We start from the raw sequence: 72,089 nt of genomic DNA on the forward strand, positions 1-72,089 counted from the left end.
CTAAAACGAGAAAGTAACCCGGGTCGGGTTCGGAGCAAGATCTCGCAGGATTAACATCTTTCTTATCCGGTATCGGCTAGGAGAGACTTTTAACGCCGGCAGGGCGGCATTTACAGTTGATTTATTTGAAAATGACAAAGGATGCAAAAACACTCTAGAACAATACTTTTGAATTGTATTTGTAGCCATGTGATGATGATGTAAATAGCCTGTAATTAAGTACGTAAATTTGGTACAAACCGTGTTAACATTAGACAGTCAAAATGACCTAAGGACTTGAAAATGAAAGTACTAATTTAGTCAAGACTTGAAGAGAATTAATAATTGGTTGGTAAGAATTTGAGGATAGAGGCGACATACGTAATAATTGTAATAGTGGCACTTTTGGGGAGTAACTGCCGGTTCATTCGGCTAAATTTTGACCAGATTTTAGATCATTTTAGTAACTCATTAACAATTGAAACCAACATAGACACATTTTAAAGGAGCATTATCAATAGGTATTTTCTAAAGAGATCGAAAGCCTCCAATTACCATGAATATACAATGAAAAGGCTATTAATTGGAGCTTGTTGGCGGTTGGGGGGAGGGGGTGGTTATATTCCATTTAACCTTTTTTTGGTTATTAGCGGTCAATGATGGTTCATCTGCCTGCAATACTATTATACTGCTAATAATAGATGATACTAATGGTTTTATATGGGAGTTTGCATTTTATCAGACAATTAATAATATTTGTGAAAAGCGATAGTTGGTTTACATTACGCGCTAGTGCTCCTACCTTTAATTAGTATTGTGCTAATTTGTGGAGTTTGTGGAATTTGGGAATGCATGATTAGCAACTAGTATAATCGTTCCCTTGTCGCCGTATCCCGCAGAGTAAGGTCTTTTTTCATGGATTAAGATACCATTTGTGGATCTAAAGAGGTAAAACGGACTGAATGTTCCTTTTAAGATTGCAGGGGCGCTGGATCGTAATGCAGTGAGTGTAATTTGGAATGGTGGCGAGGTGTGAGAAGTGGGTGGGTAATATTTGCTTGTTTCCTTACCAGGTGAACCCTCCCCCTCCCCTTTCTTTTTATCCTGGTATATAATGATCCGTAACACTGCTACTTTTGCAACACCAACTATCATTTGAAATAATAATATATATCATTCTGGAATAAAACCCACACTTCACATTGGGTTCGTTGTATCTTCCTTGAACTGTTACCGGGAAACCATCGAATGATGACGCATGTTATTGCTTACAAAATTTGCGTTGGTTTTTGATTTTTTTGGAAGGCGTGGGGGGGGGGGGGGGGGGGAGGGAGGGTGTGAGGAAATTAGTTAATGAGTTAATCTAAGGGTAGTGAGTTATCATCACACACAGCTGCAGTGTCATCGTCATAATCATCGTCATCGTCAACTGAGTTGTCCATTTCAATGCCATTTATGTCATAATGGTCTCTCAATTTCTGTTCATGTTCCCTTCTTATTAATTCTTCTCCTCTTCTGTTGTCAGCATTTGTATTTCTCTTTTCAGTAGGCTAAAATGTTACCAGGTGAAGGTGCTCATTAATCCCAATCAATTTTTTTAGTTAACATCATCAAACATCAAACAATGAACCACACAGCATATAGTATTGATGAGTAATGTATCATTGCAGTCTACTTTACATTAATGTTGTAAACGGCTCAAAAGGTGATCTACATAGCTGTGTACAAAGACCAAAGGTTTGTTAACTACCATTGCAACATTTTCACTTTATTTTCACTTGCATTTTTCACATTAAAGTTTTCTTGCTCTAGTTATTATGTAAACATACGAAATCCGACTTCACATTTTATTCGGGTGAATTACACTTAACTTTTCTTGCTAAATTTGTTAATACTCTCAAAGTCGCGAAAAAGTGCAGTTCGCAAGGGTAATTAAGAACACATGCTAAAACATAGCTTGTCATCTTTATACACAATCGAGAGCAAATTTGCAAAATTTCGCGCTCCTGGCGTTTTGTCAACTAAACTGTAATGGCTATGTAAAAACAAAATCTGTAATTGGAGGGTTATACGACCTAAAATAGTCGTACATATTGGTAAAATTTGTGAGCGTAAGTACGTTGCACGCCATCATATCGACCTCGCAGCAGAACAGCTTCCTGAATTGATTATAAAAAATATATGAAGGATCTCATTAAGTTGATCTACTTTGACTTACAACTCACGGCACTTCAGCAATGCTCCAGCACACTGCTTCAACTGTAAATTTTTGGTTTATGGTATAGAAGACACTAGTCGTAGTGAAGGTTTTTGTATTCGCAATTCGTCTAATCTACTTAAATAGTTCATTGTGATTGAATTTAAATACAGAGAAAAACGTAGTTTTTTAAGTCTCTATAACTTTTTTGATCTGGAAAAGGTGGTTTCTATAACCAATCTCTAATGGTGATAATCATCACAAAACTGGTTGATAAAGCAACAGTTATACTCAGTAGTCTCATTTTTTTTACCAACAAAGCTTTACTGCAAAGAAGAGATTCTTTTATTCAATTACTGTTTTTCTGAAAACATGACACTCCATTGATTTTGTGAAGATATTGGATACCATGCATAATGCTATTTTTGCAATTAAATAAGCTGGCAAACCCCTATATAGATCACTGACTAGCGTTGGTTGGATTGCTCGTAAATTGGCGAGAGTATTGCTTTGGAAGTAAAAAAATTGTTTTTTTTTGGAAGCCGATCCCACCCCCCCCCCCCCCCTTGGGAGTTATGATTAAAACCTAGAAAAATTGACCGAAGCATCAGGAGATTATTTTCACCTCTTCAGCAGTTTCTATGAAAAATCGTAGAGACTAGCGGCGCTCTAAGAGCTGCACAGCAGCTGAAAGTTTTGTCCCTTCTTTGAGGACTAATATAATTTCAACGAAATTCGCTCGAGACTAATTAATTATGCAGCGAAGCAAGAAATGATAAGGAAACAAAAAACAGGAACCGTGGCACACAAACTTCTAAAAGCGACTAAATTTCAGATATTCTTAATGTTTCAATACCTGGGTTTGGCAGCGGAGTTCGTGCTAAAAGTTCAAAAACAAAAGATAAAACCAGAGAAAAAATTAATCTGTGTTAAGTTTTGTCTGTGTTCAAGCTCCGACTATTTTAAAAATTGTTTAGTCAGTCGTCGACAATTTTTATTAGAAACCAAAGATCAATTTGAGATCTTAAAATTTTCGGTTCAAAAAATTGTAGAGAAAACAGTGCAAAGCTAACGGCAGTGATATTGACAAAAGCCAAGCAAAACACATTGGTATATTGGTTTTAACTCCGGATGGTTTTATGAACTACGTTGGGTTTTTTGACCAATAAATGGGTATGAGAACCAGTTTTGAATTTTGGTGTCAAATTTGAGAGTTAAATTTGTAATCGCTGATCTAACATGGCTGCCTACTTTCGGAAAGTCGAGGCATTAATCAGTATTGCTGAGAGTGATTTTCTTGGAGGCTCATGATAATACTTAACTTACTTTTGATGGGTCGTCTAGGGCTAATTGATCGGCTGCGTCGCGAACTGCTTCGGCTGCGGCGGGGCTGAAACGAGAAAATGAAAAGAGCTTTAGAAAAGTACACGATTGGTGTTGCTTTCTTCGGGGGGGGGGGGGGGGGGGGACCTGTCTTAGCTTAACAATTTTATTATGTAATATCCAATCTTAATAATCTTATATAATCTCACATTCACATTTCCATTTTCGCATACAAATATTAAACAAAATATTATTCAATGCCTTCAAATAGATTTCAAAGATGCAAAATTGAACAACTGAGAGCAAAGCGCGCTATAGTTTGCTTTTCATCCATTTCGGCCTGTAACAATCTGATACAATGCAGGATCATTGCTTAAATAGAATCGAAAGGGAGAATAAATGCATAGATCTTCAATTACAGGAAAGGCATTGATAATAGAATCAATTTTGATAAAAGCGCAGTTTTGAAACCCAATTTTTGTATCAACATCATTTTCAAGTTGATCACGTGAAATCAACGTGATGTGATTTTCATCATTGCTTATTCGTTCACCTAAAATAAACTTTTCTTCATAATTTTCAGACCGACTAATTAAGAATATAAGACTATACTAATGAGGTTTAAATTACTAACCAAGTTATAAAAGATCAGTCATATTTGACATGCACCAATTCTTATCAGGAAAGACTTAGTCCAGCTTCATAACTAAGAAAGAATATTATACCGTTTTGCTCATTTTTGAATGCGTAATTGCTAATTTACCCATGTTTGTTTGTTTGTTAGTTTTTCTTTATCCTTGTTTTCAACGTTCATACCTACCTGTGTTTGTGTTTTTTATTATTAGCTGATGAATTGCGACTATGGCGGAGGCATTTAATTGGAACCGTCATGTTGTACGTGTTCCAGTACAAAGCAGCCAGCCTTAATCGATCGCTGCAAAATGACTGCTCGTGCAAACAAATCACTATTCATTTGGCTGCCGTTAAAAAATATTAGGTACATTAAAAATTTGGGTGATGTTTTTCAACAAAAACAGTCAAAATGACAAGACCAATGCAATCCAGTTTTGTCGACGGTGTACTGGACTCTAAACTTCCGAGGATTGGAATTAATCTAGCTGCACTCATTCTAAAAGGCTTATGATAAAGAGATAAATTAGACTGGAAAATTGTTTGGCATAACAATTCAGTGCTCAAAATACGCTCTTTTTCTTCACTCTTCGATAAAGTTCTCATTATAAAATGATAAATGGATCTCACAGATTGATGGCTAAAATCGATGCTTAAAACTGAGTACTTCTCTCGCGTTGTTGGAGAAAACAAAAAAAATCATTAGACATTTCTCCTACCTAAAATTAAATGGGTTTTGTTCCTTGGGATTTTTTCGAAACCCGTTTTGCAAAACCGATACAAAGAAATCAAAAATTTTTTTATGGTTTTTTGTTTCACCATTAACGATCACCTTAAAATGATCTGGTGTGAGCCAATACAATTTTATCTGGTGTGAAGGCCAACATAGAGAACAAATTCAACGTAACACAAAAACTGTGTAGTCTCGTAAACGATAAGATCAGTTACGAATTCTTTCCAAAATTTTTCAACTTTATAATGCCAAGATCATGTACCAAAACATATCTGGGCGAGACCAAATGATTAACTTTAAAACTTGCGATTTTCTTGTCTTGTAAGAGATCTTGAAAGTCATTGGCTAACCGGTAAACATTTGTAAACGCATAACTTGTAAGTTTCTTGAAAGTCAATTCCGGTCCATCTCAACACTTATTGGTTATTTCAATTTAACATTCTGTCATTTACTGTAGAAAACGCGTGGGTATTTTTCTCTGTTTGGATAACATAATACAGTGTGACTAAATTGACACACAATTTACTTTGTTTTCATTAACACAAGAGGTCCTTTTGTATTTCAGTTGAAAAATAGTTGATCTCAATTAGCTTCTTTCTTATTTTCTTCTGAAGAATGTTCCTAAATTTTTTTACAATTTTTGACTTTGATTGTTTTACCCTTGATTTTATACCCTTTTGTGTTATATCAATTCACATTTTCCAATATTCTAAATTTTCTGTTTTAAACATATGTTTATATTAATATCTTGCGAAATTTTTTTGTATGTTTTTGCATTAGAGGGAAAATCTTCATCTTGTAGAAACCTTTGTTCTCAGAACTTATGTAAGAATGTGTGTTTTATGTCAAACGATTAACATATATGAGCCCTGTAATTAAAATCGATGTATATCAGGAGCCGCCTTGTAAGTCAAACGGTTAAATTGTAAGAGCTTGTAAGTTGAGAGGTTAACCTGTAAGAACTTGTAAGTCCAATGTTCAACTTGTACGAACTCGTAAGTTGAAATATTAACTTGTAAGAATCTGCAAGTTTTTTGATTGAAAACTCGCACGACGATGCGTCGCCTTGTAATGACTAGCGAGAAACTTACAGGCTCTTACAGGTTAACCATTTTACCATTCAAACTGGACCCGGATATAAACTGAAAAAAAAACTGGAAAAAAGAGGAAAATTTTTTTACAATATTCCATAAAAAGTTTTCAAAGATTCTTTATAAAGTTCCAAAAACAATAGACTTTAGATCACTTAAACAGCTTTTTGCAGCATCTCAATCTGTCCAATCTGCTTTAAATATCAAAGTGGATTCCCCAATTTGCTTTTTTGGAGATCGGACGTTTTTCATGGTTTAGAATCAAAGATAACACCCAAAACACTTGGCTGATCCAAGCCACCTCTAAAACTTCGGAATAGGTTATAGCTAGCTGGTCGCCAATAGATTCATAGTGGTTTTGTTGCCCTAGAAACTTGATATGATTTGAAAAGATTAAAAATTTGAGGGTGAAATTTGATATGACTTATGGCAATCAAAATTGGTTTCTATAAACCAAAAAGTCGCCCATCTTCATTTTCTGTCTTAACGCCATTCCTGAGCAAATTAATTAAGTGTAGGCAATTTATCTTCAATCATTAGATGTAATAAGTGGATTAGTGGGCTCTTTGACAATCAGGCACTAAAATTTTGAAAATTTTAACAGCTCTGATTCGCCCGCAATTAAGTTACTGCAATTTGAACGTCTCTCTTTATAAGTGATATATTGCCACGTTTTTCAGATTTGAAGTTGGACTGAGGTCAAATAAACAGGCAAATAATAAAAATTCAAAGCGGAAAACTTTTCAAAACCAGGTGCTTCCTGTTGGAATTGCATCCATTGGCTTATGGAACGGTTAAAGCCCATATCTCACAATTCATTGTCAGATGTCATGAAAGTTTTCACCTGATCTATAAAATTGAAGAACGATTCCGAAATTCCGCTACCTGTGCCTTTTACTGATTGATAAACAAGGAAATTTAAACCATCAAACCCATGTAGAAGAACTTGTTGCAATGCAAGAACGTCTCAAAAGTGAACTTACAGGGTCCCCGGCTTTCCTAGTGACACATTCGCCCTTGGTCAGCACATGTCCGTGTGCGTCGAGGAGTGCTGGCCATACGAAGTGGTGGACCAGATAGCTGGAGTAGTCTGAGTCAAATGACCTCCTGTACAGACTGTCCTTGATCAACTCATCCTCCATGCCAAGGTGCACATCCAGGGACTCATGCAGACACTGCATCGACCAGGCAACCTGTCAAAAGCCATTTGATCATAATTACGAGTTAGTTTCCTGGATTTTGTCTGAGTAAGTCTGTTGCTCTCTTTACACCTACATCTTGTCTGGAAAGATATGATCTTGAGTACAACAAATGACCGAGGGTCCAACGAGAGGTCGTTGCTACCGAAGTTTGACCATTTTTCATTTTTTTTACTCAATTAACATCCTTTATGAAACTTAAGAGGAAAACTCAGCGCATAGCCTCCGAGAAAATTCGGTCCTTTAGTATAGTAGCAAGTGCAGTATTGGAGTATAAATTTTGTGGTACATTAAAGCAAGCAGTACTATAGTTGCTATGGTTATGAACTTATTGGTGTGGGGGCCATGTGAATATTTACAACTCTGCAAGAGCGTAGGCATTCTCTCACCTCTGTGACCTTTCGGATGAAGGGTTTGAGGTCAAAGTAGTCGATATGAGGCGCATAAGTGATAGATGGGTTCCTGTTCAGAGCCCTCAACACGTCCTGAAACAATATCGTGAAAAATGTAGTATCAATTGTAGACCCAAATATAGTGAAATTTTTAGAATACGATAAGGTTAATCTAACATTATATTTCAAAATGCGTTCGCTAATAGCTAACTGTTAAATGCAAATTAATCTTTTTGTCTTTTAACTGTTTTGCTTTCCATTTCTAAATGTCAAACTGAATCTCTTAATTTCTTTCCAATAAAATAGTTTTCTTGAAATGCTGATTGTGAAGGAAAAGCTGTTCATCATAAAAAAGATCGAAAAAGTACAAGTGGAAATTTTATAATGCCGAAAGTAAGCAGCATTGGATTTCAAAATAATTAAAACAAGATTTGATAACCCTACAAATAAAACGGCTTTTGAAATCTCAAAAAAAGCATGCTTAGGCAAACATTGAAATTGAGGCTTACATTTTGATCTGCTACGCAAACTTTGGTAATGGCAAAAAGGTTCAGTGTGTTGGTGCCAAACTTTTAAACTCCAAAAAACAGCTCCTAACTTATTGAGATAACTTTACATTGATGAAATGATAGTAGAGATGCACAAGTAGAGATACTTTGAGAATTATATATTGTGTTAACTTCAAAATTTTGGTAATTCTAATTATTATTAGACGATATTCGAGTTACTCAATGCGGACTCAATTGCAAACAACATTCAGAAGTTGTACATCGGAAGTTAGCATTAGTTATTCGAAGGGTCTCAACTGGAAAACCTGGACATTGGGCAAAAGGTACAGTCCTGAGATACAGTCCTTTACAAATTAAATGATTGCAAGTTAACTTTTCGGTCAACAGATTTGGGAGAAATTGAAAATCTAACTTCGCAACGGCAGGGCTGGTGTAACCCCGTGAGGCGCTACGTGTTAGCCAAAGACTCTCACTGGGCAGCCGTTACACAGTGACTTTATCGTCATTAATTGTTTCATTTTGTTAGCGTTCATATTTCGGTAACAGGACTGGATAAGCAGTAGTCTGCTATGCAATTAACTAAGCGACTAACCGTGACAATTTCCTCGACCTCGTGGTACTTGAGTCCGAATACCTCGTGGAACTCGCCGTGTCTGTCGATGTAGTTGGTGACTGCCTCCTCCAGACTCTCGTCCACAGACTGGTGTGGCAACAGGGCCTTCCTCACTCTCAGTCTGTACTGTCTGAATGCCAGCTTCACCTCTCGAAACGTCTCCTAATCGTATTCACAACAACTCACATGTCTCTGAATGACAAGAACAATAAAGATGGTAAGTGGGGGGGGCCTGCACACGAATTTACAGATAGTCTGCCTTACGCAGTAATTGCAGATTGGAGGGGGGTGTAACTTAGAAAGTGTTGCCCGACGTGGAATATGAGAATCTATAATTGATACTTTTTACACCTTTTTATCTACCAGATAAATTGTGATAGCTAGTTCCACCTCTTAACGGGCTATACAGTACAGACCATTAGCAAGTGTATACATAAGATTATAAGCTTATCGAAACAAAATTTTTTGTTCTCAGGGAAGAACAGTTCCGAAAGATAGAACAATTTTGTAAGACGATGATTTCGATTTTAGATACAAGGTTTTGTATCATTTTGAGGGTGAATTCACTTACAATGACAGCCTGGGTGACGATGCGTTGGTTCCTGTCAATGTCACTGCTGCACAGACCAAGGGCAGACATGGCATCATTCCTCGATCGAGTGTACAGGTCATTGAACCTGTAAAAATCATAAACATGGATAGTAACCACAACAGATCAGTGTGTCTGTGTTGAGAAGCAAGCATGAGTATTTCGGAAGCCTTTCTTTTCTAGTTGTTTTTCCACTGAAGTCTTGTGTATTAGAAGAGCCAACATGATTTCGAAAAATCACGCTCCTAAAAGCGCACTTTTTTGCTTGCAAAGCGTAATTGCAAAGTAAAACGATCTGAAACGTCTATAGAATCTCTATACTATTATTACTGTTCGGAGTACACCTAATGGAGTGGGGAACTGAGTTTTTCTTGTTCACTGAATTTTGGCCGATCGACATGTTTGATGCAGAAAGCCCATCGACAGCAGAATTGTAAGATTTTTTTGGAATTAACTTTGGAATTTATTTGGAATATGGAGATAATATTTTGCATATGCTACAAATTGACTGCTATTTTTGCTGTTTTTCTCTTGATTTTTAGCGAAGGCTTTGAGAGTTAATACATGTGTTTTGACGGTGCATAGAGGATAATTTTAGAATTAGTTAGAAGACAGCAAAGGTTGTAATGGTCTTGACTCTATAAATTTTCTCATCTCTTGTCATTGAAAATCATCAAGGAAAAGTCCCATCGATGCCTTAAAAAGACATGAGTGGACGTATATAATATTTTTTATAGTAGCTTATTTGTTTCAATGTATAAACCTTTTACATTCATATTTATTTGATTTAAAACTTTGAAAATTCTCCAGCAATTTTTTTGTAAAATTTTGGTGAACTATTGAGTTTTGTCTGTATTCCTTCTTTATATTGAGACCTGACAACCAAAGTTGAACTTTGACGTGAAACCGGGTTCCCTTACTATTGTTTCTTGTCAACAGAGGCATTCCATAATGTTTTTTGGCTTTGACAATTTGTTTCTGTAAACTTTATTTAAGTTTGCCCCTAATTATTGTTTTTTCCTATCATTTTTCCCAATATTACACGTGTTATTGGGTTTTTCTATCGTGCAGGCAATAAAACATAAATTGCTTGAAATCAAAATTTTATGCTATCTTGGGACTTTGAATAGTATTTCTTCAAAAATTATAAATGACTTACGAAATTCGAAATTTCAGTTTTTCTTTTTGATTGGAATTTTATTCTAATTTATGGAGACTCTCAATAGCTGTCTAGTGAATCTAAAGGAACTTGAGTGCACTTTTAGTGCTAAAATTTGATCTTCAAAATATTTTTAACAAGAGAAACAGTGATTTATTGACTATTGGCGTTGGTTTTTCAATGGATAATGGTTTCGATAAAAAAAACTGCTTTAATCAAGTTTCTAATGCAATTTTGTATCTTTCGTTGCAATTTACGTCACTTTGTTGCCCAATGGTCAGACCTAACCCCTTTTTACTTCTAAATACGTTGAGAGATTTTCGGATTTTATTCTTTATTTTCGGTATTTAGTTTACCTTTATTAAAAATCGACGTTTAAAGTATAAAATTGCTGAAAAAAAATAGTTTTCAGAAATTTGAAATTGTGTTTTCATCTTTTTGTTTGAGATTACGTGTTTTTGAATTTCAGAATTCTCTAATTTTTAGAAGAAATTGATATTAGTAGAAATTCAATAGTAGTATTAGTAGTAGTGGTAGTAGTAGTAGTAGTAGTAGTAGTAGTAGTAGTAGTAGTAGTAGTAGTAGTAGTAGTAGTAGTAGTAGTAGTAGTAGTGGTAGTAGTAGTAGTAGTAGTAGTAGTAGTAGTAGTAGTAGTAGTAGTAGTAGTAGTAGTAGTAGTAGTAGTAGTAGTAAAAGACTTGAATTACCTTTAAAAGGATGTACAGTAAAACAAATAATACTATAATCAGGTGCTGTACACAAAAAAGTTAAAATTAACTGTGAAAGTAAAAAGTTAAGCTCTACAAAAATTACATCTACACTTTAAATGTCAAGTGCATGTTACACAAATGTTATTTTTAGAACGCGTTAAGTCCAGCAGCAGGTTGTGAATTGCGGTTTGTCGGAAAAATTTTGACTTGAAGAAATTAATACTGATAATCAGGAGATCGGCAGCGTCGTTTACTAGTCTCTCAACACGGAAGAAAAAAAATTTTTCGGTGAGCCGTTCTCTCGATCTCATAAGGACCAGGCGTTCCAGATTCTGCGCTCGTAGGTTAACGGATTTTTTTTTCAATTTTGAAGTACTCATCAAAACTAATGCAGTTCTTTTCATTCACTTTTGCCAGAAAGAACCGAAGATCACGCAAGTTCAATGAGTTGATAACTGATCGTCAACGAATGAGACTTTGTAATAATTTTTCATAGTCATCACAAGCGAAACACCAAAGAAGTCCATAATAATTCAACTTTTCAAGCTTCCGAAGTTCACAATTATCAGGATGCCAAGCAGGGTAAACGTACAAAAACAAAGAGATAACACATGCTTTTTATAGATTGAATTTAACTCCAGAGGAAAAATTTGAAGGAACACTATGCTTCAAATAACTAAGAGCTCTACGAGCTTTGAAAAATTTGACCTTTAAATGAGCTCCCTACTTGAGTGAACTAGATACTTCAACACCCAGGTCGCGGACCTGCTCGAGCCAAGATAGTTTGTCATTTCCGATAAACAAGGCATGGGTGGATGTCCTGTTGAAATGTAGGTAGCCACACTTCTGAATATTGAAAGAAAGTGAATTACAATAAGACCATAACCTAAGAGCACAAAGATCGTGCTGAAAAGATTGTACGCAAGAATCTTCTTGGCACACAAATTTGGCATCGTCGGCAATATCCATTTTTGAATTTTCGTATTTTTGTTTCGCAATAATTTCGTTGCAGGAAAAAGAGTGAAGTTGTTCTATTTCACAGGATTTCTTTCGATAATTTTATGATCACTATTTAGTGAAGAAAATGGAATTCTTCTTTGTCTAGTTTTCTTTTCGGGTTTATTTTTTCATCCACATGTTTTGCTCATTTTCAAAGATTAACGATACCGTAAGAATAAAAAAAGGTCGAGACATCAACTTAATCTTTCCTTCGGATTTTGTTTTGGGCCAGTGTATGTAACTGTTCCCCGTTAGTTGTCCACTTCGATTCTAGTTTGACCATCAGATTTGCGTCAAGAAATCAAAAGATTCCATTCTTGCTGATCGCTAACACTCCGCTGCTAGATATATGTTTTTGACGTTTTCGAGCACACATTAACAATTTGATCAAAAATCTAATGAAATTATGTAGGGATAACTGACAAATCATCAAGATTTGTTTGATTAGTATATTGAAAGACATTAGTATATGAATTTACGTTTGAGGTTCAATTCAGAACCTTAATTCTTTGTTCGACAAAATTAGGTACTTTAGGTTTTTACTCAGCAAATTAGGTGTTCGCTGTATTTTTGTGCTCGAGAAAATATCGACGTTGAATTTTTTTCAAGTGATTGTGGAATGTTATACCGAGCTTATTTTTTTTAATGATGTGTAATAACTATAGTTTCAATTATCAATTAAACCCTATCTTCGTTTCTCTTATCTGGGGAGAAATCATCAATCATGAGTTAATCATAAGAGAATAGTTGAAAGATTGTCAGCTGAGGAGTCTGACAAGTGACTTCAGCAAAAAATCAACTTAGTTCATGTCTCTATACTGACCTGTTCATAAGAGAGTGTTGCTTGACCACTTGGGAAGGACTAGAAGAAATGGCTACGGGAGATGAAGGCGGCTCAAAAGAGTGTCGGCTAGCAGGCACAGGCAGTGGATCATCGTCCAGGTCTAGGGGCACAGGAGCTGGCCGGATCCTGGAACCATTGATCAATAGATCAAGGACTAAATTTTTTATCCAAAAAATTAATTTAACCAGTTAAGCGAACGTAATATATAGTAATCGGTACTTTGATGTCTATCGTTATTCCGTTATTCTTGCACACACCATTCTAGCTTTTTGAGGCGTATCAATTTTTGAATAGTTCATGTAACAGATCTTAAAATTAAGTCAAACTTAATTGGAAAGTTGAGCAAATAGAATAAAATATGGAAAACGAAGTTGTTAAATATTTCTGCTGAGAACAGATTTCTCATTACGAGCGAGGATCCTAACCTTTTATTAATATTGCACTAATTTGTGTAATTGGCAACAAAGGATAAATAATTCAATTTCCAATCAGTGTAATCCTGTCAAGCGAAGGCTTCGAAATCTGTCTTAGAACTGTTTCTGTCTTAGAATTTGTTTTAGATACATCACTTTCATTAGTTCTCAATGTTCATTACGAGCCAGAGCCCCCTACCAATCAACGTGGACCCTTTTTTATTTAGATTTTGTCAAGATTTTGCCAAGAGCTGCCAAGAAATTTTATTGGTCTATCTTGATAAGATTTTACCAAGATCGTATCAAGATTTACCATGAAACATGTTGGTATTCCGAGTTCTTGGCAAGATGTTTCAAGTTTTGCAAGAGATGTCAACATGCAAGGTGTAGCAAGTTTCGATTCACTGAGCGTACAGTGTGGGATATTACAACAAAGGAACGGTTACAATGAATAATTGATATATATATATATATATATATATATATATATATATATATTGATGAATAATTGATATATATATATATATATATATATATATATATATATCAATGAATAATTGATATATATATATATATATATATATATATATATATATATATATATATATATATATACATATATATACTATTAACCGATAGACTATAGTTAGTTGCACTATAATAAAACATCATAATTGGTATTATAATTCACAATTCAAAATTGTACGAGTTAGCACAATAGTAATTTTAATATATTTGTAGGGGAGTTGGATGGTGTTTATGCTCTTCGGCCTAAGTCTTGCATACCAAGACAACTTTTCATTAATATTTGTATTTCTGAAAGTCGCAACTATGGTAGCAAATCAAGCTCTATAAATACATCATAATTCGCGCCATTGGCACACAAGTTATGGTCAAAAACGGGAAATCCCTTACTATAAATAATATTGAAAGTGAACGTCAACCACTTCTGACTTCTTCAATGAAATCAACATATAAAACGCTTCAACGAAAATAGGTTGGGGGAATGAAAATCATGAAATGAAAGGGTTTTGGAGGACGAAAGTGTAGGTGGGGGGAGGAAAATGAGGGTGTGGGGGGAGATAAAATATAAAGGAACTTGGTTCCTTTACACTCCCAGCAACAAAAGCAAGCATTTGATATGAAAATGTAAACACAATAAAGCAAAAAGTTTTCATTCCGACATTGAGTTTTGTGTGTGTGTGTGTGAGTGTGTGCGTGTGTTTCGATGAACTTGTTTCAGTGACCCTCCGGCGCACCTGACGATTGTGGGAACACACGGCGCACAGTCTTTGTACCATTCCTGTAGCCGTCTGGATGTCGAAACTCCTGGCTATCCCGTCTGAACCTCTGTGTGCTTTCACAATCTTCCCAAGAGGCCAGATGCCTCTGGGTGTGAACTCCTTGAGCACCCACACAATGTCACCTTCATCCAGCTCATCATGTGATCTTTGCCACTTCGTTCTATTGTTGAGCTCATGAAAATATTCCTTCAGCAACCTGCTCCAGTAGTGATCAAGTAGTGTCTGCGTCAACTTGAAGTCCTTAGTGGAGAACCGCTGGTTGCTGTTCACAAGAGGTTTCAAACACATGTGAGGTCGGCGAAGGAGGAAGTGATTCGGAGTAAGTGGTCCCTCATCTGAGATGCTGCAGCCCACATGAGTTAATGGCCTGGAGTTCAAAATTGCCTCGGCCTCTGCCACAACTGTCTGGAAAACTGAGAGTGTTAGTTTCCGACTGCCCAGCACTATTAGTAGACTCCTCTTCGCGGTCTGTATCAGCCTCTCCCAGACTCCTCCGAAGTGTGGTGACAATGGAGGGTTGAAAGTCCACTGAATGTTCTGTTGAGCCAATTGCAGTCTGATCTACTCATTGTCTGGCTTGTAGCTTCTCTGGAACTTTAACTTCATTGCTTGGTTGGCTCCAATGAAGTTTTTGCCATTGTCACTCGCAATGAGGTCAGGGTATCCACGTCGTGAGACAAATCTGCGGATTGTCATGAGAAGGCAATCAGTTGAGAGGTCATGGCACACTTCTAGGTGGACAGCTCTGGTGACCAGGCATGTGAACAAGCAGACGCAGTGCATCTGGGTGCCCTCTCTCTTGTCCTCAATGTAGAAAGGTCCAAACATGTCCATTCCTGCGTTGACGAAAGGGTACTGCTTGTTTGCATCTGGAAATCTGAATTCAGGAAGATCGGCCATCTTAGGTCTCACATTGTCTGCCCTCCATCGTCTGCAAATGAAACGGTATTTCCCCAGACTTCGCAGCACTTTTCTCAATCCAATCATCAAGAAAGTCTGTTGCAGGTGAGCCTTCACATGTTCCACACCCTGATGGCCACAGTCATGGTGCGCTTTTTCAATCAACAGTCTTGCAATTTTGCTCCTGCTATGGAGAAGAAGCGGATGTTTTGCATTGTAGGTTAGAGGTGCCTTTTTGAGTCTTCCTCCTACCCTCAAGAGTCCGTCTTCATCCAGAAAGGGTGTGAAGGGCATCAGCTTGTCTCCTTTCTCAAGATTGCCTCCCTTCAACAGTGCAGAAATTGTTCCTGAGAACAGCTCGTTTTGGGACATTTTAATGAAGTAGTTCCTTGCCCTGTTCTCATCTGATGCAAAAATGTTAGTGTTGGATGTCTCAGGTGATTCGTTTTGTCTTCTAGTTCGAACTTTTGCCCTGAAGCGTCTTATTGCCTGGAACACCATTCTAGTAGAGTTGAGCAGTCGACTCCATGTTGAAAGTTTGTCAACCTCAATGACCGGCGTCTGAAGTTGTGTCGCTTGTGTGGCGCATATGTGGGGATCACTGTCCTCGGCAAAATTCCAAGAGTCTTGAGGTTTGCTCAGAAAGTCCGGTGGTTGGAGCCACAGCTTTGGTATGTCTGATGGGGTGAGGCCTCGTGTTCCATAGTCAGCGGGATTCATCTTTCCAGGGATGTGTCTCCAATTCTCTTGGTTGGAATTCTCGTGAATTTTGGTTAATCTGTTGGCAATGTACATTTTCTGTCTTTGCTTGGATTGGATCCAACCAAGTGTAGCGGTGCTGTCTGTCCAAAAGTGTTTTGAACTTATTGTAGTTGTCATCTCGCTCTCACAGAACCCAGCTAGCTCTGCTCCAAGTGTTGCAGCTTCCAATTTCAGTTTTGGAATGCTCAACTGCTTGATCGGTGCCACTTTTGTTTTACTGATCACATATCGGGATGTGGAAGATCCATCGGCGTTCGTTGTCCTCACATAAACCCTGGCAGCAATTGCACTCATTGAGGCATCAGTGAACGTGTGAAGTTGATGGGTTCCATTGGTGCTGGGAATCAAGCATCTAGGAATTTCAATTGGAGTCATGTTGTCGAACTCATCCATCCACTCCTGTAGTTCCTGTTGGTAGCATTCTGACACAGGTTGATCCCAGTTTCTTCCCTCTTTAATGATTCTTTGGAGGCTGCATCTAATTCTGATGGCAAAGGGTGATATCAGTCCGATTGGATCGAACAGAGAAGCTGCCATTGAAAGAACCTTTCTTTGGGTCATCTGTTGTCCTGTGTAGAGAAACTTCGGTTTTGCAAACATCAACTTGTCAGTTTTGGGGTCCCACGTCTGACCAAGGATTCTTTGGGCTTTCATTTCCGCCTTGTCTTCTTCCAGTAGGTTTTCTAATGCGGCTGGTCTGTTGCTCAAGAACTTCGTCAGATTGAATCCTCCTGTATGTAAAACAGTTTTGATCTCCTCTGCACTTCTGCGGGCCTCCTCTTCAGAAGGGTAGGTCTGCATGAAATCATCCATGTAGAACTGCTGCATGATTGATGTGTAGGCCTCTGGATGTTCCTGTTTGTGGTCATTTGCACACTTCTGCAGAACAAATATCGCACAAGAAGGTGAGCATGTGGCTCCAAAAATGAGTCGATTGTATTTGAAGATCTTTTCATTGCCATCCTCTGTCCAGAGAAAACGGAGATAGTCTTGGTCTTTTGGTTGGATGCCAATCTGCATGAACATTGCCTCCATGTCCGCTGTGATTGCCACTGAGTACTGTCTGAAGCGGAGAAGAAGGCCATGCAGGTTGCAGACTAGATCCGGCCCTGTCAGCAATGCATCATTGAGTGAGAGTCCCTTATATTTGGAAGCAGCGTTTGTGACTCTGCGGATTTTGTCTGGTTTCTGTTTGTTGATCACTGGGTGATGGGGAAGGTTCCAGACAGAGTGTCTGCAACTGGGGTCTGCAGTTGTGATGTAGTTTTTATCCAAATCTTTTTTGATTGTTTCCTCATAGCGGTCTCTCAAGTTTGTGTCCCTCTCCAACCTCTGCTGCAGAGCGTGCCACTGAACTTTGGCCATGAAGTAGTTGTTAGGTAGTGTGATGTCTTTCTTCCATGGAAGTCCAATCTGGTATCTGTCACCAATGTGTCTTATGGTATCATTGAGGATGGAAACCGCCTCCTTGTCATCTGAAGACTGTCCCTTTGAAGAACACTGATTGAAGTTCACTCCTTCAATTGTCCAGAAGAGCTGGAGAAGATCTTCATCTGGATCGTCTTGCCGTCTATTGATATGATTGAAAAGTGTTATGTTTGTGCTGTTTGACTGTCCGACCCTCTTCTGTGTGTACCTCTGAGGAATGGGCCCTGTCAGTGTCCAGCCAAGCAGAGTGTTGACTCCGTATGGTGTACCAGTGGGTCCCGTTGTGAACTGTCTGGGAACTGTTGCTGTGAATGCGTCTGCTCCAATCAGTATTCCGATCCGGTTGTCCCTGATTGTTGGAAATCTTATGCTCTGGAGGTGAGAATGGTCTCTGCGGATCTCATTCAACATTTCAATTTGAACTCTTGGCATGCGAAACTCGTCCATTGCTGTTGCGTACACAGGGATTCTGATCACAGGACAACTGCTGTACAAAGCTCCTATGCCGATCATGACATCTGCTGTTTTGACTGAGTGTTCACCATTAAGTGAAGCTAGTGGTAGGGTTATGTCTTTTGGTTGTTGAACTTGAAGTGCATCAGCAACCTTCTGTGTTATTTGAGTATTGTCACTGCCACTGTCCAGCAATGCGTAGGTTTCAATGCAAAGATCTCTGTTGAAAAGTGTTACTGGTATTGCCTGCAACTGAATCTGCGGTCTGATCCAAGAAGTCGCCTGCTGGTTGCTGCAGGTGTAGTTTTGTTGCGGAGTAGTTGCCTGCTGCTGAGCCACAGTGCGTTGATTGCTATTCTGCTGTCTGTTGTTGTTGTCGTTCTGCGTGTTCATTGGCTGAGGGTGAAAACCATTTTTGTTCCAGTTGCCCCTGTGTGAAGTACTGCTGTTAGATCCACCATGTCTGTTTTGAGTTTCACTCTGATGGTTGTAGTTTGAACTCGTCTGCTGCCTTTGGTTTTCATTGTTAAAGTTACGTCCATAGTTTGACTGGTTTTGGTAGGTTTGGGGTCTGAAGTTATTTTGTGAGTTTTGGTTCCAGTTCCCATTTGGTTGTGCATATTGTTGCATCTGCCTTGCATCTGTCCTATGGAGTGTTGAGTGATGGAAGCCATTGCATCTGTCCACAAGGCACCTTGTTTTTGATTGACAGAGACCCTTTTCATGACCTCTTAGACAGTTAGGGCAGAGATTGAACCTTCTCACACAACACTGTCGGTCATGCACTGACTTTTCCAAGTATTCGGGACATCGACCAAGGTTGTGGTTTTGTGAGCAGAGTTGACATGACACATCTGGTGGCCCCCTTCTAGAAGAACTGTTCACTCTGGTTCTCTGGTTCCGTTGTGGGGAGATGTCCTCACACGCCTCTGCGTAGGAGCCAATCCAATCAGCAAAGTGGGTAAGGTTAGGTTGCAGCAAGGCTTGGCTTCTTGTGTGGTGATTCCATCTGATTATCATGGTAGCGTTCAGTTTGTCTCTGGCCATTCTCAGGACGGCTGAAGACTTGAGGGCAGCTTCAGCGATAGCTTCATGGTAGTAGTCCCCATTGTATGAGTATCCACTTATGGAATCTCTTGCCTTATGTGTTACAGAGTTTTGGAGGTATGTCATTTTTTGAGCGTCTGAGAGGCCACTGTTGTTGTGAATGGTCGCTTTGAAGAAGCTGAACCACTGGTGCCATTTCAAAGGATCACCTGTGAAATTATCAATTGATATCTTGGGCAAACTCATTGTGTTCTGTATCATCAGTGCCTGGTGTTGCATCCAGTCTGGTGGAGAACTCGGGAAACTCGGGAAGCCATTGTATAGGTTGTTGTTAGAGCCGTTGTTATAGTGTACTTCATGCCCGGTACAACTGTTAAGTGGTTGTTGATTTTGTGGTGTGTACCTATGGCTCATGGTAGGACCAGCTTGGCTATTGATGTGAAAAGAAAGTGGTTGTTGCAAATGCCCAGCTCTACCCTCACTCTCATGTTGGATCTGTCCTCGAACATGGTTCTCTTCTCTTGATCGAATTGAATTTTGCCAGCCCTCATCTATTCTCAAGGCCCCTGTGAGAAATTCTCTGTTCCTTCCTCTCTCTTCAATGTTAAAAACGGGTTGAGAATTATCAGGGTCTTCAGAGTCGGACGAGTCAGCTTTGTTTGTTTCCTGATTGTTGCGGCTTGCCAACTGATGTTTCATTTGTTTCATTGCTCTATTGCGTAAAGGGTACTGTTTTCTCAGTAGATTAGGGGAAGGCGCTGCTGATGTGTTGAAAGCAGATTCAGTGTCACTTGCATCCGTTCTGTGTGCTTTTGCTCTCTGTTTGCATTTCAGCATGGTTATGTTTCTTTCAGCAGATTCATTAGCAAGTCTTGTCAACTCTTCACTTGTTAGCTGTAGCCTCATGAGTTCACTGCAACTTCTGTCCAACTGCTCTTTTTGAGACCTCAAAAGTTCCAAAGTTTCACGTAGTATGCTTAGACCTTCGTTACTATTGCTTTGTTCTTCAAAGAGGTCTTTTACTGCGTTCCACTCTATCACTTTCAGCTGAAGTTGTTGCTTGAGGCTGTTCTTTGCTGTTGATGATGCTTTGGACTTGTTTGGCATGTTGATTGTGTTAGAAGACTTTTCTTATTTTACAAAGTTACTGCAATATACTGCACTGTTACTGCACTATGTTTCCTTGTAACAGCCCTATTCTAGTTTTTGTTATGTTAAACCTATTATTTAAATGAGGCTGTTGCTTACTGTGCTTAGCTAATGCTTTTGTTTAATGTTTGATTGCTATGTTTATGCTTGTCGCTATAACTAAGTGATGTTTGATACAGATATTATGCTAATCAGAAGTTGCATAGAGTTAAACTTTTCCACTAATCAGTGAAATTCTTACAAACTTAGATAAATTTTATGTTTGTCTGGTTGCCTATTTGATTCTCGAGCGCGACAGAAGGAACACTAACCTGTGGTGGTTAACTTTCGACTATTGTGTGTGTCTACTGACACTGGTGGGGGGATAACTTCACGTTCCTATAAACCTTAAGGTAGCAAGGGCATACCAGGCCTTGCAACTAATCCTAAGTTAATGTGTGTGTTGGTGGTGCTTTAAATTTCACCTAGAGGAGGACCTACTCCTTTCAAAACTAATGCGGAAAGATACTATATTGATCCAACGATAACTAGTCGCCTATTAAAATCCAGCCTTTGAAATGAAGACATTCAAATCCGCAAGCAAGACCAGCCCATCTGTCGTGACTAGGCATCCCACGCAAGCATCCTTTTCAGGAGAACTCTCATCTCAGTCTTCACTTCTAGGGCCAGATTATAAATCAGTTGGATCATTTGTGATTGTGATGTTTTTGATTAAAAAGTGTGAAGTTATCAAAACCAGAGTTTAAAATGTGCTAAGCGTCAAATGTCTAAATTCCCCCCTATAAAATCAAAAATTCCCCAGTCTGCGTCGAGCAAGTTTCAAAGGTCCTTTTTTGACCCTAGGATACGCCAGAAATGTTTATGCTCTTCGGCCTAAGTCTTGCATACCAAGACAACTTTTCATTAATATTTGTATTTCTGAAAGTCGCAACTATGGTAGCAAATCAAGCTCTATAAATACATCATAATTCGCGCCATTGGCACACAAGTTATGGTCAAAAACGGGAAATCCCTTACTATAAATAATATTGAAAGTGAACGTCAACCACTTCTGACTTCTTCAATAAAATCAACATATAAAACGCTTCAACGAAAATAGGTTGGGGGAATGAAAATCATGAAACGAAAGGGTTTTGGAGGACGAAAGTGTAGGTGGGGGGAGGAAAATGAGGGTGTGGGGGGAGATAAAATATAAAGGAACTTGGTTCCTTTACAGATGGTAAATGTTGCGTGCCCAGTGAGTAGGAGTGATTTTTCGTCTCTGAGTACGTTCACTTCACTCTTCAGTCTTCTGATCTGACTCTCGTAGTCGTCCACCAAAAGGGAACTGCTCTTCAGTCGGCGGATCTCGTTCTGAGCATTGTCCAGGCTACAACATAAATTGCAACATAACCGTTTTTGTGCAACGTCATATGATTTTTTTCACATTTTATTCTGTATTCTACCACGAAAAGTCTTAAAAATGACATGATAATAGTACTGGTCAGAATAAAACAGTAAAAGTAGCGGTCAGAGTAAAAGTAGTACACAGAATTGAAAAACTATGGTCCATCGCTGTGTTACAATGCTACTATGATCCGGGATTACAAACAGTATGCAATAAGTAACAGAGATCAACTTTTGCAGTTTTCAGATGTGGGTTGAAAACACTGGGCAGATCTGATTTTAAATATAGTAAAAATGTGATCACTTTTTGAAGGAAAAACTTTACCGTGAAATATAAGCTAGTTGTTGCTTTCCTTTGAGTGTTTTTGGTGTTGAAGAACTGGTGTTTATTCTGTAAAATGTGCAAAAAATATTTGATCCACTTAAACTGCAAATGTCTTTTCTTCAAGTTTCAGTTTCCAGTTAATGTCTTTTTGGGACATAATATGTAACAATCGTTCTCAAGGGAAATTAAAACACTGTTTTACTTTTTTTACGAGGTTACATGATAAATCAATGAGCGACTAAGTGAAGAAGCCGATTCTACAACATGGCAGAGAAAACCTCTGAATCATAGGTTGTTGATATTCCGTACGGGCATTGTTGTTCTTTTCATATTTTCTCTTTAAATCAGAAATTGCTTCAATGTTAAGCCGTAACCAGTGCTATTCCGGGTACCAATCAACTGATTTCTTGGGCCTTAATAATTCGTCTTTAAGAACACCTATGATTACAATGATTTAAAGGACTATTTAAGATGCCCGCTCATTGGTGAGACAACGAGAAACAAAATTTCAGGGGGTTTCCCGGATCCCATTGTGAGACATCTTTCAAAACAAAATTCTCCAGCAGCTTGGCCAGCACTTATGAGATCAAATAAATTTTTTACGCGGTGCCTTCAATTTAGCATCTCCTGCAATCAACATGGTAACAGAGCCGTGTGGTGTTTGAATTGAGAAAATGATTTTACAAGATAGTGATCTTTGTCGAGAATCTTGCACAATATAACAGTCAGATTTCTAATATAATAGTCGCAGTAATTTTACTAGAATTGCATGGGGGCCCCATCAACAGGACGATAAGTGGGCGACACCGTATTTTGTTTCAAAAAGACGACAAACCATGCAATTTCATTGTAACATGCTCCCTGAATGTTACAATGAAAGTTAGTCCGTCAACTAGAACTGAGTTATCAGTGAATACTTTCATTTTGCTTGTGTTAATTTCATTTGTCGTCAACATGATACACAATTTTGGTGTCATTTATTTGAAACGTCGTGTCATGTTTAAATGTCCAGGATGTTATGCAACAATAGGATTAACTGCGGAGGAAATTGGACTCACTCGTTGCGCAGTTTGAGCAGTTCGTCTTCAGTCAAGGCAAGGTCACCCGAGGCAGACTTCTTTGTCAACTGCAGTTCGTTCCTCGTCTCCTCTAATCTATACAAAACACCAACATCAATTCAAAACCCATTCTCAATTATTGAGGCTAGAATAACAGTTGTGATGGCCGTCAACCTTGAGAGAAATCTTCAAACCTCAGAAATGTTTGATATTTATTATCAAATTCGTCTGCAACCCTTAAACACCCGATATCTAATTTATAACAAGGTTACGCAGCTAAGAACTGAGCATGCATTGAAGTACGGGCATCTATTTTGAATGAGAAAGGATATGAAGATTGAAATGAAACTCACGCAAACACCAGGGTCCTTATTCTTAAACACGTCATAAATTGAACCAATTTGATATCTTGTTTTACATAATTTACACAACCTTGTCAGGCAGCTTAATTTCACAACATTGATTCAGTTTTAAGATTTTTGAATGCTCTACCCTCATAAAAATTTCCGTTACGTCATTTCAGACGATGTTCTGTGATCGGACCATATTGGGTCACAAACGATGGGTTTACTACTACCCTAAAAAATTGCCCTTGAAAAAGGCATATTTGCACAAAATTCAGGTCAGCAGGCTATGTCTGGAATACCCTCTAGCCACATTTTGACCAAAAATCTAATAAGATACAAAAATCTGTACAATTTTCAATAAAATTATAACCATTTTTCTCAGAAAAACCCGTTTATACAGACTTTATTCTGGACAGAATTAAAAATAATCTTAAAAGACTTGTTTACGCTGATTTGTGTTGGTCTATTGAGATGACGTGCACATGATGGTAGGGAAAATTTAAATTATTTCAGCTTTGTGCGAAAAAAACACTGATGGAGCAATTAGTCAACGGTTTTAATCTGGACATAAAATTGAGAAGAGCCTAAAACATTGTTGGGAATTTGCATTTCCAAATATCACACTTTCGTTAAATATATAAACGAAACTCAATATTTATTTGCGAGTCATTGTTTACTTTTCCAAAGTATAACTACTGAGAGCATTTCTCTAGGACTAATTATTGCATGAGGTTTTAATGCGGCTTCAATTGACAAGGACTATTTTTTATCTGAACGGAATAGTGAAAAAAAAAGTTTTTTCTAATAAAAGAGTTTATCTTTTCTACAAAATTGAAACCAAAAAAAATAAAACAAATAGTTATGTTTCGAGAAAGTTGAAGCACATGACGCTGTAAACCATAAAATTCATACACATACACACAAATTGTTGCAATGGACACGAAAGAAATTTTAGGCAACGAGCATTTCGAGTATTTTTAACTCAGATTAGTTGTGAACTCAGTTTCAAATTTGTAATAAATGGGAGAGAGTGCTTCAAATCGGATTTTCTAAAGGCTCTAATGTGATAAGAAAAAGAAATCAATTTTGCTAAAATTTTTCGGCCTTTTTCAATAAAATTGGCAGCAATTTCTTGAGTACAGGCAAAACCACGTCAAGAAGTACTTGATGAAACCATAAGCAACAAAATTAATTAGAAGAAAATGGTGCTCCGACTGCAATATTTTAATAAATTGTTTTTGTATACTGCATTAGTTTTAGCTTTATTTGAATAGAAATGTCGAGTAGTTCAATTGTCAATTAAAACTATCAAAGTGTGAGTGCATTTGTAAATTTTGCAGATTTGCACATCTCCAAAATATATTTTAATGGTTTCACTTGGCTTATCGGTCTCATTGTAAGCCATTGCTGATCAAACAGCCCAAAAACAGTTGCATAAAATATCAAACAATAAAAGTTATTCGTTGTCAAAAGACCACAATCAAAAGTTGCAATTACTCAAAGCTCCGAAAATTTCATTGAAGTAATTGAAGTCAATAATAAAATACTCATTATATCCATGATTAGATGTCATTTGCGAAAAAAATTATAGCCAAATTTGCCTCATTATTGACTTATGAAGATTTTAATGATTGAGACCGAAAGAAAAAGGCAACAAAAGAGCGAAAACGGTCAGTACCCAAATTTCACTTATGTTTATTCAAAACCTTTGGTGTCCAGTAAAAAAAACAACATCCATTAATGAGTTTCTTTTATGCCAGTACTGGAATTGATCAGATATTTTTTAAACTTTCTACAAGCCTCACGGAACGTACCAAACAAAGAGCAACAAAAGTCAAAACTCAAAAAATAACATTCTTTTACTAACACACGTTGTTTCTTTGCAATAAATTATCTAAAAAAAGATAAAATTTATGCTAATTGGAACCTGTCCAATCTTCAACAAGACCTCAAAAAATAGGGACTCAGTGACATAACAATACTATAAAATAAATTACTAAGTTTACAAAATCTAAATGAAACCACTTGGTGTCAAATCGACAAAATCACTACTTGCCTACAGACCAATTCACAAATCAGCATCTAGGCACCATTAAGAAAAACCCATTGCATTTGCTAGACTAAAAACTTCATGTTTTGTAATTTAAATTTTCTATTCATTCTTTAAAGGAATAGACGTGCATACGAAAAAAGGAGGACACAATTTTTTACAGTTTTCTTTATTCCACTAGTTTGAAGACTACTAAAATTTGATGGACTGGTATTAACAACTCTAAGGCAAATTTGCAATATGCAAAATTAATTCTTTTTAAGAAAAAAAACTATTTTTTCGCGATTTATAAATAAATTTTAATCTAAAGTCTGTCATATAACAATTGGTTGGCCTCTAATCATTTTAGACTAGATTCTATCAGATCAACTTAGAGTTATAATGAATATTTGAAATAACTTAACTACCTCTACACTCACAATTAAAAATGAATTGAGAATTTTAAATTATCTAAGTACTTAAATAATTCAGATTAGGAGTTAAGAGAACAAAATAATAACAACAGTGGGATCTCAAAATTCACATATATGGTTGAAGACATAAAACCTCCAGTCATAAAAAAAAAACTTTGAGCTCAAACTATTGATATTTTTGTAAAGTTTTGTTACTTGAATCAATGAGACAATCCATTATTCACACTTTGACAAAACTACTGAAAAAGGGACATCTATATCCAAAACTGAAAGTTTTACTAAAATTAAAGCTAAAACAAATAGTTTCAAAGTAATGAATGCAAAATATTTTAAACTGAGAACATTATTTAGCATCATTTATAACTTAAAATTGCAATGAGACCTGTCAGTATTGGTACTCAGCAACAGAACAAAATGGTGCTCCGACTGCAATATTTTATTATATTGTTTTTGTATACTGCATTAATTTTAGCTTTATTTGAATAGAAATGTCGAGTAGTACAATTGTCAATTAAAACTATCAAAATGTGAGCGCATTTGTAAATTTTGCAGATTTGCACATCTCCAAAATATATTTTAATGGTTTCACTTGGCTTATCGGTCTCATTGTAAGCCATTGCTGATCAAACAGCCCAGAAACAGTTGCATAATATATCAAACAATAAAAGGCATTTGTTGTCAAAAGACCACAATCAAAAGGTGCAATTACTCAAAGCTCCGAAACTTTCATTGAAGTAATTGAAGTCAATAATAAAATACTCATTATATACAAGATTAGATATCATTTGCGAAAAAAATTCTAGCCAAATTTGCCTCATTATTGACTTATGAAGACTTTAATGATTGAGACCGAAAAAGAAGGGCAACAAAAGAACGATAACTGTCAGTACCCAAATTTCACTTATGTTTATTCAAAACCTTTGGTGTCCAGTAAAAAAAACAACATCCATTAATGAGTTTCTTTTATGCCAGTACTGGAATTGATCAGATATTTTTTAAACTTTCTACAAGCCTCACGGAACGTACCGAACAAAGAGCAACAAAAGTCAAAACTCAAAAAATAACATTCTTTTACTAACACACGTTGTTTCTTTGCAATAAATTATCTAAAAAAAGATAAAATTTATGCTAATTGGAACCTGTCCAATCTTCAACAAGACCTCAAAAAATAGGGACTCAGTGACATAACAATACTATAAAATAAATTACTAAGTTTACAAAATCTAAATGAAACCACTTGGTGTCAAATCGACAAAATCACTACTTGCCTACAGACCAATTCACAAATCAGCATCTAGGCACCATTAAGAAAAACCCATGGCATTTGCTAGACTAAAAACTTCATGTTTTGTAATTTAAATTTTCTATTCATTCTTTAAAAGGATAGACGTGCATACGAAAAAAGGCTGACACAATTTTTTATATTTTTCTTTATTCCACTAGTTTGAAGACTATTAAAATTTGATGGACTGGTATTAACAACTCTAAGGCAAATTTGCAATATGCAAAATTAATTCTTTTTAAGAAAAAAACTATTTTTTCGCGATTTATAAATAAATTTTAATCTAAAGTCTGTCATATAACAATTGGTCGGCCTCTAATCATTTTAGACTAGACTCTATCAGATCAACTTAGAGTTATAATGAATATTTGAAATAACATAACTACCTCTACACTCACAAATAAAATTGAATTGAGAATTTAATATTAAAATATCTAAGGACTTAAATAATTCAGATTAAGAGTTACGAGAACAAAATAATAACAACAGTGGGATCTCAAAATTCACATATATGGTTGAAGACATAAAGCCTCCAGTCATAAAAAAATAAACTTTGAGCTCAAACTATTGATATTTTTGTAAAGTTTTGTTACTTGAATCAATGAGACAATCCATTATTCACACTTTGACAAAACTACTGAAAAAGGGACATCTATATCCAAAACTGAAAGTTTTACTAAAATTAAGGCTAAAACAAATAGTTTCAAAGTAATGATTGCAAAATATTTTAAACTGAGAACATTCTTTAGCATCATTTACAACTTAAAATTGCAATGAGACCTGTCAGTATTGGTACTCAGCAACAGAACAAAATGGTGCTCCGACTGCAATATTTTATTATATTGTTTTTGTATACTGCATTAATTTTAGCTTTATTTGAATAGAAATGTCGAGTAGTACAATTGTCAATTAAAACTATCAAAATGTGAGCGCATTTGTAAATTTTGCAGATTTGCACATCTCCAAAATATATTTTAATGGTTTCACTTGGCTTATCGGTCTCATTGTAAGCCATTGCTGATCAAACAGCCCAGAAACAGTTGCATAATATATCAAACAATAAAAGGCATTTGTTGTCAAAAGACCACAATCAAAAGGTGCAATTACTCAAAGCTCCGAAACTTTCATTGAAGTAATTGAAGTCAATAATAAAATACTCATTATATACAAGATTAGATATCATTTGCGAAAAAAATTCTAGCCAAATTTGCCTCATTATTGACTTATGAAGACTTTAATGATTGAGACCGAAAAAGAAGGGCTACAAAAGAACGAAAACGGTCAGTACCCAAATTTCACTTATGTTTAATCAAAACCTTTGGTGTCCAGTAAAAAAAACAACATCCATTAATGAGTTTCTTTTATGCCAGTACTGGAATTGATCAGATATTTTATAAACTTTCTACAAGCCTCACGGAACGTACCGAACAAAGAGCAACAAAAGTCAAAACTCAAAAAATAACATTCTTTTACTAACACACGTTGTTTCTTTGCAATAAATTATCTAAAAAAAGATAAAATTTATGCTAATTGGAACCTGTCCAATCTTCAACAAGACCTCAAAAAATAGGGACTCAGTGACATAACAATACTATAAAATATATTACTAAGTTTACAAAATCTAAATGAAACCACTTGGTGTCAAATCGACAAAATCACTACTTGCCTACAGACCAATTCACAAATCAGCATCTAGGCACCATTAAGAAAAACCCATTGCATTTTATAGACTAAAAACTTCATGTTTTGTAATTTAAATTTTCTATTCATTCTTAAAAGGATAGACGTGCATACGAAAAAAGGCTGACACAATTTTTCATATTTTTCTTTATTCCACTAGTTTGAAGACTATTAAAATTTGATGGACTGGTATTAACAACTCTAAGGCAAATTTGCAATATGCAAAATTAATTCTTTTTAAGAAAAAAACTATTTTTTCGCGATTTATAAATAAATTTTAATCTAAAGTCTGTCATATAACAATTGGTCGGCCTCTAATCATTTTAGACTAGACTCTATCAGATCAACTGAGAGTTATAATGAATATTTGAAATAACTTAACTACCTCTACACTCACAATTAAAAATGAATTGAGAATTTTAAATTATCTAAGGACTTAAATAATTCAGATTAGGAGTTAAGAGAACAAAATAATAACAACAGTGGGATCTCAAAATTCACATATATGGTTGAAGACATAAAACCTCCAGTCATTAAAAAAAACTTTGAGCTCAAACTATTAATATTTTTGTAAAATTTCGTCACTTGAATCAATGAGACAATCCATTTTTCACACTTTGACAAAACTACTGAAAAAGGGAAATCTATAGCCAAAACTGAAAGTTTTACTAAAATTTAAGCTAAAACAAATAGTTTCAAAGTAATGATTGCAAAATATTTTAAACTGAGAACATTCTTTAGCATCATTTACAACTTAAAATTGCAATGAGACCTGCCAGTATTGGTACTCAGCAACAGAACAAAATGGTGCTCCGACTGCAATATTTTATTATATTGTTTTTGTATACTGCATTAATTTTAGCTTTATTTGAATAGAAATGTCGAGTAGTACAATTGTCAATTAAAACTATCAAAATGTGAGCGCATTTGTAAATTTTGCAGATTTGCACATCTCCAAAATATATTTTAATGGTTTCACTTGGCTTATCGGTCTCATTGTAAGCCATTGCTGATCAAACAGCCCAGAAACAGTTGCATAATATATCAAACAATAAAAGGCATTTGTTGTCAAAAGACCACAATCAAAAGGTGCAATTACTCAAAGCTCCGAAACTTTCATTGAAGTAATTGAAGTCAATAATAAAATACTCATTATATACAAGATTAGATATCATTTGCGAAAAAAATTCTAGCCAAATTTGCCTTATTATTGACTTATGAAGACTTTAATGATTGAGACCGAAAAAGAAGGGCTACAAAAGAACGAAAACGGTCAGTACCCAAATTTCACTTATGTTTAATCAAAACCTTTGGTGTCCAGTAAAAAAAACAACATCCATTAATGAGTTTCTTTTATGCCAGTACTGGAATTGATCAGATATTTTTTAAACTTTCTACAAGCCTCACGGAACGTACCGAACAAAGAGCAACAAAAGTCAAAACTCAAAAAATAACATTCTTTTACTAACACACGTTGTTTCTTTGCAATAAATTATCTAAAAAAAGATAAAATTTATGCTAATTGGAACCTGTCCAATCTTCAACAAGACCTCAAAAAATAGGGACTCAGTGACATAACAATACTATAAAATATATTACTAAGTTTACAAAATCTAAATGAAACCACTTGGTGTCAAATCGACAAAATCACTACTTGCCTACAGACCAATTCACAAATCAGCATCTAGGCACCATTAAGAAAAACCCATTGCATTTTATAGACTAAAAACTTCATGTTTTGTAATTTAAATTTTCTATTCATTCTTTAAAAGGATAGACGTGCATACGAAAAAAGGCTGACACAATTTTTCATATTTTTCTTTATTCCACTAGTTTGAAGATTATTAAAATTTGATGGACTGGTATTAACAACTCTAAGGCAAATTTGCAATATGCAAAATTAATTCTTTTTAAGAAAAAAACTATTTTTTCGCGATTTATAAATAAATTTTAATCTAAAGTCTGTCATATAACAATTGGTCGGCCTCTAATCATTTTAGACTAGACTCTATCAGATCAACTGAGAGTTATAATGAATATTTGAAATAACTTAACTACCTCTACACTCACAATTAAAAATGAATTGAGAATTTTAAATTATCTAAGGACTTAAATAATTCAGATTAGGAGTTAAGAGAACAAAATAATAACAACAGTGGGATCTCAAAATTCACATATATGGTTGAAGACATAAAACCTCCAGTCATTAAAAAAAACTTTGAGCTCAAACTATTAATATTTTTGTAAAATTTCGTCACTTGAATCAATGAGACAATCCATTTTTCACACTTTGACAAAACTACTGAAAAAGGGAAATCTATAGCCAAAACTGAAAGTTTTACTAAAATTTAAGCTAAAACAAATAGTTTCAAAGTAATGATTGCAAAATATTTTAAACTGAGAACATTCTTTAGCATCATTTACAACTTAAAATTGCAATGAGACCTGCCAGTATTGGTACTCAGCAATAGAACAACATAAAGATAAGAAAACTACAAAAATTTCAACTTGTTAGTGTCAAGTTCACCAAAATCATTAGACACAATAACTCCAACAGACTACTTCAGATAACATATTTTTACCATTAAAACAATTACATCGCTTTTAGTGTATTTCGCAGAAAATCACAAGAAAAAACAAAAGCAAAACTAAAGTGGCCCTAAAAAATACAAACTGTAAAGTCTGTCAAATAACAACTTCATTGTTATTTAGCTTGCTTGGCCTCTAATAATCTTAGATTAGTTTCTATCAGACGAACTTAGAGAACTTTGATAGGGAGTTCAGCAGTAGTAAAAATTAACCCCTTATAAATCTGAATTGAGAATTCAATTTATAAATCCAAAATGAGAATTCGCAAGGTGTTTCAAATTCAGTAGACACTATACGATCAGCTAATAGGAGGAAATTTATTTTAATAAGTAAATTTAAATGTGTTTAACTCGATTTAGTGGTTATTATTAATTGTAAAGTCAACTGGTTTGTAATTTCTCTGCTTTTAAGTTACTTCAGTATTTCACATAATCTTTATTTGTATATAACTGTGTTTTGATTTAAGCGGTCATCGATTAATTGAAAGGAGTCGATAGACCAAGTGAGCTAATTAATATCAAGGCTCGAAAAGCATATAAAAAACTTTGCAAATCTGGCGTCCGGGTCATTTTTTAGATTAATATCAAAACCTGAATTTATACTATTTCGCTTACTCATTTTTGAGGTCCCCGCTTGAGGACTTGTAATCCTTCAGTTCCGACTCCAGTCTGCCGATCTTCATCTCGTACTGGTCTGTCATCTCTCTCAGCATCTTGTCTTTCTGTGCGCTCTCGGACAACAACTTCATACTCGTGTCCTGAGACGCCCCTCTTGAGATACCCTGGGACAGCCAGGGAAGCAGACGGCGCTTCAGAGGGTCACAGCCACCGTAAGTGCCACCTGAACAGTTATAACCTCAGTTAGGTAATGAAATTACCTTTTACCCAGTTGTGAATGAAAAGACAATAAGCGTTGTATAATGTTCTTGTGAAACCAAGGGAATCCTGTATTTTTATTCCACCCCCCCCCCCCCCCCCCTATTACCTCTATGACAGTCAGCTACTGCATATTATGAAGTTATATCTATATATGCATATTACCTCTTTTTAATGCTTGTTTAAAGGGCACATGATTGAGCTCGTTTGTAAATATGCAAGAACAATAGGGCAGATGGGGGTAAAAACATTTTAAATCTAATTCCTCTGCTATAAGAGACAAATCATCAGAGATTTTTTTTTTGTAAATTTTAGCTAAAATTTTGTCTAGAATAACACACCTTTTGGTTATTTTTATTGTTAAACTTCATTTTGCATACATTTCGTTCATATTTGCGATTTTTAATAACGTAGCTTCCGGCAGCTACTCTTCTTTTTTAGTGGCTGAATATCTTCCAAATGATGCCTGTATTAAAAGGAGGTACTTTTTCTAGCTTTTGTCAACAATTTGTGTGCCTGTGTGTTTCTCTATTGGCATACCGTAAGTTCTATAATGCGTAATAGTTAGATTAGGGGTAAATGGTGAGAGGTAGGATAATTTTGAGGAGATTACCTTCTATGGCAATTGTGCTAAGGAGGTTGAAAAGTTGTCCCTGCATCTTGGCATTCATCTCCAATAATTCTATACACTGAGTCGTGTTCTGGTCACACGTGTTCAGCTGCAAACAACACAACTCATTACACACTCAACAGTAATAAACATTAGCTCCAAATTTCTTAACAGATGACAGAAAACAAACCCATGGACTGAAAAACTAGTTTGGTGCTAGTTAATCACTCAATCATCTTGGGGAAATTACTACAAGGATGTTTTATCTATAAAAATGAGTAACATCAATCATTAAATGCGAAACTTTTATATTTCGAAATATTCAAAAGCTGCGCTCTAAAAGTAATAAAAAATACTCTAAATTGCGTTTTGATCACATAAGAAAAATCTCATGTCATTAAAAACTCTCATAATTTTTTGTTAAAACGAAGCGAGGCAAAATATTCAAGAAAGCACCTATTTTTAAAGCTATATTTTAAATTCAGGTGAGTCTTATGCAAGAGAGTTGTAAAATGGTCGTATAGTAATCGTATACAAGGTACTACAAAGCTAAATAAAAGATAAAAACGAAAAACTAGGCCAGCAGATGTCATTTAAAAACGTTTAATTACCTTTTTAAACACAATTAGGTTTAGAAACCAAACAACTCCGTATTTATGAAAGTAATTATGGGTTCAAATTTTTTATTAAAGTATCATTTCGGGGAGAGAGCATGAACTTAATTAAAAAGTTTTCGTGGTGACAGAAAACAATTCACTCGGAATGGTTGTTACAATTCACACTGGTTTTAACAAGTCACGTTGTTCCTCAAGGAACTGTTTTAGGGCCGTGAAAGTTCATTATTGATGTCACCAATTTCAGTGAAACTGTGACAAGTAACAACAAATTGTAAGAGTTTACATTTGCTGATCTTAAAGCACATCTACGTCTTAAAAAAACCAAAACACAGATACAGCTTTTGGCTTAAGATACTTTAAACAAAACATACTAGTGTATCAAACAGAAGAAGTTAACTGTGAACAAGAGAAAATAGATTTAAATAATTTTAGAAATGAAACATTACTATTTGAAGTCGTCAATTTTAAAAGGTAGTGTTGGACCTACTTCAGAATCAATAAAGAATCATTTCAAATCACCTACTTTAGTGTTACTTTTCTTAAAATTTACCCTTTCATTTTATTGAAAGAGATAATAAACAGTTAGTTTGGCTAAGATCATGTTTGTTTCCTCCAAGTCATTTATGATACCGTGGGAATTTTTTCAGCAGAACTGCACGCAAAGTTCTATATTTTATTATTTTTAGCAGACAGGTACCGCTAAAATAAAACTTTAGTCTTATCAAATACAAATAAATCATTGTAAACCACATTACCTATTTCATTATTAGCTCCAAGTTTTCAGTCAAGATGGAGTAACAGTTTGAGTCGAGACAAAGTTTCCCTCAGAAAGTGATAAATAATTTTTCATTAGGAATTATAAAAGCGAACTGTCACAATAAGTGTTAGGAGAAATAAATGTCAGGCACGAAAAGGTCTCACACACAATAGACAGAAAATTAGCAAAAGTAAAAAATATTTTTTAAGAATTTTTGATGAAAACAAAACTAATTTGTTGTAATATAGGGGGAAAATGTTCATTTTACAAAACTCTAGCAACTAATGTTATCCAGGTGATTGTTTCCGAAAAGCTTGTTTCAGATATTAAAATTAACGGAAAAAGAACGGTTCAAACGGAGAATCTGTAAAAGTTTCCTAAGAATAACATTTTTGGAAGTGATTTGCTTCGTGCTGCATATGTTGTTTGACAGCTCTAAGGTTACTGGTGAGCGAAAAATGAAAATTGATTACTAGAAAAATTAGCGTAGAGAAGACACGGATATCCCCGCAGAAAGTTGATGAAAACGTTTTTCGGGTAAACTGACACCAAGAAAGGTGTGTCTGTCACTTCACAAAATAAACTTAAGTGATCAAGCCTAGAAAATTGAGAGAGAGAGAAAGAGTTTAGAAAATTGTTTGAAGGAGCCATTTTTCTGGTGTATCTGAACAATTTGGTGTTTGTCTGTTTTGGAATGAGAAATAGGAAATAAATCTTTTGGTCTATTCACATTTTTTTAAGTATGCAAGTAGCGATACTTGTTCAATATTTTTGTTCAAGTCAAGATTTTTTTCTACAATAATAATAATAATTCATAATTACATTTTTCAATGCAAGAAAAATCAATTTTGTGTTCATAAAAGCAAATAACGAAGCTAGTTCTGGTCTCATAGGGAAAAGTACTATTAAAACAATTAAATCTTTTTGAGCTGTTTTTTTAGAAAACTTTTTATAATTTTTTGTTTTTCTTTAAGTCACTTAGAGACTAGTCCCTTTTCATATCGGAGTTCTGTTAATGAAAAACATTCATACGATTAAAGTTTTCCCAATGAACAGAAAATCTGTTAACAAGGAATTAGTCATGTTTTTTTTTGGCTTCATATCTGAGTTTTCGTAAAATTTAAAGAAATTTTGATTTTCTTTTTTTGTTTTACCAAATTTTTGCAGTCCTTTGGCATATAGGCGTTGACTTAAAGTGCAATAGGCTTCCCAATGAGCATAAATTGAACAATTGTTCTCGCCTTGTGCTTTGAGTGGACAGCTAATGACTTTTAAAACTTTAATTTTTGTTTTATGACTTCGATGTTACGAGTTTTGAAATTTTTTTTAAATATTTTTGGATATTTTTTTATAATTTTGGTTCCTTCTGGAATCTGATCTTATTTTCGATTTAGATTACTCAAAAAAAACTTTCAATGCATCGTGGCTAACGTTTCCAGAGAAAAACTTTCTTCTAGCACTTTTCTACTGAATTTTAGCTATTTGCATGTTTTTGGTGTCGTTTTCATAGTCGTTTTCATAGACTTATTGTTATGTCTGATTGATGGCCTATAAATTTAAAACATCATTGTTTTATCATTGAGGCAGAACTTACCGTTTATATTGACCTACGATAAAAGCTGTTGAACTTAATGGCGTTAATACTGCGGGTGTTAATATATTTTTTTCGATTTCATGATTTTTTGCAGTCATATTTTTTAAAAAAGAAAAATCCCATAGCTGTTGAAAAATAATTAATTAATCAATTTATTCAAAATACAAAAATTTTTCATTGAAATTTTGGTTCTTTAATGGCTTCACTTTACTTCTCTCTCTAATTTTTTCTTTTTCGATTTGCCTTTTTGCCTGTTTTTTATTCTTTATATAGAATTCCTTGTATTTCCACAATTACCGTGTCCATAGACATTATATCGCTACTGATCTTTTGTTGTGTTGGACAATATGCAATTTTCTAAAGTTTTGTGAGTGGCCAAAATGTTCTTCTTTTTCTCTTCGTTTTAGCACATTTGCGTACTAACAGATACCAATGATTTCCAAATGAGTCCCCAGCGAAAATATTTTAGCTTTCAGTATAATTTTAGCGGAAATAGAATAAAAAACATGTGAAACGAAAAAACAATTTTAAGAAAATAACAAAACATTTTAATGGCTGCAAATTTTTTGTGTTTTTCAAAAATAACAAAATGTGGATTGATTTTTGAATTTTGCCTCATTATTTGCTCAATTAGTTTACACGTTTCCTACTCTCATTATGTAAAAAATATGTCTGCCGTGTAGTAGAAAAAAGTAAATTTGTGTCCTTAAGAAGCAACTGATAAGAACACCATAAACACTACAAAATAATTCTCTCAAACACTATTAAATAATAGCGAAAAAGAAACTTTTATTCGCCAATAGAGAAAACAACATTGAGTTACTGAAAATAGGTTTCTTTTATTCTTTCAGAAACTTTTTTGAAATCGGTTCATACTAATTAGTTAAGGTATGTTTTGTTGGGAAACTCATGGTTGAAATCAGTTCTAAGTTTAGTCGATCCTCAGCAAGTTTTTTACAATCAGGCTTGTACCTGATCTTCGGAGACTGGAGATTGGAGTTGCGGAAAACCAGGCATCAAATGGAGGCAACGATAGTGGTTGCAAACGAGTTTTCTCTCAATTTGGAATTTGAGTACAAAGAATGTTAGAAAAAGCAGCATCGTCAAGTGTCTTCTGAATCTTGTGTTTTTTGTTTTTGGTAGTCTCCAGAATATTCAGTTTTTCCACTGTTTCTTTGACGAGTTGGTTGTCTGCTTTTTTTCGCCGGTCATTTGTTCTTGTAAAACGTCTGACTGCGATAGTGACCCATCATACGCCACTTTCAATTGGTTAACTGCTTGTCGAATTCCAACGCCAGTTTTGGTTATTGGTAGATAAACCTGCTTCCAAGCGTTGTCACCGATAACGGTGCCTACCATATTCTCAAATGTTGTTTTCTAAAATTTTTCAAAATCCTGGAAAAAAACAGAGAATTCGTCAGATGGAGTGTTACATCGCAGGGATTATACCATCTTTGAGGCACCAATACAGCTTCGAAGAATTCCGAGTGCACAATGTGGGTCGTCTAGTTAAAGCCAGGTTGTCATGCATTTTTTCTATTTTATTCACTCTTTTCCTCAAAGATGCAGCAACAGAGTTGGGATTGCCGATGGAGGCGCCCAAGATCTTATGTTTTTTTGCTCATTTTTTACCTTGTTACTAAAGATTGGCCTGAATGGAAAAAAAGTCAGTTTTTTTCTGAAATATAACTTGTTCCTGGGAAAACTAATTTCACAGCTTATGGTTTTCCTCAACGTTTTGAAATTTTTTTAAATAATTGGTCACTGGTTAAAAATTTTTAAGGTGATCTGCGTTCCGAGCAAAATAAAACGGTTGTTTTTTATTCACTAATGAAAAAGCGTTTCTTAAGCTGCACTTTCTTGATGCCATCATTTCATTGTTTCATTTTCAACTCACTGGTATGTTTATCTCAAAATGACTATATTTCAAACATTTGCTACAATTGTTGAATCATAGACAAAAAGGAAAATGAAATGGTAGTTTCAGCTTTGGGTGCATTTTTTACGAGTAAACTTTTTACGAGTGCATTTTTTACTTCCAGAAGTTTTTCAGTGATTTTGTTGATTGATTTTCAAAATTGAAGCAAGCATTATATACTCATGGATGGTCGTAGATTGTGCAATAAAATATCATCATTGTAACAGCTGGAATATTCCATTAACTGCCCTATTTCTTTTCAAATCAAACTTATACGGCTTTGGCATGCTGGTTGACTTACAGCAGGACTTTAAGTTTTTCTTCAACTCTCGTTGTCATTTTTTTTTAAATTAGTTTTTTCAATTGTAACCCAAATAGACCAAGAATCACGTTTTAAAGATTGCCATGCGCCTTTCTTGGATGTAATTTTTTTGTTGATTGGCATCAGAAAAGAGCCTTAATCAGTTCATTAAGTTAAAAAAAGATGCAGAAATTGGACAATTCAAAATGATATAAAACAATCTAGTATATGATAAACCCGTATGAATTCATAATCATCTGATAAAACCCTAACAAGCCAATGTGTAAATGATAAGAGACATTGAAAATCTTTAACCAACCCCCCCCCCCCCCCCCCCACACGCACACACAAACACACACACACACACACACACACACACACACACACACACACACACATACACACACTAATGTGCAACTGACCAGATATTTGTCGGACCATCTCTCCAGCCTGTTGTGCATGTTCTGGAAGGAAGACAAGTTGACCAAATTCCTCAGCTGATCAGACATCTCTACTTGTTATAACTATTATTTATAACTTATCAAATACAATATAACAATACACCACCTCAACAATGCTCTTTTCTTCTCACTATAACGTGGATCTATTTAGTTATAATACTTATAGCCAATCTGGTTATAACAAAAATTGTACAGCTGAAGAGAAAACACAGCTGTTGTGGAAAAATCGCTCAAAGTCTCTATTCAAGTTAAACCACCAACCAAACCACTGTGTAATAAACTGCGATAACTAGATATAAACCGTGAGGCGCTTTCAATAACTCGTATGTGAAAAGCCAACAATAAGTTGTACAAAAAATTTGTGGTATCAAAACGCAAGTATTTCTAGTATCCAAGTTACTGTTTGTTTTTAGCTTAGATTTGATTTAAAGTTTGAGCGTTGAAGACAGTTTTAATGACATGTATATGAAAGTTCAAAGAAAGATCGAACTTAAAGTACTTTTAATTGTTAAATCTAACACACCGTATGAGTGTATATTTATGGTACCAAAAATCTGCTAAGCACGCACACAGTTTATAATTTTTTAATAGAAACAATAGTCAATACAAACATAAAACATGGCTTTAAAAGCCTCCTTCAAAATTGGCGCAGATAAAAGTCCAAATTTTAAGCAAATAAAACGTTTAAGACGCTTTTTTCGCTGTGTAAAGTCTGCAAATAATGCTTCTTTGCCATCAAAATCGTTTAAAAATGGCTGAATTATGAATCAATAGGACGCCCATTTGAATGGAACTCCAAAGATGGTATAAAATGTTTTCACATGTATGGAAAAACGATCTAGTTGATTAAAAATTCATTCATGCGTTCATTATTTGTTGACAAGCAAAAAATCTCCACGTTTTCCATTCAAGCAGGTGGCAAATTGTAGTATATGAGTTTGAGTAAACAATTTAATAAGCGGAGAAAACAATTACCTCTGGATTTTTCACGTGCGGGGGGATTTCTTGAGGGGAACACAATATATTTATTTGAAGAAGGGATTGGTATATTTTATATATTATTAAATACAGGAAAAATAAAATTGGTAGCTTTAAAAGAGCCTTTCTGCTTTTAAAGCTTTTCTTAAGAGCATTGAATAGTGTAGCGAAAAATGGACCTGGAACTATGACTAAAGGAAATAAAAAATAAAAGAGTTTGATAAAAAAACAAACAGTGATGAAACAGTACTTTGCAGCAGTTAGATCAAAAGCTTCTAATTTTGATCCATAAATGACCTAAATAAATTCTCTATCACATGTAAGTAAAGTTTGATGAATATTTCGTCTTTGATTATATTTCATTCCACTGATTAATATAAAGCACTCAAAATGAAGTAAAAATGCTTGACAGTTAGTAACATCGAAATCAGTCCGATGTATTTTCCATACAGCCTGGTAACAGCCCGGGTCGAATGGCCTCCCTAAAATCCTCCCATTTTGATGTAAGAGTGGGGGGTAATTTGTCTATGGGGGGTAAATTGATGTAAGAGTGTGGGGGTAATTTGTTCAGAGGGGGTAAAATGATGTAAGAGTTGGGCTGCAATGGGAGGACTTTTGGGGAATTACCCCCCTGACTGAAATTGCCATGTAAGAGTGGGCTGCAATGTGCTGCAATGCGAGGACTATTCAGGAATTACCCCCCCCCGACTGAAATTGCCATGTAAGAGAGGGCTGCAATGGGCTGCAATGGGAGGAGTTTTCAGGAATTACCCCCTGAATGAAATTGCCATGTAAGAGTGGGCTGCAATGGGCTGCAATGGGAGGACTTTTCAGGAATTACCGCCTGACTGAAATTCCCATGTAAGAGTGGGCTGCAATGGGCTGCAATGGGAGGACTTTTCATGAATTACCCCACCCATGACTGAAATTGCCATGTATGACTGGGCTGCAATGGGAGGACTTTTCAGGAATTACCCCTCTCCCCCTGATTTAAATTCAGAGGGGGTAAAATGATGTAAGATTTGGGCTGCCAAGGGGGTAAAATGGTTTAAGAGTGAGGGGGTAAATTTTTCAGAGGGGGTAAAATGATGCAAGAGTCGGGCTGCCAAGGGGGTAAAATGTTGTAAGAGTGAGGGGATAATTTGTTCAAGAGGGGGTAAAATGATGTGATAGTTGGGCTGCCAAGGGGGGTAAAATGTTGTAAGAGTGAGGGGGTAATTTGTTTAGAGGGGTAAAATGATGTAAGATTTGGGCTGCCAAGGGGGGTAAAATGGTGTAAGAGTGAGTGGGTAATTTGCTCTGAGGGGGTAAAACGATGTAAGAATGAGGGGTAATTTTTTGAGATGGGGCAATTCTAACAAGTATTATTCATATATATATATATATATATATATATATATATATATATATATATAGACCGTCAAGAGTTGGACAAGCGTTGATGGTCTGGAGGATAAGGCGACGCAGCTGAGGGTACCGAGGTTGTGGGTTCAAGACTGGCAGTCTTCTGGTATGGGGGCTAAAAAAAATTGAGGGGGTTAAAATGATGTAAGAGTTGGGCTGCCAAGGGGGGTAAAACGATGTAAGAATGGGGCTCCATTGGGAGGATTCTTTAGGAAAATGCAGCTCAAAACTCTTATATGTTTTTGGGCTGCATGGGGCTTCCAAAGGGGGTAAAATGGTGTAAGAGTGAGGGGGTAAAAACAAATTACCCCCGAACTCTTACATCGTTTTACCCCCCTTGGCAGACCAAAAAAAGATGTAAGAGTGGGGGGTTAATTTGTCTTTTACCCCCTCACTCTTACACCATATTACCCCCCTTGGAAGCCCAATGCACCCCAAAAAGACGTAAGAGTTTTGAGCTTTATTTTCATAAAAAATCCTCCCATTGCAGCCCCACTCTTACATCATTTTGGGCGGAAAAATTCAACCCGGGAGAGCAACAGCTCAGATCAGTTGCTGCATCAGAGAAAATCAGTGAAGATGTCAGCGCTGATTCAGACTCTGAATACATTTAAAGTAAATGAAATTAGAGATGAATTAGTGGTACGATGTGTGATCATAAACCTCCACTCTGGCTCAGGTAAACTGGAATTAAAAAGGACCGTCATAAGACATGGGTGCAAGTAGTGTTAATATTGAGAGAAAAGTTTTTATACTATGTGTTCTTCGTTTCATTAGGCTGGAAATTTGACAAACATAAGTCAGTTTTGGTCACTTGATTCCCTAAACTTATAGCTACAACCATCGATCGCTAACATCGATCGAGAAAAGGTAGAGGAATACTGATAGTGCTGAGAAAATGAGGAGTCGTAGCCTGTTCCATAAACAAAAACCGCATCCAAGTTTGAGGTGATTTCAACGCCTGATATCTACGATAACCTGATGTGGTACACAGGTACCATCCCCTGTAAATATTTCGATATTTAGTACCATTCAATTTCCCATATTTGGTGATATTTAAGTTGCCCGTCTTATAATTATTTTTGACTGTAGTCGTAAGTTTTCACATATCCAGTTCAATGCTGATATGTCGTTGATACATTGGAGCTTCTTTTAACTCTGTTCATACTTCGTTGTAAATAAATTTTGGGTTCTTTCCAGCAAGCAATCATGATACTACTTCTCAAGTTAATTTCATTCTTCTTTTCACTTGAAATTCACTACTGAATTGAAACGTCCTGTTCAAACTTTCGAATCGCTGAGCGCAACTGCTTAGCACAAAAGATGGGTCCATCTACGCCGCAAATATCATTGCTAGAATAATAAATAGTAGCCTGATACATTCTAAACAGCATTCTTAATATAACCGGTCTACACGCACCGCGAGTTAATCAAATTTTATCGTTACTCACACATTGATTATGACATGGCGCAGGATTAAGAAAAACTACTATAGCATTAGACATTTTTTACGAAAAAGCATCTACGGAACCTCCACTACGTTGGGAGAGGTGAACCACTCAAGTCAAATTCGCAATTCTAGTCAAGGCAGACATAAATTGGGTTATTTTTCTTGGAGCAAAGACCGATGCGCATTTACCTTCAGAATCCAACCCAGAGCAAACTATTGATGATCCCACTGAAGCTACAGAACAAGCATGAAAAACAAAAAATGCCCAACCTTAAATCCTTAAATATCGTAGGAATTAAAGTGCCAAAAAGCCATCGAAGCTACTGTTTTATGCTGTGATCGACCTTCGGATATCTTCTGAGATCAAAAAAAAGTGTCTCCCACTAATATAAAAGCATCAGTACTGATGGAAGGCGAGTTTTCAACAGAAAAACACCGCCTGCTCAAACGAATGAAACGACAACATCTGAATTGTGGAAATTAATGGAACAGTCCTTCATAATACCGCGCAACAAAAACCTTCGACAGATACCTTTTCTTTTCTGTAAAACAAAAGAAGAGAGAAACCGTTAACCAATACTACAGCATACTAAATGAGTTGGCGAAAAATGTCATGAAGAGACGGTACGCGACGTATTTAAATCCAATATTTCTTATACTAAATTTTAACGCAATTTGATGAACAACTAAACCCAACGCAGACCTCCAAACAGCCAAAAGCGTGGAAATGAGACAAAAAAAACCAAATGACAAAAAACGGCTCGGCAAAACTCACAAACAACCACTCTCAGAATAATTTTGGTTTTCGAACCGCAATGCGGCCGAATTAAAACATTCAATCTTTTAAGACAAAGTCAGACAAATCAGTCTCGAAACTGTGAACAAGCAGGGCAGCAGATTCGAAACAAAAAAACTGTTTTGCACTGGGAAAAATAATTCAGAAATATCACTTCGCTAAAATGTGCCGAAAACCACTTTTTAGCGAAAAAAGATAACAAAAAAGTCAGTGCGAAATATCGGAATAAACGCCGAAACCGAGGAAAAAATCATAAAAAATGTACAAAATGCAGCATTATTATGAACTCCGATTGGAGTTTGTCTGACAAAAATTGCGTGGTCACCATAACCAATGAAGAGTATCAAGAAATCACAGCAGAAAAAATCGAATTTAAAAGAAAAAACAAAAAAAACATTGCTTCTACACAATTCAGGAACTGTATATTTAGAGTAACGGAAGACATAGCAATATCAATTATAGAAAACCATATCGAGGCAAGTTGGTTATCCAACAAAAGAGGAGAATAGAGAATTTCTCGACCGAACTTGTCACCACCTTGAAACAATTGTAGCACCAATCGCAGGTAACATTTGGTCCGCGAAAAGTGCGCAGTTCTTGACCGTCAAAAATGGACTGCGATCAGTAATTGCGAAGGACCTGTTGGAAACTTTAGTCATCTTCTTCAATCAACAACTAACAACAAACAAGACATTAAACTATATCAACACGCCAGCCCCATCATACATCAGATGCAAAAAAAATTTCAGAAATAATAACTCGAACTTTTGAGATTCATAATGTTAGGTTTCAGTTTCAAAGAAAATAACAAGTACGTCATCAAAAATTTTAGAAAATTCATTTCAAAGAAGCCATACTGCACAAATTGATAAATTGATTGAGGCTCAGACAAAAACTTCATTGCAGTAATTGTAAAAGCAGTCAAGAAATGTGGTTTTGTTAAATTAGCTCTTGATTAGAAAGATCTGAACAACTCAAAACAGAACAATATATATCAGATGCTTAACATAGATAGCCTGATACAACTTATTTCACACCGGCACATACCGTTTTAAAACAAGTTTTTATGATCTGACTGATATACCAGCCGGTTTCCAAAAACTATAGAGGCCTGACCCTATTTGGCTTCCCGTTTACATACTTTTTTCTGGACACTCAATTAATCTTTAGCAGCGGTACACTTGAGAAACATTGAATTTAGTCTGAAGAAGAGTTGAGAAATAGATGATCAAAATCTCGGAAACAAAGTATCCTAAGTGCCACTTTGCGGGTAAAAGGAAAATTGAATGGCTCAGAAATAAATTTTCAAGAAGCGGTATCAAATCTTTAGAAACCAAAACAAGTGCCATTCTCAATCTAATGCCACACAAAAAACAAGTATCTTTACTTTACTCGGATCATTATATCATTTGAATAAAATTATCCCGAAGGTAGCCAAATTTTGTCATTCACTAAGACCACTACTAAAAAACAATTCGAAATTATCATATGGGCTGCGAATCGTAAGTTGCCTTTTGAAGAAATTGAAACAAAATAGCTTAATCGAACAAAAATAAGCATCAGAGTCTAAACCCTAAGACCAGTATTGAAATTGATGCCTCTGGGGAAGGTTTGGGGGCAGCTCTAGAATAATTAGATTATGAAGCACGGAAAACCGTTGCTCTCACCTCTCTTTTTTTGAATTTTTGTCAGATCCCAATATTGCATCATTCAGTTATAAATGTTGGTGTACTTTGGGCTATAGAATACTTCAAGTATTGTCTTTTGGATTAAAGTCTACTGTAATTACGGACCATTGTGCACTGCTTTCAATTATGAAGGAGCACAAGTGAGAACATGAATGACATCAGCGCTTAATCGTTTTTATATCGCACAAACCTAACCAAGTAGCATCTAAACGATACAATCATTAATTCGTATTCTTCAAATTTGATTGAGTGAAAGGCAGCGCAATTTTCCTTTTGAACACATCCAACTATGAATCAAATGCAAATGCGCCAAAATTGACAAAAATAACAAAGATTATCGAATGATGACAAAAATGCTAACAAAATGGCCATTTTTTGCACCGCAAATTGGTGTCAAGAAAACATTTCATGCTGGTCAAAAATTAGCCCAAAACGAATTCCACAATAGAAATAAATGAGGTGTTAAGCAGCACTGAACCAATTCACTCCGTTAGATTGAAATTTTAAAATCAGCCAGGTAAATTACTCAATGAAATGGAAAGAACAGCCCAGCAATTCTTCAATTCCGATATATCATTCAAATGCCTAAAAGGGCAAAACAAATTACTTCTTCAGGATTAAGAAACAACGGCAAAATCATTTTGACCCAAACAGCTGAAACAAGGACACCAGTTGACACACACACACACCCCCAACACTACAACAAAAACCCCACGGACGTTTATGCTGATGCCTTAGTTTTCGCCCTCAGCAAAACTTTCACCAAACGGCTCCTAGCATGCCTAACAACGAAAGACGTCACGTTGAACAAAATCAGAGACTGTGTGCTGACTCTGGGCATTTGGTGTATGACGCATATTGCCATACGCTCATTGTGGCTATATATGAACCGCAATATCTTATCCAAAACGTCGAAATATGTTCCTTGCATAAAGGTTTGTAGAAACTTAAAACCAATTATTAGTTTCACAAATTCTCCTCACATCAGTCATTTATGGAAATAAACGCAGGAATACAAATTGACATCGAGAGTCCTGAATGTAATGAAAAAGATGAAGTACTATATTTTCTAGCTTGTATTGGACGTGTCTCTAAGTTTCTATTATGTAATCGTGGTGCCAATCATTGACCATACAGCTCTGCAACTAGTAGAGCGATTGTCTCAGACAATTAAACGCATATTGAGATGTATTAAAGAGGCGGCAGAATCGCAGTTCGAAGAGCTCAGAAAACCAATAATATACCAGCTGCAAAAAATTTAACTTTGAAATTCGTCAATTCGAAGCGCATTTTTGCCGACGATCAAACACGCTGCTCAGCAAAATTTGCACCGAACTTAATCTAAATAAACTATCTTTCCAAATTGTCGTTAATAAACGTTTGGATCAAGAAACCGCACTGTGGATTGGCCTAATGCCAGAGGACAATTGAGTAAAACGTGAACGCAGCGACACAGAATTGAAAGTAAATAAGACCTACACAACTCGCGACGTGAATGAACAACAGCTATACAACAACCCAAAAGTTGGCGTCTCCTCAAAATGGAAGGGTTCGGTCGATCGATACAGAACACAAAATCGTTGCAACTTAAATTTGCAAATAAAGTACCCGCCAACAACCGATCAAAAAGACCTACAAAGTCTAGACGATGTATTGGCTACCGGCTCGACTGTACTCATGGAAGAAGATTTGTTTTAGGTAAATAAATAACAGGGCAAATTGGCAGTCACCTTCCGAAGATTGGATGTGGCAGAACTCACTACTAAGGCCAAGAAGGATCCAATGCTACAAGCCTAAGATGAAAGCAGGCCTAGAAAAAACCAGATAAAATAAGGACGATCAGATTGCTCAGCACGCAACTGATCCTAAATGAAAATTAGAAGCCGCAATGCGGATCAGCCGGACACCAACCGATAGACAACGTTAGCGACGCATCCTCCATAAGTTTAAACTTTTAGAGAGCATTTGGAGTCTGCACGAACGTGGTTGAACCTTCAGAAGCACTAAAATCCCCAAAACAAAGACGCCAATTCAACTAAGCAAAGAAAAGACCGCAGTCTCGATTGAAGGGCGACAGAGTAAACGCAACAGGGCAACACAAACGGATTGAACAAATGTGTACGCAATTGAGTGCTCCGCCGTCTTTACAACACGCAAAAGACAAAAACATGTTAAAGAACTGAACAATATACTCCACTTCTTCAATGCAGCACATCTGAATTCACGCCAGTCGCGTCACAAACAAGCGTGATTGGACGAGTTCAATCACCAAAATATCAATGCGACAACTCATTCAGAACTTAGAGTTGGTTCACTACAAATTGTTGCAGTAATACAAATATATGGTTCACCCAGCATTGACTCGATAGTACGATCGGACCTGGAGGTGGAAATGAACTCAGAATCAGATAGCGATAAAAGCTTTTATCATTCTTAGAGAACATTTCACAATCACAAAGTAGTATTATAACAAGTACATATGTTATTTATTTCGTTGCACACTCAAATTTCGGGAACGAAAGTCAAGCAAATTTTTTTCCTTCCTGCCGAGAAAGAATTGTGGTGCATGGGTATTAACTCCTGTACAAAATTCCATAGTTGGTACAATTCATCTTCCCATATTACGTCAAGCTTAAGTTTCCCTCTCTTTATTTGTTTATGTCTCTAGTTGTAAGTTTTCACATTTCTGGCTCAATTTTGATAATTCGTTCAAAACTTGAAGCTCTTGTTTTAACTTTTTTCATACTTCGCAATAACAAAAAATTTTGTTCATAGGTTATTCTTTTAGTCTAGCAATCATGATGCTACTTCTCAAATTAACTTCATTCTTTTCTCCACTTGAAATTCACCACTGATTTAAACCTTACTGTTCACTCTTTCTTAGCGCAAAGCACAACTACTGAGCATAATAGATAGGCCAATTTGCCCCGGAAATTGGAACACTGAATCCTCGCGCAAGTCAGCAATCTAAATAGAACCGGTCTAAACGCACTACAAAACAACCGCTTTTTGTCGCTACACAAAAAGTCTGTACGACATCGGGCGAAGAATGGATTTTTAAGAAATAACCGTACTCGCAGTGGAAAAAAACTTCAGATAAATTCACTTCACAGTTTTTTGTCTCATCCATACACGTTTTCTCTAAAGCTTAAATTGCAAGTAACTGTGACGGTAAATTGTAGGTAAGAGTTCCAAAATTTTGTCGCAATTATAAGCATTTAACATATGCAATGTTCACGAGTGATAAAATCAATTTCCATAATCTTGAACTTGATTTGTGTTTCAGTCTAAACCGAATCATGTATTTTTAATAGCCGCAAAGCGATACCGGCTATTATTGGGGACATCTTGGATTTCTGTTCAATTCCTTTTCTCCATCGATGATTCTTGCGACCATTGACTTTTTCAATTTCAGTGACTTCTACTGCTTTCCAAGTATAGTTTTCGCGCGTCACGTCCTTTTTTTCTACTTTTAGGTCAATTGCGTCACTTACTCACTCAAAGAAATGATTTATAAACTCAATTAATGGACTTTAAACTTTACGAACTTTTACTAGTTCAAGATTAACAGTGTGCATCTACTTAGTGCCGATTGTATATGCCCTAAATTTTGAGTATTAAAGGCTTGAAGTTTTTTAATTTCAAATATTAATTTTGAAAAAGCTTTATTAGGATTTTATTTTATAGAGCGTATGTGTTTAATAAAAATGACAGTCAGCATCTAATCCAAAAACTCTTGTTGTCTTTTTGAAGGACTGGTGTTCAATCATTCTTTTTTTGCGCGGAAAAACGAAAGATTACGTGCTTCTATTGATTTAATATTCGCAACACGAAACTTTCCTTCGTTGTCTTCTGAACCTCTATCTGACTTTAAACTACGCTCCAACGTTCCAAATGGCTCAATGTATTTGCAGTGGTTGTAATTTCTCTTATGCCGTTTAAAACTACTGACGTTTATTCATCGAACATTTGAAAGTGGGCTTTTCAGAGCGCCAAAACCAAAAATCTCATGTGGAACAATATTTGGTTGGATGCTGTGGCAACTTAACAGCAATTGAGTACAATTTAAAAAAAACAACAAGCAGAAACGGAAAACTCCGAGCTTTTAAAGCGCTGCGCATATGTCTTCTCAAGCCGACCTCATTTTCTTCAGCTTTATAAACTTAGTAATTTTGAATTGTTATTCATACTGTACTAAACTTTGGAGGGAACAGGTTTAATACTAACGATGAGAGCAAGAGCAATTCGATAATTTGAAATTATTGAATCGAATTATTCTGTAACTACTTTCACCACACTAGAACTTCTCAATTAACGTTTTTGTCATCGAGCGAAATGCTGCGCTTTTATCAAAACAAACTGAAAAAAAGATGGTGTTCTTTCAATATCTCTGATAATCTATATCATTGTCAGTCAATCGCGGATTTCCTATTCTTTTTAGCAGATCAATTTGCATAGCGTTCATTTTTGCATAGACGTTCGTAATGGAGAGTTTTCCCAAATAGTAGCCCAATTGATAGTTCTGGATAAATCAGAAGTGTGCTTAGCGTCGGCTCTACTACATTGTTGAGCTGTTTCTTTCATTCTCTGATGGCAACTAACCTACGGGCTGAATATTGGGAACAAAATTCTTTACCGTATTTAGTTCAATAGCATCCTTTTACCTTTCTTTTTATTTTAGATCAAGGCATGGTATTTTGTTTTCGAAGTTGCATATAAGTTGGAATTAAGCAGAAAAATTGTTGACATAAAACAGAAAAATAAAAGGTCTTAAAACAGTTCCCTGTGGAAAATTATAATTAATAGTTATTTTATCTGATAAGTCAATACCCAACTTTACGCATTGTGTCCTTTAGAATTGTTGGAACAAATTTCTCTTTAAAATAATCTTAAAAATAATCTGAAGATGTGTTCTAATGGCAAGTTTTCCGGGTGTAAATGTCCAAGCATTGATGTATCGCGGCCTTGGTGCTCTGTTGTTGTCTGTATTGTCAATAACTTTATAGATCTCCCTTTTAATAAAAAGAATAAAGTTAAACTCTTGAAGTTTCTGCTCAAAACTTTTTCGACTTTCAACTACACAACCTGCCCTCTTTAGGTGCTCATTTTGCTGAAAACTCTGTTGAAATCGTTACAGATCGACTTTTTGTCTTTCGTGCGTTGACTATTTGAATCGATTTAACTGATGTTCGGGCTGTTTTTTTCTTTCCGATTTTTTTAAGGAGTTTCCTTTCCTCTTTTTTTTTTTAAAATTGCTTAAAAAGATTTCCAAAATTAATTTAATGCTTCTTTTAACTTCTACGAAAAACGTGCTAAAATTGTTTTGGTTGTGGGATGCTGAAAATGTCAAATATCATAGCGGAGAAAGATTGTAGTGTGCAAAAAATTATGATCATCACGTATTGTTTAACAGTTATTGTGGACAATATATAGAGAACATCGTTTTTCTTTAAAAAAAGATCACTTGCTTCTTTTGATCTATTATTTCCTATGATAGAGGTAGAGCGATTTTTGCCCTGTCCCAGAAGGCACCTATTTCACGTGGAAAAACGAAAGATCACGTGCTTCTTTGACCTAATACTCACAACATGAATATTCGTTCTTGTCTACTCTACATCTATTTGACTTTAATAACGTTCTAACGTTAAAAATCGCTCAATGTAATTGCAGTAGATGCGATTTTTTTCAAGTCGTTTTAAATTGCTGACGTTTCACCATCGAACATTTGAAGGCGAGCATTTTAGAGCGCCACATTCAAAAATCTCATGTGGAACAACATTTGGTTCGGTGCTGTGGCTGCATAACAGCACTTGAGTACAATATTAAAAAAAACATTAGCAGAAACGGAAAAATTCAGAGATTTTAAAACGCTGCGCATATGTCTTCGCAAGCCCAACTTTATTAATTGAACGTTTTGCAATATAGTAATTTAGAATTGTTATTCATACTGTAATAAATTTCGGACTGAACAGTTCTTTTACCAGCGATGAGAGCAAAAGCAATTGGATAATGTGAGAATATTGAATCGAATGATTCTGTATCTACTTTCACCACACTACAACTTCTCAAACTAGGTTTTTTCCATCAAGCGGAAAGCTGCGCCTTTATCAAAACAAACTTGAAAAAAGATCGTCTGCTTTCAATATCTCTGCTGCTCTCTATTATTGTCAGTCAACAGGGGATTCTTTATTCGTTATTGCAGAACAATTTGCAGAGGCTTCATTTCTGCATAGTTGTTTGCAATGGGCCAGTTTTTTCTCAAAATTTAGCCCAATGGCTAGCTCTGGGTAAATGATAAACTGATGTATGCTTAGCATCAGCTGTACCTACAATTTTGAGCTCTTTCTTTCAATCTCTTAGGGCAGCTATCATACGGGGTGAATATTGGGAACAATTTTCCCTACCGTATTTAATTAATTTGCATCATTTTCAACTGTATCTTTCATTTGTTTAAAATATGATATTGTCTGAGCTTGTTCATTTCACTAGACAGGAAACTGTCTGTTCATATAGTAAACATTTTGAAGTTCCTGTCGTTCGACGTGATCTACTCATGGTCAACTTTTTTATCCTTTTGAACAGTAAATTGTAAGCATTTTTTATACCCCTTTTTTCAGTGCTCTAGTTCAGTTACTTTTTAAGCTTTGTCATTTTCTCTTCAAAATTGAGAGCTGAAATGTAAGTTGTCTTTTACCACGCGAAATCCAAATACATTTAGAGAAATCTAATAATCAATTAAGTTTAAAGAGCAATTGCGACGCAAACTCTAATCACTAATCAATTAAAGGTCATTTGCTTTGCAATTGGAATAACTGTAGTGCAATTAGCATAACACGGCGCACTCAACAGAGGACTCCAGAAAAACGCTTTTTCAAATAGGTGCAACCTCTATCATTGGAAAAGTGGACCAGCACTGAAAATCTGCTCTCTTAGCGAGAGATGAAACACAACTAGAGACTCCTCTATTTGGACCGGCTATAGGGGTTGTAAATCCACCAGAGCCTGTATATGAAGAACTTGTCGAAAATTATACACAAGCAACGGAAGAGGACTGCAAAATCCCAAATCAACAACTTAAACTCACTTGGCAAAATCAATACAAAAAAAATTATGAAATGGGCCCCCTCTATGGCACTAAACCATGGAAATTTTTTGAAGAGAAAACTACATCTCTTATCTACCTTTGCATATGGACGGAATGTCGCAGAGTCTTCAAAATTAAGCACTCACTTTCCTGATAGAAAAAGAGCCAATGAAAAAAATTTGGAAGGTCATGGAAGACTCTTTCAGCAAAGATTGTAATATCACATATGATAGAGTTGTCTTTTCTCTTCAAAACAACAGGAAGCAGAGTGGTGAAGATTTTTTCGGATGACTGATCGAAAAATCCAAAAATTGCGGTCTTGGTGATGAAGAGACTACAATCATTCTTGACAAGTTCATACTAAACAGGCTTTACTAAGAGACACAAGAGCAGCTATTCAAAGAAACTGTTACACAAACAAAAGCTTTAGGGATAACAATTCACATGGAAATAAGAGCATAAAATTAGAAGAAAAATAATCAAAACTTGAACAATAACAACATTCATTTAGTAAAAAGAGTCAATATCAATCAAAGTTGTAACCGGAAAACAAATCTCCAACAACCAAGTCAAAGCTACAATCAAAAAGCAAATGCCTTCACTCAAAATCAATTCACCAATAAACGTCGAATTGTGGACAACATTGGATTTACAACCATCAACAAAATTGCCCTTCAAAAGACAAAAGGGGTTTTCAAACCATGTCTTTAAAATGTGCAGAAACCACAAACGGACACAACCCCGCATCATCACCACAACCAACCAATGTCAATCAATTTGAACGAAATCCAGAGAAAAGTGACAATGAAGAATCAGTCATATACATCACTATCTATAGAGTTCTATATGAACAGGTGTACGAATCAAGCTACATTGCTGACTCGAATAACTAGGTTGCAGCCATCTCAAGTGAGACGGTAAACAAGTTAGAGCCCCTAAAGGCAAATATCCAGTTTGGAAACACTTCCTCTCCTCAATATCAATGAATGATTCAGGTAGAGTCTGCAGAATAATCACCAAAAATCTTGCTAAAAACATACTAAAACTAACCCCTAGGGCTCGATGGACCACTACAACAGATGAGAAAGACTTGAAAAACTTGTCAAACGAACCAATCAAGGTCTTAGGAAAACTTGTCACAACTGTCACATACAATGAATGGACTTGTGACAAAGCATCCCTCACAGTAGTAGACGACGGTCACGAAGATATCATAAGAAGGGATCTGTTCAATAGCCTCGGATTAGAAATTAGACAACAACAACAAAAACAACCAAAAAGTCGTAAATGCGTTAATAATATAGATAATTCTACATGCGTTGCAATTTCCAGAACTGGTTTTAAGATTTCTTTTATCAGAGATCCGCTTTTTTGAGTCAAAGTTTCATCAAAGGAACTCAGCAAAGCACCGAAAAGGTCGTCGCCTCCCGAATAACTTACAACATAATTTTACTGATGAACTCGGCAGATTGCAATAGAAAGGCCAAAATGAGAAATTAAAAAGTTGCTCCGACGTAGATTTCATTTCTCCTATCGTGATTACAGTAAAGAAAGGAATATCAGTAAAAGAATCTAGCGTTACATACTAATGTCTTCGACATATCAATTCAGAAAAAAATACCAAATGCTTAATATAAAATTGTTAATTGATTCAATACCAAAACATCTTACTGAATCTCAAAACGGTCAACAAGTGTATTTCTCAATTATAGATCTAAAAAACGCATACAGTCAATTACAACTACATAAAGAGACAGCCACACAGCGCAATTTTTACTTTATTTGTGGAGAATCAACAAGAACCTGAAGATTTAAAAATGTTTTCTACGGTCTAACAGACATGGCAGAAGTTTTCAAGAAAGCAATGGATTATACACTTATAGGTCTCCAAAATACATTTTGTTTCTGAGACGGCATTATAATAGTCAGCACCGGATCAGAATCCGAAATTAACTATGTTCTAAAATGCTTGAAAAAATTAACTGAAGATCGCATATGATCCTCATTTGAATTTTTAAGCATTTGCAAAAGTGTCATTTTGATATTTCAGGAATAGGACGGCTCGCTCACCGATTCAATCAAACCGGTAATTCGCCTTTTGAAAGCAAAATAGCAGCTATTCTAACAGTTCCACCTCCAATTATACTTAAACGATTAAGATAAATTCTAGATGCAGTACACTACAACAGTAAATTGATTAAAGACTTTAGCACAACTTTGTGACCTTTTACGAGCATTGCTCATAAAAGCTGCTTAACTCATTTAGACTGAAACACACACCAATTATTTTAATTCAATTAAAAAGAAAACAGCACAAAGTAATGAAAATTGTCATTATAATCCCCAATTAGACGTTAGAGGAAAATGTGATTCTTCAAGATCTGGATTCGGCAAAACATTGAGCAAAATACATCAGATCGATTGAAACCCACTTTATTTGCCTCTCGTTTTTTAAACACTACTGAAGAACGCTACAGTGTAAATAAATTAGAGTTGCTGCGATTTGTATGATCTGTCCACTACCTCAAATACTACCTTATTGCAAAAATTTCGCAGTAATCACAATCCACCGAGATTTATTGTCAAAACTTAAAGAATATTGTTCAAACAAAAAATACGATAGCAGGCTTTCAAGGTGGATTGATAGACTACTTCCAGATAATTTCACTATTAATTATATGCCAAGTGTAAAAATGTGTTTGGTCGATTATATTTGCAAAAGAAAATCAACGGAAATTTTGCATTAGCAAAAGCAAAGAAAACTTCTGAATATAATGAACCTAATAGCAAACTTTTAACCCTCTATTGCAACGCAATTAATCCTACCAAATTATTGTATTTTACAAAAACTCAATTACCTCAATGGCACATTTAAAATAGCATTTGCACTACATATTTGGTTTTTAAAAGAATCGCATTCTTTTAACAGATTCAAATGCCTTGCAAAAATCAGACAATAAAGATAGTAAACAATCTGATCAATTAAGACCAATAAGCACCATACTTTACATCAAATTAATCAATCACTACAAAACACACAAATTCAGCCCAAAAACAAGAAAGTCCGACTGTAAATATCAAACACCCAAAACTACCTCGCTTTTCGCGCTTAAAACTCTCATTAGTAATTTCACAAAATTGTGTTTGAAATCGTCATCACCAAAAATGCGTCTAGAAAAAACAACAAAAACTTCAACTCCACCGCAAACATTGTTTATATTTTCGTATAATTTGACTATCAATACAAATCTTTGGTACTAACAATACATCAGCAACTGACACAAACCCTTCAACAAATAAACTTGACACTGCGGAGGACCAACGCTTATCAGAATAGATTAATATGATCTTCAGTAAAAAAAAATGCTTGCAATACTGACAGGCGAAGACGCCATAATAGAATTGCTCAGGGATTGTGAAACCCATCTAAGGGAGATAAGCCCTTAAATACATTCTAACTGGAGGGAAATGAGTGTCAGGAACGGCTCTCTGCTTAGATGAAAGGATGGCTATCCCCAAGGCCATCAAAGATGCATTACTAGAGGACATCCATTCCACCAATCCCGGCAATTTTGAAATGCTTTCATTAGAACAGATCATCTCGTGGCCATTATTTGGCTAGCGAACGCACTAGCGAACGCTAGTGAACGCACTAGCGAACGCACTAGCGATACACTAGCGAACGCTAGTGAAGGTAAAGCATGCACTGATATCCATCAAAAATTAAAACCGGTGATTCCGCATAGCAAATAGTCATCTCTAAATAAATGTACAAAAACGACCAAATAAGAACAAACAGATTTTGGTGGCCCTATTTTATACGAAGAAGGAATAGAACAACATTTTCTAGTTGCCACAGATAGATATTCCCCACAATAAAAACAATAAACAACGCATCCAGTCCAAATGTCATGAAATTTCTTTTTCATACATATATAAAATAAGGGAGTTCCAAGATTTATTGGACTTGATCAAACTAGTTGTTTAATACGAAAAAATTATAAAAGGTTTAGCACAGAAACTAACATTTAATCTTTTTATGCACCTGTAAGTGACCTGAGGGCAATCGGGATTGTTGAACGTCTCATTCAAACAATTAAAGAATTATCATGCGTAAAAGCTCATTTAAAAATGCAATTGACACATATTTTTCGTTAAAAAAAGAGTTGCCCGAAAAGGCGATACTTTGACTCAAAATTTTCCTCTATTAGAAGGAGCTAGCGTGAGCAGAAACAAGATGCTAGCCAAAAATTGCAAAGCCAACAAACGCAAACCATCTTTGAGAATATCCAGACGAAACAGGGACATAGTGAACAATTTCCAGAAATAAACACTGCATTAATAAGCACATGTTCATGAGAGATAGTAGCGCGACCCCACCCAAATATTCCAATGGAACGCGAAACAACTGTCTACAAAGCAGAACGTTGCGACGATGATGAATCTGATTAAAGATTTCGTTAATGTGAAAACAGAAACTCTATATGTTTATTTAATGTATTAATATAATACTTTTTAACTGCTGAACAAGTGCTATTTTTCTACTTTGATTCTTGTTCTTTTATTGTTTGCATTATCTTTTCTCGCAAATTCGAAAATAATATACGAGCTGAATTTTGGAAAAAAATTCCTTACCGTATTTAGTTTGTTTGAATCAATGTCACCTGTATCATTAATTTGTTCAGAAACTTGATATTGTCTTAGTTTGCTTATTCCACTAGACAGAAAACTTTCTTTTCATATAGTTAACATATTGTAGTTCCTGTTATTCTGCGTGGTCAACTCGTGATCTTTCTTGTTTCCTCTTGAGCAGTAAATTGTAAATATTTTTCATTCCCTCAGATCACACTTATAGCTCAGTTACAATATAAATTTTGTCATTCCCTTATCAAAACTCAGAATAGAAATCTAAGTTATCATTTTTGACGCCAAAATCCAAATTGAATGAGGGATATCTAGAGATCACTTAAAAGTAAATAGCAAATTCCAATCACTAATCAAATAAACTTCACTTGAAACTCAAATGGACTCAATATAATTCAATCAGCATAACAGCGACAGTGACCGTATCCCCACTGCGGCAACTATGATAGAACAAAAATAATGCTTTTTCTTCTACCAAATTCGCTATTGCCGCAGTGATAAGGCTCTCACTGATTGACATCGTGCGCAACCCGCATTCAACGCAAAACTGGTACGCAGAAGAATGTACCGCGGAAAAAAGATTTAAGAGTCTGCTGAATTTTTTTTACTGGTTTTTCTGACATGATTTGGACTGAACAGCTTCAAAAAAGACGACGCAAGAGCAATTTCATAAGGTAGGGATACTGAATTGAATGATTCTGTATTGACTTTCATCACTCTGCAACTTCTCAAAATCAAGTTTTTTTCTCATCACGCAAAATTTTGCGCCTCTATCAAAGGAAATTCAAAAAATGAATGTCTTCTTTCAAAATCTTTGCGGCTTTCAATTCTGGTCAATCAATAGGGGATAGTTTTTTGCAGAACAGCTTCTAGAGGCTAAATTTTTGCATATGTGTTTGCCATGGGTCCGTTTCCTTTCAAAAAATAGCCTAATCGTCTTTATTTGCCATTTTTAATAATTGTCATTATTAATCATAAACTGTTAATGTATGCTTAGCGTCAACTATTATTACATTTTTAAGCTGTTTGTTTCTCTCTATTATGGCGAGGGTGACCGTGTCCGCTCTGCGGCAAATATGATAGAAAAACAAAAAATTTTTTAGTTTTCCGCCCTAATTTTCATTGCCACAGCAAAAAAAATCAATTTCTGATTCGGTATTTGGACATATGATAGCTGTGTAATTTATCACTGATGTCACGTGCTTTAGATTCTCTAAATGAAAACCCTATTTTTTGATTTTTTTGGTCAAGTATTTTTATTAGAGATTTTGTTTTCTAGCCTTCATTAGCTACCTTTAGCGCGACGGGAGAGTCAAACCTGGTTGAAAAAAGGCTTCATTCATGCTACCCAACTTGACCTTCACCACTATACAACTTCTCAAATTAAATTTTTCTCGCATCAGGCGAAACGTTGCAAAATTATCAAAAGAAACTGGTAAAGTATTGTCGTCGTTTTGTGTATTTGGTGTTTTCAATTCTCGACAGTCAATGTGGGATCATCTATATTTTTAGCAGACGAAATTGTAGAGGCTTCATTGTCACATAATTTTTCGCCATGGTACCAACTCCTCTCAGAAGCTAACTCATAATTACTTTTTCATAAAAAATTGTATCGACTTCTATTTTATGCTTAGGGTCGTCTTTTCTTACAGCCTTGAGCTGTTTTTCTCTAATGGCAACAACAATGGCCATGTCCACTTTGAGGCAAGTATGATATACAAACGAATAGTTTTTTCCACTCACAACTTTGTTGCCAACAGTGAAAAAAGCTCCTTCTGATCCCGAATGTGATAGCATTATAAGTTGTTCCTGGTGTCTTGTGTTAACCAAAAACTTTGAGTTCGTTAAATCAAAAATTTTCGTTCAAAAAATATGGTCAGTGTTTCCGTATTGGAGCCTTCATTAGCTACCTTTAGTGCAATAGGAGGATCAAAATATGTAGTAAAAAATCCCCTATCATGGCACCCCCCCCCCCCCCCCCCACCCCCCTTCACTGTCCCTGATATTATAAAAAATTTAGTCATGCTTTAAGCTGTTGCTCAAAATTTGGGTACAGTCTCATCTATACTCTAAGTATTTGGTATCAGATTGCAGTCCCAAGATGACACCAGCGAGGGTGAGCCTATTGCTATTTAAATATATGGTTCAGCAATATTCCCATTGGTTGGCATCGTGCGCAACTGGAACCTAATGCAAAAAATGGTACGCGTGCGATCGCAGTGCGCTAGGCAGCTTACAGAACATGCTGAGTTTCCTAACGGATTATCCACTCCGATACACTAATTGATTTAGTACTAAAGATTAGAGCAGCAGCCATTGAATATTGTAAGAATTTTGACTTGAATGATTTTACTTTGATTTTCGCCACAAAAAATTTCACATTTCGAGGTTTTTCTAATAACGCGAAACGCTGAATTTTTGTCAAAAGTAACCTGTTTTTAGCAGACCATTTGCAGAGGATTCATATTTGCATAGGTGTTCGTCATGAGCCTGTTGTTTCTCAAAAATTAAATCAACCGTTAGTTCTGATTAAATCATAAACTGTTATTGTATGCTTATCGTCAACTAACCCCAAACTTTTGAGCTGTTTTTTTCTCTGTCTGAGAAACTCAAAACAAGAGGCACACGCAAAACAAGAAAAAATGCAGGACAGTGAAAACAGTTTAATGCAGTCAGAGGGAGTCTCATGCCGCATTCCGGCAACGGAACGAGCGTACAGGCAAAAATTGCGATAAAATTTCACGCCAATTGATGTCATAAATGCAAACTTGATGAACGGTAAGAAGTCTTTGCAACCATTAGTACTCTAAGCAATTTAAGCCCTACCAGCACTGTAATTAAGGAGCAAAATAAATCCGAAGTCTAAGTTAGAAATTCCGATATGGCGAAATTCGGTACCAAATTTGAACAGTCTACCGACCTACCCAAATATTCAGACAGACAGTCAAAAAAGGGGGAAAAATTAAACAAAAGATCCAGAATCACGAGAAAGATCTATTGACAAAAGACCTCGTCATCAAGAAGATCAAACAATCCAAAAAGCAAACCGATGATGTCAGCATTATATCATCGGCCCGTTCTTGTATTTCCAACACCAGCAAAGTTGCAAGTGCACTAAAGATATGAATTCCTAAGAGGAATAGAAAATACGAAAGATATTTTTAAGGTAGACCGGACTTGACTCTACTTTTACACTTTCACCCTGAGTAGCCAATCGCGGCCTCACCTTCCCAATCGACAACTTCAAAATCATCCGTGCTGCAATTGACACATATTTTTCGTAAAAATAAAAGAGCAGCCCGAAAAGGCGATACTTTGACTCAAAATTTTCCTCCCTTAGAACTAGCTAGCATGAGAAGAAACAAAACGCTAGCCAGAAACTGCAAAGCCAACAAACGCAAACCATCTTTGAGAATATCCAGACGAAACAGGGACATAATGAACAATTTCCCGAAACACTGCTTTAATAGGCACAGGTTCACCTCGCAACCCACATGAGAGATGGTTGCGCGACACCCCCTAATATTCCAATTGAACGCGAAACAACCTTCTACGAAGCACAAAGTTGTGACGGCGATGAATCTGATTAAAGATTTCATTAATGTGCAAACAGAAACTATATGTTTTTTTAACGATTTAATATAATATTTTTTTAACTAATTAATATAATATTTTTATAACTGCTGAACAAGTACTATTTTTCTGATTTGATTCTTGTTCTTTTATTGTTTGAATTATCTCATCTCGTGGAATGGGAAATATCATACGAGCTCTACTTTGGAAAAAAATCCTTTCTGTTTTTAGTTCATTTGATTCATGGTCACCTGTATCTTTAATTTGTTCAAAACTTGATATTGTCTTAGTTTGCTTATTCCACTGGACAGGAAACTGTCTATTAATATAGTTAACATTTTGAAGTTCCTGTCATTCTGCGTGATCAACTCGAGATCTTCCTTGTTTCCTCGTGAGCAGTAAATTGTAAATTTTTTTCATTCCCTGAGATCACACTTATAGTTCAGTTACAATATAAATTTTGTCTTTCCCTCATCAAAACTCAGAATAGAAATCTAAGTTATCATTTTAGACGCCAGAATCCCAATTGAATGAGAGATATCTAGAGATCACTTAAACGTAAATAGCAAAATCCAATCACTAATCAAATAAACGTCACTTGAAATGCAAATGGACTCAATATAATTCAATCAGCGTAGCAGCGAGAGCAACCGTGTCTTCACTGCGGCAACAATGATAGAACAAAAACAATGTTTCTTCCACCGAATTTGCTATTGCCACTGTGAAAAGGCTCCCATTGATTGACATCGTGCGCAACCCGCATTCAACGCAAAAATATCACGCAGAAGAAAATAGTGCGGCAAAAAGATTTGAGAGTCTGCTGAATTTATTCACTGGTTTATCGGACATGGTTTGGACCTAACACTTTCAAAAAAGATGACAAGAGCAAGAGCAATTTCATAATGTAAGGATATTGAATTGAATGATTCTGTATTGACTTTCATTACTTCGCAACTTCTCAAGCTCTATCTCAAAATTTTGCGCCTTTATCAAAAGAAATTGAAAAAAGAATGTCTTCTTCAGAAATCTTTGGGGTTTTCAATTCTGGTCAATCAAGAGGGGATAGTTTTTTTGCAGACAAGCTTCTAGAGGCTAAATTGTTGCATACGTGTTTACCATGGGTCCGTTTCCTTTCAAAAAAACCTAATCGTCTTTATTTGCCATTTTTAATAACTGTCACTATTAATCATAAACTGTTATTTATCATAAACTATTAATCATAAACTATATATCATAAACTATTAATCATTTTAATAACTGTCACTATTAATCATAAACTGTTATTTATCATAAACTATTAATCATAAACTATTAATCATAAACTGTCACTATGAATCATAAACGGTATTTGGACATATGATAGCTGTGTAATTTGTCCCTGATGTCACGTGCTTTAGATTCTCTAAATCATAACTCTATTTTTTGATTTTTTTGGTCAAGTATTCTGGTTAGAGGTTTTGTTTTGAAGCCTTCACTAGCTACCTATAGCGCAACAGGAGGGTCGAACCTGGTTAAAAAAAAGCTCTATTCATGCTACCCACCTTGACCTTCACCACTATACAACTTCTCAAGTTAAATTTTTCTCGCATCAGGCGAAACGTTGCAAAATTATCAAACGAAACTGGTAAAGTATTGTCATATTTTAGTGTACTTGGTGTTTTCAATTCTCGACAGTCAATGTTGGATTCTCTAAATTTTTAGCAGACGAACTTGCAGACAATTCATTGTCACATAATTTTTCGCCATGGTACCGACTCCTCTCAGAAGCTAACCCATATTGCTTTTTCATTCAAAAAAACTTCTATTGTATGCTTAGGGTCAGCTTTTCCTACAGCCTTGAGCTGTTTTTCTTCACTCTAATGGCGACAGTGACCATGTCCACTTTGAGTCAAATATGATAGACAAACAATTAGGATTTTTTGATTTCCGCTCACAACTCAGTTGCCACATTGCAAAAAGTTCCCTCTGATCTGGATTTTATGCATGTAATAGCAGTATAAGTTGCTCCCGCTGTCTTGTGTTAACCAAAAACTTTGAGTTAGTTAAATAAAAAATTTTCGCTCAAAAAATTTGAGCAGTGTTTCCGTATTGGAGCCTTCATTAGCTACCTTTAGTGCAACAAGAGGATCAAAACATGTAGTAAAAAAGCATGGCCTCCCCCCTTCATTGCATCCCCCCTTCACTGTCCCTGATATTATCTTGATTTTGTAGAAAATTTAGTCCTGCTTTAAGCTGTCGCTCAAAATTTGGACACAGTCTCATCTATACTCTATGTATTTGGTATCAGATTGCAGTCCCAAGATGACACCAGCGAGGGTGAGCCTATTGCTATTTAAATATATGGTTCAGCAATATTCCCACTGGTTGGCATCGTGCGCAACTGGAACCTAATGCAAAAAATGGTACGCGTGCGATCGCAGTGCGCTAGGCAGCTTACAGAACATGCTGAGTTTCCTAACGGATTATCCACTCCGATACACTAATTGATTTAGTACTAAAGATTAGAGCAGCAGCCATTGAATATTGTAAGAATTTTGACTTGAATGATTTTACTTTGATTTTCGCCACAAAAAATTTCACTTTTCCAGGTTTTTCTAATAACGCGAAACGCTGAATTTTTGTCAAAAGAAACCTGTTTTTAGCAGACCATTTGCAGAGGATTCATATTTGCATAGGTGTTCGTCATGAGCCTGTTGTTTCTCAAAAATTAAATCAACCGTTAGTTCTGATTAAATCATAAACTGTTATTGTATGCTTATCGTCAACTAACCCCAAACTTTTGAGCTGTTTTTTTCTCTGTCTGAGAAACTCAAAACAAGAGGCACACGCAAAACAAGAAAAAATGCAGGACAGTGAAAACAGTTTAATGCAGTCAGAGGGAGTCTCATGCCGCATTCCGGCAACGGAACGAGCGTACAGGCAAAAATTGCGATAAAGTTTCACGCCAATTGATGTCATAAATGCAAACTTGATGAACGGTAAGAAGTCTTTGCAACCATTAGTACTCTAAGCAATTTAAGCCCTACCAGCACTGTAATTAAGGAGCAAAATAAATCCGAAGCCTTCATTAGCTACCTTTAGTGCAACAGGAGGATCAAAACATGTAGTAAAAAAGCACCTATCATGGCATCCCCCCTTCACTGTCCCTGATATTATAAAAAATTTAGTCCTGATTTAAGCTGTTGCTAAAAGTTTGGACACAGTCTCATCTAAACTCTATGTATTTGGTATCAGATTGCAGTCCCAAGATGACACGAGCAACTGAGATCGTTTTGCCATTTAAATATACGGTTTAGTCATATTCCCATTGATTGGTATCGTGCGCAACTGGAACCTAAGACAAAAAATGGTGCATGGGCCATGGCAGTGCGTTAGGAAGCTTAGAGATCATGCTGATTTTCTTCATGGATGATCCAATCCGATTTACACTGAACTGTTTATTGCAAACTTGAGAGCAGGCTTAAATGAAAAATGCAAAATTTTGATTTGAATGACTCTGTAATGAGCTTCACCACGAACCAATTTCTCCATTTAATTTTTTCATAAGGCGAAACGCTGAGCTTTTATCAAAAAAAAATTTGGTGAAAGATCGCCTTATTTGGTATCTTTGCTGTTCTCAGTTTTTGTCAGTCAGAAGGGGGTTCTCTCTGTTTGTGGCAGACCTTTAGCAGAAGATTCGTTTTTGCATATGTGTTCGCCATGAGCCTGTTGTTCCTCAAAAATTAAATCAACCGTTAGTTCTGCTTAAATCATAAACTGTTTTTGTATGCTTTGCGTCGACTAACCCTAAATTTTTGAGCTGTTTCTTGCTCTCTCTGATGGCAACAGTGACCGTGTCCCAACTGCGGCAACTATGACAGAGCAACACTTTTGTTAAGTTTTCCACTCACATTTCTATTGCCACAGCGAAAAAGTTCCGTCTGATAAGGTATTTGGACATGTGATAGCGGTATAATGTGTCCCTGGTGTCATATGCTAATCAAATACATTAGCTTTTTAAAGTCAAAGTTCTATTTTTTGTTCATGGAGTCTGATTATGTTTTCTCTATTGGGCCCTTCTTCAGCTAGCTTTAGCGCAACGGGAGGGTCACGCCTGGTAGAAAAAGGCTCAGATCATGGCAAACTCCCTTCACTGGTCTTCGAAATATAAGAAGAATTGTCCTGCCTCAAATTGTTGCTGGAAGTTCTTGAAAAGTCCTGTCTGTCTTGTATGTATCTAGTACTAGCTTGCAGTTCCAACAAACCACCACCCACTCAGATCTTCTTGCCATGGAAACTTATGTTATAGCCATAATCCCATTGATTGGTATCGTGCGCATCACGAGTCTTGGAGAAGGTTGGAGAAACTGCTGTTGGAAGCTTGGAGAATCTGCTAGTTTTTTAGCGGATTTATCCGACCATGTTAAGGATTTTGATTACCTGATAAACGCTCCAAAAGAAACGATTGTAAATGAGCACTTGAAATAAATGGCTCGTGAAATTTTCATAGGTCCTGGTGATGATACTGTAGATGACTGCCGTGCTATGGGATCAACCCTGGGTAGTTAGGATTTGTGTTAATCCTTTTTAGCAACTGCATTCCCAATCTGCTTCAAAATCGGGGCCAAAACTGCATAAAATTAGAGCAAAACGTCCGCTTATGTTTCACTGAAAATTGATCAGCAAAAAGTTGCTTTTCTTGCTCGAACAACTTACCCTCAGAACTTCAAAATTTCTTGTCACCATATTTCTTCGCGTCGCTGACTGCTGCCGAGCCTCTTGGAGTTGAGGATCTCACGAATATTCAACTAGCCGAAGCTTGGATTACGCAAGACAAAAGCAGCGCCAACTTCAAAGCAAGAAAGCTGGCAAAGAAGATAATTACCGCATGTTGGCTGAAGACAAAAGTCATGTTGTCGGCTTGGAATCAGGCTGGGAATTGCAATTGAAACGGTTCAGTTTTACGTTGACAATCTAGAGCTCAGCGACTGTTTGTGCTTTCGATACGATCGTTGAGAAAAAATTGCTTCTACCCACTGACCGTTTTTGGAAAAAGCCATCTAAACCGTGATCTCCACTTTGAAAATTCGGGTTATGACCACATGCGGCACAAAGAAATTAGCGACACGTTCGGAGAAATAATGCATGACAATTGCTATGATGTCGAAATTGACCACCAAGGCTCAATTTGACATCAGAGCAAAGGGCTTTTGGATATTCAGATTCAGCAAAACTTTCTTGACGTCAAATTATTTAACCCATAAGGCCAATTCTTGCCCAAAAAGAACTAAAGACGCAAAAACATACCGCCAGGCAAGTAAAAATCTAAAATAATAACAAGTTTTGAAAATTAAAAAAAACTTTTGAAAAAGTTTTTTTTTCATCCGGCATGGGAAGCCCATGGCCCTCCGCAACATGCACTACAAAGCACTACAAGTTAAACAAACGACACATTAGTTGTTTGAAAACTAAGTCATTTTTAAAGTTTGCAACATTTTCGCTATATCTAGCATCATCAATTAAAATGCAACTAAATTTATTCGAATTAAAATTGAAATGGTTTCAATTTACGTAATAAGCAAAACAGTGAAATAGGAGGTTCTAGGATTATTGCTTATTGGTAAAATATTGAATTACGCTGCCATGATGTTTCGTAGAGGAGCTTACTATCCCTCAATTAGATGGATCATGACTGTTCTTGCTGATTTCATTGCAATTTAAGAGGTCTCTGATCGGGCTATTAAAAATTCAATAAATTCCGATGTTTCTTACAGTGAATCCAGTTTACGGTGGTGATAAAAAATAAACAATTTCAACAATTTGTTTTGATAAGCCTACTAAACTTATTAAATAGTTTGAGATAACCTTGTAATAAAATTAAGTCAATTTATGTAATAAAAAAAATAGTGAAATGACAAATTCTGGGGTCATTGTTTATCGGTAAATCAAAAATTTCTGAAATTGGATTTTCCAATTTGTTTTTAATATTTTATTCAAGATAATTGAACTCACTTTTTAGAGTTCTCAGTGATTTTCTACCGTTTTGGTATTATTTTGAAGAGTTTCAGTGTTTTGAAATGCTGAAATGTAATTTTAAAATCGGGCAACATGACACCTGTTGACAAGAATTTCAATGCCAAATCCTGGATACGACACTCATCGCTCGTTTTCAGCAATGGCTCTCTTTCTGTTAAATGTAATGCTTCGAGAGATCTGAGTTTCTGTGGCACACTGCAATGATCTATTATAAGACAATCAAACATGCCTGACGCGTCACAACATTCTCATACATGCTGACCAACCGATGGGTCTTTTTTCGATCCACTTTCATTCGTGTCGTTATATTTCTGCAAACTTGATGGACATAGGTTTAAATTCATACACTACATGCTAACTCGTATACCACGTGCGATTTTAGATGCTGGTCAAAACTAGGTTTTATTGATGGTTTACAGGTTTTTTGTTTCCATGTTGTGTAGATAACTGTTAGATGCGTCATCTTTTGCGATTTTCCATAAATCTCCTGCTTAGTTGGCCTATATACTGTACGAGAAGAGTGGGTACGTCCTTCTGCTTTAGCTTATTGTTTAACTTGCATTACGCTGTTGTTTCGGCTGTTGATAGAGTCACCTAAAATCTTTCTGATTTAGGCCTGACGAAATAAAAATTGACCTCAAGTTTAAGCAGGTTATTGCAGTTGTCTTTCACTGTGCAAATTATGTCATTTAAATATCTTTAAAATAGTTTTTGATTTCTATTTTAGGTATCAGTTTGTGAGTTTTCACATTCAAAGCATTTCCAAACATTTTCCCCCCTTTTTTGTTTTGCTCCTTTCTTTTATTTTAACATTTCATTTTATTCGATTCTAGTTCTCTAATTTTTGCATTCGACTGCTTTGCTATTCCAAACAGTTTTTTTGACAGATGGGACATTTTTGTTTAGAATTATTGTTTTTTCCAAGCTCATGGCATCCTCAGGACTAAGTTCTTCTGCAAGATTTTTTATCCAAATTTTGGCCAAGTAATTTTTCAGGGAAGCTGCCATTGCAAAATCGTCTTTTTGACAGTAACAACTGCCATTAGAAAACGACAAAAACCAGGAGACGACATATAATTCTGAAAGAAAAGACGACCCAGACTTGGAGGCAAAATTATACATTCGGACAAAGACAAAATTCGCCTCTTTTGCAGCGCAATTATCAGTCGCAGAGGCCGCCGTGGCACCAGGTTGATAATGCTCATAGTGCTGTTTTGTGGTAGAAGGGGCTAAAAAATTAATTATAAGTTTTGAAAAAAATGTCCCATCTGTCAAAAAAATGTTTGGAATAGCAAAGCAGATGAGTGCGAAAAAATGTGACAACTATTATCGAACGAAGTAAATACAAGTAAAAGCAATAAAAAAACGGGAGATATTGTTTGGAAATGCATTTAACGCAAAAACTCACTAACTGATAACCAAAATAGAAAACGAGAACTGTTTCAAAGATATTCAAATGAAATAATTTGCACAGTTAAAGACGACTGCAATAATCTGCTTAAATCAAAAATGAATTTGCACAGAAACCGGAAATTCACAACAGAAAAAATGAATGAAAAACATGAACCAGCTTCCCTGGATATCGCAGTCTGCGTTGATGAGCACAAAGTAATTCATTTTAAATGGTACCAGACTTTATTAGACTCTGGAACAATTCTAGTTTTCCGTAATTGCACTCCGCTCAAGCTTAAAGAAAACAGTAGAGGGTACTATCTATCGGTTTTTTATCTAAAAGCACTGTGCATTATTTTAACGAAGCCCTAAAACCAACGGAAATATATCGCAGAAAAGTCAATATCCGGAAAATTGGTCGTCAGATATTAATCAGAAAGTTTTTAGGTGACTTTAACAACAGTCGAAACAACAGCGGAATGCAAATCAAACAATAAGTTAAAGCAGAAGAACGTACCCACACTTCTCGTACAGTATACAGGTCAACTAAGCAAGAGACTTAAGGAAAAGCGGCAAAAGTTAACGTATCTTGCAGAGATCTACACAACACGGAAACAAAAAACCTGTTAACTATCATTAAAGCCTAGGATTGACCAGCAACTAAAAACGCACGTGGTAAACGAATTAGCATATATTGTATGCAACTCAACCTACGTCGGGCAAGTTTGCAGAAATATAACCAAACAAATGCAAGTGGATCGAAAAAAACTCACCGGTAGGTCAGCATGTAAGAGAATATTGTGGCCCGTCAGGCGCGTTCGATTAACGTATAATAGATCATTGCAATGTGTCCAAAAAATCCATGACCCACGAAGCATTACATATAGCAGTAAGGGAGCCATTGCTGAAACGAACGATGGTTACCGCAGCCAGGAGTTGGAACCTGAAATACTAGTCACCGCTTGTCATGTTGCCAGAATTGAAAATTACATTTCACCGATTCAAGACACTGAAACAATTCAAAATAATACCGAAAGGGTAGAAAGTCACTAAGAACTCTAAGATCTGAGTTCGACGATCTTGAATAAAATATTAAAAACGAATTGGAAAACCCAATTTCAGAAACTTTCGTTGTATCGATAAACAATGATCCTAGAATCTCTCATTTTACTGTTTTTTTTACACAACTTGTCATAAATTTATCACAGTTTATCTTAATTTCATTAATACGTTTAGTAGGTTTATCACAACAATTTTTTTGAAACTCTTTGTTATTTTATAACCACAGCAAACTGGATTTACAGTAAGAAACATCGGAATTTATTGAATTTCCTAATAGCCCGATAAAAGACCTCTTAAAGTGCAATGAATTCAGCAAGATGGGTCATGATCCATCTAATTGACGGATGGTAAACCCCTCTAAGAAACATCACAGCATTGTAATTATATTTATATTTTTGTTTTTTAAACTTACAGCAATACGCAAGATTTCAGGGGCTGCATTAGAAGATTGAAACATCACTATAACAATTAAGTTTCTAGCCCCTTCTCCCACACAACAGCACCACGAGTGTTCTAAACCTCATTTACATGCCTAGTGCCACGGCAGCCTCTGCGAATGATAATTGCGCTACAAAAAAGGCGAATTCTGTCTTTGTCCCAATGTATAATTTTGCCTCCAAGGCTGGGTTTACTTTTCTTTCAGAATTATCTGTCGTCTCCTGGTTTTGTCGTCTTCTAATGGCAATTGTTACTGTCAAAAAGATTTCCCAATGGCAGCTTCCCGGAAAATTAACTTGGCCAAAATTTGGATAAAAACTCTTGCAGAGGAACTTAGTCCTGAGGATGCCATGAGCTTGGGAAAAACAAAAACTCTAAACATAAATGTCCCATCTGTCAAAAAAACTGTTTGGAATAGCAAAGCAGTCGAGTGCAAAAAGTTAGAGACTTAGTATCGAATAAAATAGAAAGTTAAAATAAACGAAAGGAGCAAAGCGAAAAAATGGGGGATATTGTTGGAAATGCTATGAATGTGCAAACTCACAAACTGATACCTAAAATAGAAATTAAAACCATTTTAAAGATATTTATATGACATAATTTGCACAGTGCAAGACAACTGCAATAACCTGCTTAAACTTGAGGTCAATTTTTTTTTTCGTCAGGCCTAAATCAGAAAGATTTTAGGTGACTCTAACAACAGCCGAAACAACAGTGAAATGCAAGTCAAACAATAAGATAAAGCGGAAGGACGTACCCACACTTTTCTTACAGTATATAGGCCAACCAAGCAGTAGACTTATGGAAAATTGCAAAAGATGACGCATCTATCTGTTATCTACACAACACGGAAACAAAAAATCTGTAAACCATCATTAAAACTTAGTTTTGACCAGCATCTGAAATCGCACGTGTTAAACGAGTTGGCATGTAGTGTATGAAATTCCACCTATGTCCGTCGTGGGAAGTTCTTGAGCGCTGTTTACACTATTAGAGCTTTCACCAGTTTCATTCGGTTATCATTTATTGGGCTCCATTACGGCTACCTTTACATCCTTTGGTAATTCGATTAATTTTTTTTAACTTCATTGGAAATCAATTTTTCACTATTTGTTTACACTATTAGAGCTTTCACCAGTTTGATTCGGTTATCATTTATTGGGCTCCATTACGGCTGCCTTTACATCCTTTTGTAATTCGATTAATTTTTTTTTAACTTCATTGGAAATCAATTTTTCTCGTAAAGGTAACTTTAACCTATATTGTGAAGGAATAATGTAAGATTCGCAACACCATAGAATGCTCTTCGTTTGCTGAATATCAATGAATACTTCCTTTGAGACACCACAACATGTCGCATGAAGCCAATTGCAGCTTTAATCACATTTAATCTACTCCTAGTTTAACTTCTTTTTGCACTAGTCTCAACTGTCCTTCGCTGATTTCCCATCATTCACATTGACCTCTGGTATTTGGCATAATTTATCTCATACTAATTAATAATTGTATCACAAGTTTGTCTCAAACTATATATTAAGTTTAGTTTTATCACAACATTTTCTTCATACTGTTAAGTAGTTTATCGCCACTGTAAACTGGATTTTTTGTATGAAAGATCCGAGTTTATCCAGATTCCCAGTAGTCCAATCAAAGACCTCTTAAATTGCAATGAATTCAGCAAGGAGGTGCAAGATCCATTCAATTGACGGATAGAAAACCCTCTACGAAACATCACACGTAATTCAATTTACCGCATTATTTTTAAAACTTACAGCAATAAGCTAGACTCCAGGAGTAGCGTCAATGGGTTTAAACATCATTATAATAATTAGGTTTCTAGCTTCTTCTCCCGCACAACAGCACAATAAGAATTATCAATTTCAGTTACAAGCTTATTGCCACGGCAGCCTCTGCCAGAGATAACTCATATGCTAAAGAAGGCAAATTTTGTCTTTGTCCGAAGGTTAAAACTTGCATACAAAACTGTGTCGTCTTTTCTGTCAGAAGTAAAAATTGTCTTTTGGGTTTTGTCGTCTTCTAATGGCAGTTGTTATTGTCATAAAGACAATTTGACAATAGGAGCTACCCTGAAAATTGTCTTGGCAAGAATTTGGATATAAATTTTTGCAAAAAACTTAGTGCTCAAGATGCAATGAGCTTGGGAAAAACAAAAGTTTTGAAAAAAATGTCCCATCTATCAACAAAATATTTGGAATAGCAAAGCAGTTGAGTGCGAAAAATTTGAGAACTATTATCCAATGAAGTATCAAAATACAAGTAAGAAGCAATACAAAAATGGGGGAGGTTGTTTGGAAATGCCTATTGCCAAATCGTCTTTCAATAGATAACTTTTATAGAATTAGTCACTACAATTAAAATAGCGAGAGAACGAGAAACATTTTTTCCAATTTGCGAATGCACTGAGGTACCGGACACCTTCGGTAAGTTGAAACAATATCCGCAGAAAGTCTCTATGTCAAACGAATTGTCAGAGAATGGAGAAAAAATGCTTTATCACAAGATCAAGCCTCATAAAAAGTAGGACACATAAAAGTGATAAAAAATATTCAATTTTTTTAGCGTTGGTAAGATACGAGTGACTCCATGAGATCGGCTTGAGCATTCCTCCTTTCAACGAAAATGACTACAAAACCTAAAATTAAGGTTACTGAATTCCAGATCCTTGAAAAAGTAAATTGCCGTTAATCACTTAGAGGCTGATATCATTGATCAGGACATCCAAGTTTTAGAGTTCTTACTGATTTTCTACCGTTTCGGTATTATTTTGAAGCGTTTCAGTGTTTTGAATCGCTGAAATGTAATCTTAAAATCAGGCAACATGACAACCTGAGTCTGAGTCACAACATGAGAGTTCTGAG

General features: G+C 35.8%; 1 protein-coding gene across 2 annotated transcripts; it reads right to left on the reverse strand.

Moving 5' to 3' along the window:
* Positions 1–1,291: 1,291 nt before the first annotated feature.
* LOC142343162 (mitochondria-eating protein-like) lies at positions 1,292–39,455 on the reverse strand. Of its 2 annotated transcripts, XM_075394857.1 has the most exons (13): positions 38,648–39,455; positions 33,042–33,147; positions 32,168–32,393; positions 23,193–23,288; positions 21,658–21,792; positions 12,947–13,093; positions 9,238–9,343; positions 8,646–8,828; positions 7,542–7,637; positions 6,937–7,146; positions 3,503–3,566; positions 3,033–3,056; positions 1,292–1,529 (listed from the first exon to the last, which is right to left on the reverse strand). In XM_075394857.1, the coding sequence occupies exons 1-13, from the start codon at positions 38,732–38,734 to the stop codon at positions 1,522–1,524; spliced, it is 1,488 nt and encodes a 495-aa protein (XP_075250972.1). In that variant the 5' UTR covers positions 38,735–39,455; the 3' UTR covers positions 1,292–1,521. The 2 variants fall into 2 exon arrangements, with proteins under 2 accessions (XP_075250972.1, XP_075250974.1); XM_075394859.1 differs by lacking the exon at positions 3,033–3,056 and having other exon boundaries at positions 38,648–39,451.
* Between the last annotated feature and the right edge of the window lie 32,634 nt (positions 39,456–72,089).

This window comes from Convolutriloba macropyga, chromosome 7 (assembly GCF_964194025.1).
Source record: "Convolutriloba macropyga chromosome 7, txConMacr16.3, whole genome shotgun sequence".
NCBI lineage: Eukaryota > Metazoa > Xenacoelomorpha > Acoela > Convolutidae > Convolutriloba > Convolutriloba macropyga.

Coding starts and splice junctions, on each gene's coding strand:
- LOC142343162 (XM_075394857.1), bottom strand. CDS start 38,734: ATGTCTGATCAGCTGAGGAATTTGGTCAACTTGTCTTCCTTCCAGAAC. Junction 33,148..38,647: donor GATGGTCCGACAAATATCTG/GTCAGTTGCACA, acceptor TGTTGTTTGCAG/CTGAACACGTGTGACCAGAA. Junction 3,057..3,502: donor CCCTAGACGACCCATCAAAA/GTAAGTTAAGTA, acceptor TTGAACTTTTAG/CACGAACTCCGCTGCCAAAC.